This window comes from Camellia sinensis, chromosome 7, assembly GCF_055761805.1.
Source record: "Camellia sinensis isolate YWXY chromosome 7, ASM5576180v1, whole genome shotgun sequence".
NCBI classification, from domain to species: Eukaryota; Viridiplantae; Streptophyta; class Magnoliopsida; order Ericales; family Theaceae; genus Camellia; species Camellia sinensis.
The window spans coordinates 130,606,742-130,678,830 of record NC_138967.1 but is presented as its reverse complement, the minus strand read 5'-3'; the positions used below and the strand labels follow the sequence as shown (position 1 = coordinate 130,678,830).

Here is a 72,089-nt window from a genome sequence, read left to right as displayed (position 1 = left end):
GCATGTTTTAGCCACTATTTTGGCACGTTGTAGCTCTGTTTTAAGCTAGTTTTGTCATTTGAGCTTGGTATTGCATGCCTCTAGTGTAGTGTTCTTCACTAGTTTAATGTTTTTGGCTTTTGAGCATGTCTTGCATTTGCTGCTTACATGATTTAGTGTCTTTTGCATGCCATTTCAGCACTAAAAAGTCTGCAACCTCCCTCATTTCTTCATTTTTCTATTTGTTTTGAGGGTTGGTTGACCTTATGATTGTGTTTAAGCTTTAGATAGAGCTTGTGCTCAATGGATTTAACCCTTTTTTGAGGGTTCCTCCTAGCCAAAGGCATGATCTCTCTCGTGTCTTAAATCATCCTTTGGTTGACCCCTCTCTCATTAGAGGACAATCACCTTGGACAAATTGACTAAAGAATGATTTGGTAATGCTAAAATGAGTAAACAAAATTGGACAAGTAAAACATGACCAAGATAAGCATGTTGTGTTTGCATTACATGTGTTTAATCGGACGTTATATTGAACACAAGGAAGATTGGTCCATTTCATACTTAAAGTAATGAAATGAGCGAATCTCCTTGGTCTCCATCATCCTTGATCATGTATGATAGGGTGGTGGTTCTTTGAGTCATGTTTTTGTGCATTTATTGAAAATTGTGCAACTTGGATCTTTGGTCAACATGCATTGAAAATGCTTGATTGATGGTTTTGGATCCAAGAGTGCCACTCATTTGATGTTTTGAGATGATAAAGAGGGGCACAGTACAAACATGTCCTTGGAAAACCCTCACTTTTCCTCTGTTTGTGCTCTATTGTAATTTGGTGACTCAGCACACCAGTGGCCAGCAGTGGCTCACTGATGGCCGGCAGTGGCTTCATCCTTGGTTGGCATAGTAGACTTTTGACCGGCAGATGGCGGGTAGCAAGCCCTCATGGCCGGTGGGCCACTGGTGCATTCCTCAGCAGTGAATTGGTAAGGTGGAACAGAAAGTTCCTGGAGAAACCCTGCAAACAGAGCCTCTTAAGAGCAAATCGGCTGGCTTTTCGGGGCGAAAACCGAATGCATGCATTTTCTACTTCCCAGAGCAAAGTAATAGCAGCATAGTTTAACATGTTAATTACTTGGTTAATTTGCATTAATTGTTGTAATAATTAAGTTGCTTTAGATTAGCTATTTCTTTATGTTGTGTTGTAATAATTAGTAAGTAGTTTACTAGTTATTTGTTTGATTTGTAATAATTAGTCTAATTAATTTAATTAGATTAGTTCGATTAGCTTAGCTTAGATTAGCTTAGCTTATTTATTTGGACCCTCCTTTGCGAGGGCGCAATGTTGTAATAAGTGTGCGTGTGTGTGTGCATGTCTTCCAACCCCACGTCTTTCTCCCTTTTATTTTTCCGCTTTCAATGGTTAGATCAGGGACATTTTTTATTAGCATACCTTATGCTCGCATATGTGCATTATTCATTTGTCTTGCATGCACCGAGGCTCGGCGCATCATTTAAACTGCATTGTATTTCAATACCTATTTGAATATGTGTTTCAAAGCATGTTATCAAATTGTATCATACGCCATCTTAGATAGCCGAGCCTATTAGTTGCATTATTGCATGTGTTGCATTAGGCATCTAACATAGTTAGGATCATGCATTGTTTCTAACTAGCCTTTGTTTTGGCTCGGAGTACACTGTAAGTTTTACGCTTTAGCATACTTGCATGAGTGTGAGTGTTGCCATATTTCGCATGCTTGCCATGAGGCTATTTGCTTATTTGCTAAACTGCATGAATGCCTGTGGATGAAGGCTTTGTTGCTTGAATTGGAACAATTCGATAAATGTGAGTTTTAAGCCCACTTTGCGAAGTGGCAAATCATCATGTTTTAAAGCCCACTTGAGGTGGCAAATCCGCGCTTTAGCCCACTTGAGGGTGGCATTTTCAAACTATTTTCAAAAACAAACACGAGTTGTTTTGTTCCAATTCTTGCGATTGAGTCTATATTTGTATGCGTACACATCACATAGTAAAGTTAGCTAATAACTGGAATAAGAATACATGAGGCTTATAAAATAACATATCATGATTAATAGAGGTCGATCCTTTGATCTGGCGAGCGGGGGTGCTCATTTCAGGACCTTCCCCTCTCGTACCCAAGTTCCCGAGCCGAGTCAACTTTGGTGATGTCTGTGGCCTTTGGCACGAGTCAGGGTTTCCTAAATTTTCCCAAAAAATAAAATATTTATGTGGCAACTCTGTAATCTGGCAAAGCAATCCAATTTTGACATTATTTGATCTAAAATCAATTTTTCAAAATGATTTGCCGGATTGGACTCTTTGGTGTTTATCAGTTTCACATTGCACTTTGTGAAATTAAATTTAGAACTGTGATAGGAGTCCGAACTGTAGGACCAATTCGAGCTCTCCGAAAGGAAGCGCAAAGAAAGTCGAGTCTACACTTGTTCCATGAGTAATAGATTCCTAGACTAATAGAATACTCCTAAAACTTAGGACACCACAACTGACTGTCAAAAGAATAGAACAATTGAGACTTTATTCAACAAAAATAACAATAACTAAAATAAACAGCTAACAATATGAAGCACTGTTCAGATTTCTCTATTTCTCTCTATGCCTGTTTATATATATATATATATATATATACATGGGCCGACCTCTCTATTTCTCTCTCTAGACTCTCTTTCATGGAGGACGACGAAGACGATGAGTTCAGATTTGCCGGAGCCAAGTGTGCCTAGTGTGTGTATATCCTATCAAAACGCACTCTAGTTGAAATCTTTTTTCTAGATTTGAATCTTTGATACATACTTATATCTGTGTGTGTGTGTGTGCACGTGCACACGCGCTTTTCTTTGATTAAATACTCTAGTTGAAATCTTCAAAGCAAGTCTTCTTAATGTATGTGTGTAATGTCTTGCATTCTTTGATTGATTTTTGAAAAATATACTTAGAAACGAGTGGGTTTTAATCTTTTTGGTGCATTTTACACATTAAAGTACAACAAAAATTGACTTCTATAACATGCATTTATATATATATATATATATATATTTGCTCTACAAGTTATCCATTTGTAAGATTCCAGTCCATTTTGGCAAGACTTAAGTGCTTTTGATAGGCAATGTTAAGCTTTGAATGCTAATGAACTTAAATCATTTGTTTTTCCTTCCTGTTTTGGACTTCTTGTAAAAAAGTGGAGTTGCAAGTCAAATGAAAGGGAACATGAAACTAATACTCAAAAGTTCATACATGGTGTATGCATCTTCATTAGATTGTTTGTGACAAATTATTATGGTGAACTTTGCTGCACTTGGATATGTAATTGTAGTAGGTTATTTTCCACACCTGCATAATATCCCATTTTGGCGTTGGATCTTATCAACCAATGGATCTAGATCTGGAAACATACACAAAACATATTCTCTTTCTCACCAACTTTTTTACAGTCAGCAGCTTTGACCAAAATCAGTTCAAAAACATGTTTATGGGTAGAGTGCTTGGTAGACCAATTGAACAAATAAAATATTTTGGGATAAAAAATTGAACAGATAAATTTTTTGAACAGAGAAAAAATTGAATTGATAAAAAAAATAAACTAATAAACAAAGGTTTAACAAATTAAAAATTTGAATAGATAGATCAAATCTTTTTATTTTTTAAACAGATAAAGAGTGAAACTCATAGATTTTAAACAGATAGAGGGAGAAACTTACAAATTTTGAACAAATAGGGAAAAAAATTAAACAGATAGGGAAAAAATTCAACAGATAAATATAAATTTGAATAGATAGAAAATAATTTGAACAAATAGATATTTGAATTTAAACAGATAAATATAAATTTGAACAAATAGTCAAAAAAAAGTTAATTGATAAATAAAAAAATCTAGATAAATTAAGGAATAAAATTGAAAACAAAATGTCCTTTAAAACCAACAAAAACACTTTTCATCAAACAATTTTACAAAGGGTATAAAAAATATCCACTAAACTTAATGTATACAATCTCTAAATAAAATTTATCACCAATTTTCTCAATTTATAAAACATTATTTACAAAAAAAATATAATTTAATTCGTACATATAACCATTAACAATAATATAATAATGATAAGTTAAGTGGTGTATTATAAAAAGGGTAAACTACACTTTGTCTTTTTTTATATTTGATATTTTTTCACTTTGACTCTTAAAATTTATTTTTTGTTCTTTAGGTTTATTCTTAAAATTAATTTTTATTAAAAATTAGATAGAAAATAACACATTGACAATTGCGTGGTATAAAATATTTTATTATATGTAACTCACATTTTTTACATAAATTTAAACTTGAATATGATAATATACTATTTATCTTATGTGACAGTTATTAGGATGTTTGTTTAATTTTGAACAAAAATTAATTTTAAAAATAAATTGAGAAAAATTCAATATATAAAGAGTCAAAAGTGAAAAATAAATAAATTAAAGATCAAAACAGTTACATAACGATTATAAAAATGCGAAAGGATAAGCAACCAAGTCCTAGTTGTTCCTCATTGTCCATCTCTCACTGCCTCGCACCCGCCCCCGGCTCTCTCTCTCTCTCTCTCTCTCTGGGTATCATTCCCTTCTATGCTCATTGTAATTAGTCTGAATATATGTGGCTGCAATTAAATAATTTTCTTTGTATTCCTCTAATGCCCGAACTGAGTTATTTGCAAAACTCTAAGCTTGAATATACATGTCCATCGTCCTCAAGAAGATGCCATTTATTCAAACCAAAGTTGTTAATCACGTACTTGACAAAATATCGTTTTTTCAATTGGCACGATATTTACTAGTATTAATCAGTGTGTTTAGTTTTAATTTTTTGAATCCAATTTTCTGAAAATTGAGTTTTTTTTTATTTGTCGTGTTTTTTTGTTTTTAGTGAATATTTTTAAAATTTTAAGCAATTTTTTACTTTTTAAAATGTACCTTATTTAGATGTATCTAAATAGTAAAATATTTGTGATAAAATATTTAAAAAATTAATAAATACACAAAAATATGAAAAATGTAATTAATTTTTATTTTTTTTTTTTTGTATTTTTGGTATTTAGTAATTTTTTTAAAGATTTTTTCACAAATATTATACTTTTTTATGTGTATTTATGTTAGGTGTGTCTAAATATATATATATATATATATATATATTTTAAAAAGTTGCTTTAAATATTAAAAAAAATTAGTGAAAACAAAAAGATATGGAAAACAAAAAAATAGAATTTTTTGAAAAGTAAATTCTGAAAATGAAAACCAAACAAAGTGAATATTTTTCTAAGTACCATTTCAGATTTATTGTGAAAATATTATACATGTATTGAAATATTATCTCGTAGCAAATAATTTAAGTATATAATATTATAAAACACAAATTTATTTGTAGAAGAAGCTTAAAACATACCATGTCTGCTGTATAACACAAATTTAGGTACTTCAAACAGAGTATAGAACACAAGTTTTTTTCTATTTTAATATTACAAACTAGGAATAAATATATTTGATACAATATTATATAATCAAAATTTCAAAAATTGCATATAGTTCAATTCCGCAGATTTATATTTTCTAGCCAGTATTGTCTAGTATTGACCGGTATTGATGAAACTTACCAAGAAATTAGATGGAACAAAATTAGCTTATGTGTATCCCAATTTCTCTCTAATATAGTACGTACTAGTTGGTACGATACAACATTGACAACATTGATTCAAACAATATAGATATAATTATAATTTTACCCTTTGATATCAATTTGATTTCTTTTTAGACTTTTGTCAATCCAACACACGTATTCTACATAACAAAACAATGAATAAAAACTAATTTTTTTGTTTTTTTGTAAAGTCGTACTATACTCAAATAATGGTAATTTGTGATTTGTTCAATATTTTTTATTTTTATTTTTTCGGATCGCATAAGCATATAGTCCTTGTTTTGGAAGCCTACACAACCAAAATCATATTCCGGAAAGGCACAACAATTACTTGTGGCTTAGGCTTTGATGTATTTTTCGAATCATGTAACCCTTGTTTTTTGATAGATACATCACGGTTTTGATTGAAAAACTTTTCTTCTTGTGTTTTTTATTTTTATTTTTGTTTGTTGTGGGTATATAAGAGAAATTGTACTTTGTCTTAAGTTGATAGCTGTATTGTAAAACTTTGTATTTCAATTTCTCACTCCGAAAGTTCTTTAGAATTGACGAGTAGTACTATTGTACAAATAGAGAAAAAAAAATCATGATCGATCAGTTGTAGAATAGAGAAGACATGAGTATGTTGGGGACAAGGTATTGCACACTTTTAATGTCAGGTTTAGTTACATGCTCTTTCTTTCATTACTATATGAATTTGTTTTGTACTTTTATTTTAAATGTAAGTTTTTTGGGGGGTATGGTAGGTATTCTTCTTGAATTTGTGATGGAACAATCATTAAAGAAGACCATCAACACATTTGATCGGTTAACTAATCTTCCAAACAACATAATTCATGACATCCTATCGTTGCTTCGTATCAGAGACGTTGCATATGTCTGCACATTGTCAAGGAGGTTGAGACAGCTTTGTTTTTCTGTGCCATCCTTGAATATATCCATAGACCGATTCTTGAAAACACCTATTGAGGAACAAAAATATAACAATTTTACTGCATATATGGAGAGGTTCTGGCAGCTACGCAGCAACAACCGGGAATACTTACCTCGCCTTTGCATTGCCAACCTTCACCGTGACCTAAACCACAACATGGATTTTCGTATAGTGACATGGATATAGAATACGACCATGTGTCATGTTCAAGAGCTTGACCTTGACATTGTCGCCCACAATACATGTTGTTTGCCTTTTTTCACCTTGAACTGCACATCATTGCGGGTTTTAAAATTGGACTAGCACGGTTTTCCTCTCAAGTTGCCAAACGCAGAGTTCAACTCGCTGCAGGACTTGTCGTTGAAGTCATTTAGAATCGTGGATCCATTGCTCGGAGAATGGATTTCGTCCAACTGTAAGGCCATCACAAGTTTAAGCCTCCGGTCATTCTGTGGAGCGAGCAATCTCTCAACATTACAAGCTCTTGTCTTCAAGATTTGAAAATTGAAACAATGACTTGTAATTTAAGAATTTCTGGTGTCGGACTACAAAGTTTGCATCTATTATCGGGGGTTGGATGTAATTTCACCAACACATCATTAACAATTTGTGCCCCAAATCTCCTAGAGTTGAATTATGTAGGAGGCATTGGATATTGCTATTGTCAAGGGGGAATTCGAGTCTCACAGACGTTCCTACTGTGAAGGCCAAGATTGACAGCTTTATTAAGTTCTTCTGTCTAAACAAAGCAAGACAACTGACATTAGGTGGCAGACTTTCAAGGTACTTAACCTCATGCTACTTTATCATTTTGTTTTTTGTTTTTTTCTTGTACCTACCTACCTTTATTCGATCAAAAACGTACCTTTATTCTTTCCTTTTATTTATTTGAACAAATTACACCGATAATTCTTACATTTTATCTGTTGTATAATTTTGTTCCTTTCATTTTTAATTTACTTAATTTTAATCCATTATTTTAAATTTTTTGTCAATTTGATCTAATGGACAACACAATTAGGGTTTTTTTAACGAAAAATGATCCCGTCAATTATACTTCTAAAATCATGGCGTAAGTTGCTCGTATATGCATTTTTCACTAAAAAAAAAAAAAAAAAAAAAAAACTTAATGTTTAATCAATTGTATCAAATTGAAACAAAGTAAAAAATTTAAAGTCGAAATTGAGTAAATTGAAATTACAATAACTAAAATGACACAAGGACGAAAGTATTAGGACTACCAGTATAATTTTTTCTATATATTTTTATGTACTTTATATTTTGTATAAGATTGAGATTCTCTATAGTTAGACCATATAATCGGGTAACAAATTTATGGTCAAGATGATTAGATCGATCTAATTTTCGTTTATTTATGATTTATGGGCCATACACACCACTTGGAATGGGCATACTAGGAATGCCCGACCTATATTTGGATCCTTCGATATATTTCTTATATCTTGTGGTTATTCTTATAATTATCATAATCCCAAACTGGATCATAAATTTTAATAACCCACAACTAGTTATGGCCTAAATGACTCAGATCGCATTAGAATCTTAAAATATTTGTAATAATAGTGATAGAATCGTGTAGTTACATACTACTATCTCAATCGTGTAATTAAAATTTTCATTTTTTAAATTCTTTAAAAATCCCAAAACTTCCCCAAATTGGAAAAGCTAAAACAAATCAAAAACTCTATTTTTAAATGATTCTCTTATTTGAGAGGTAAAATAATCTTAAAAGACTTTAAAATATTAATTTTCGTCTAACTAACATGTAAATTTTATGAAAAAAATTCAGAAATGATTTCCAAAAACTAAACCAAACAAAGTCTTTTGATTTTTTTTTTTTTTAAATGTACAGTCAAAAAATAGAAGCACTATAAAATCAGTAAGCATTTCAAAAGAATTCAAAAGTGGGAAGAAAAAGAGGCTGAGGGAGTATTTTACAAAATTTCAATTTTTTTTAATATATTTTTTTTTCTAGCTAGTTTGTTCATTTTTTGAAAAAAAAAAATCAGAAACAATTTCCAAAAACTAATCCAGACAAGGTCTTTTAGGTTTTTTTTTTAAAAAAAAAATAGAGAAAGAAAATAAAATCATCATATTTCAGCAAAAAAATAGAGAAAGAAAATAAAATCATCATATTTCAGCAAGCATTTCAAAAGTACAAAAAAGTTGGAGGAGAGAAGAAACTTACAAGAACCATGACCATGGTCGGGGGTCAAAGTGGGATATTAAGGGGAGGAATGTTAGGGATTATGAAAAAAATATCATGAAAATGATTGTGAAAAAAATTTCAACTTTGAATCATACATACAATAAAATACTACACATTAATCAAATAATAAAAAAAATTTATGATACATATTATGATATTTTTTTTTATAATACCTAATATTATTCTATTGAGGGAGACAGTGCTCAAGCGAATGGGGGTAGAGAGAGAGAGAGAGAGCGCGCGCTAGAGAGAACTGGGGGCCAAGTGAGAGACAGATCTACAGCTTCGAAACAAAAATGAATTGTTTAGTGACCATAAATGAAGTATAAAACAAAATTTAAAAATCGATTTTTTAAGTCAGCCTCGCAACAATTGCCACGCATGAAAACATTTGGCACACGTATTTAGTTAGCCCAACACGTAAACAAGACACATATGTGCAACTATAAACATCGCCCAAAAAAAGTTGGGCACTATAAACAAGGCCCAAAACAAAGTATCCTACTAGTTTGAAACAGACCAAAAAATAGTTGGCCCAAAGAGTTCAAGCTAGGCTCAAAAAATTTGATTTTTTTTGGGCTAGACAGTTCAAGGGCCTACACAATTATTTTTAATAATTCTTACATGAAAAAGGACTTCAAAATCGATTTGACTACATTTTTGGTCAGGCCCAACAAGAACAATTATCAACATGGCCCAAAAACAGTTAGGCTAGTTGGGCCGAATTTTGAAAATAATTTTTTACCAGCTGAACAAAAATTGCCTACTACACATTTTTAGTGAAGCCTAACAAAATATATATATATATATATATATATATATGTGAACAAGCCCAGTTGTGCAAAACATAATTCATATTAGATTGTAATTTGAGTCTGGCATAAAAAAAAAATTAAAAACTAGTTAAGTTAAAAATAATAAAGAAATTTATATAATTTTCTCCTCTTTGGGACAAAAATAATTTTAAAAAAATGAAAATTAAACTAATTTTGAGTAGAAAAAATTTACAATGATTTTATATATAACCGAATAATCTGAAAATCGATTTCATTTCACAAGAAAATTTGATTGATTCCATAGTTGCTACAATCACATCCCAACTCACATTCTTACCATTTCCAAAAAATATGAGTTGTACAACGGAGAGTGAAAGAGAGAGACAGATAGACTGGGATAATTTGATATGGAGTGTTTCATTCTCTGCCTAATCGATTAAGATCTGTTGATTGAAATAGAAAGACAAAGACAAAGATGGCGACAACATGACCTAAGAATCGTCAAACATGGCCCAAAATATGCAAAAAATAATCGTCAAACACCGTACCGTACTAGGCATCCTAGCCATCCTAGCCAAATAAAGAAATTAATCGTCGTCGTTCCAGCCGCCATCACTTTAGAATTGTCAAACATAGTAACACCAGCAGGATATGCAAGATAGAGAATTGTAGGATAAATCAAAATATATAAAAAAAATTATCCAAAAAAAAAGAAGAAAAGAAAAAGCATTTAAAAAAGTACCATGCCAAATAAAACAATCGATCGTCGCCATTGCCATCGTCATCACAGGAGAACAACAAGAGTTGACAAGTGACTATATATATATATATATAAAGAGAGAGAGAGAGAATGAGTTGGAGAGTCAAATAGGTAGAGCAAATGAATATGGGATAAAGAATAGAGTAAAGAGAACAATTGGGGCCCCAAACACCAATGTCGCCGTGATAGTCGTCGCCGGATAAGAACACGAGTCGACAAATGAAAATATACATAGAGAGAGAGAGAGAGAGAGAGAGAGAGAGAGAGAGAGAGAGAGAGAGAGAGAGAGTTGGAGAGTAACCTTAGGCCCATCATATCCTCAGAGTTGATAAGAGTTTCGCACTAAAACCAGTAGAAGCAGCTGGTACAATTATGCTGTGAACACTGCACTAAAACCAATAGAAGAGGCCGTTGATGATTTTGAGGCTCCAATCAAAGCATCTGTAAAGAACAAGACAGTTAATTCTAATAACAATAGGTTTCCGAAATTAGATATGATTCTAATAGGTATGTATACAAACGGACACATGGCATCTTTGTTCTTAGGGAATACATTTCTCTAATGTTGTGTTTGGTTGAGAGATTTGAAGAGGGATTTGGAAAGGAAAATGAAATAGGTAGGTGAAATGTGAAAAAAATATACCTACATTTTGCATAGTTTCACACACCTTTTCCCTTTCCCTTTCCAAATCTCCCAACCAAACACAGCATAAGAGAAACAGAGGTGGACCATTGCTATGAGGACACATCGGTGATGATTATTCTAACTCATTATCGTGAACATCATACTATTAAAATATCATATAATTATTTCAACTCCACACTACAAGGAATGTCACATTTATCAACTAAAAATTTAGTCTCTAAAAACATTAGTTGCCATGTTTGCCGCTAACACTCCAAAAGTATTTTTAATTTTGCCAACTAAAATATTTTTAGTAGCTAAAGTACAACCTTCCGCGACTAAATATTTAGTTTCCATATATTTTAAATTTAGTCATCATATATTTTTCAAAAAGTTAAATAATTTTTATTTAAACTTTTAGCAACTAAATATTTAATAGGCAAAAATTAAAATTTAAACCTTTCGCGATTAAAAATTTAGTAGACAAGTCAAAATTTAGACCTTTAACGACTAAAAATTTAGTAGGCAATAGTAAAAATTTAAACTTTGGGCGACTAAAAATTTCGTAAGCAAAGTCAAAATTTAAACCTTTGGTGACTAAAAGTCCTTTTTTTTTTTGGAGAATCCAAAAAGTCCTATTTATATTTAATTTATTATTTAATAATTTGAACCCGCACAACTTTTTTTATTACCCAAAAACAATAAACATACATTAACACAATCATATTCAAACACGGCACAAGTTATATGAAAATTCATACAAATAAACTAATTGAGTCATGAACTAATTAAATTATGAATTACAAGATGTTGGCTTCTAGGTGAGGAAAAAACACACAAATTATCGAGATAAATTGATGAAAAAAATACAAAGATATGTGTAGAGACCCCATTTTTTACCGTCCTCAAGACTTGGACGTCACCGTTTGAACACTCGGTGATCATCCATGTTCGTGTTCGTCTTGAGTTCTCAGAGGTTTCGGCCGCGCGCCTTGCCTCAAAACCTCTCGACTTGTTTGTTTTGTGTTCGGTCGTGGGCCAAACACCTGTGTTTTTGCTTCTGAGGGCAGGGAATGGCTTGTTGGCCATCCCTACACCTAACCGGCCATGGCTTGAGGCCACTGGTCTTGTTTCCTTGCCATCGGCCAACAGTGTTGGCCGGTTGGCATTGTATTTGGTCGATCGGCCATATATGTTGGTCAATCGGCCATATTTTCCAGCCGACCCATTTCTATCTGCTTTTTGCAGATCTTTTATGCCAACTGTCACAGCTGGCATCCACATTACACCCTCTCCATACACGTATATGGAGGGATTTCATCCTTACACTTAGCTTCCTTTGGAAGCTTGGTTTGGCCTTGCCTATAAGAGGAATAGCTCCTCTCCCTTTCCAGAGGTTGAACAACCTATGATATAGCTTATATATCCATATATCTCTATATCTCCCTCTCTCTCTACATTTGTGTGTATAATAGTGTTCAAAAGGGGTTTTTGTTCTTAGTTTTGCACTAAGACACCTAGTATTACACTATACTTCGGTTACTGAGGTGTTGAGGGACTGGTTTCAGATTTTTTAAGTTGGTTTTGATCAGAAGGAGGGGCTGGACTTGGTGTTCCTGAAGTGTTCTTCAAGGGTGAGCACTATTGCTTTATATTCCCCATTTTTGTACAAGCTTTTTACCTATATTGCATGCTATTTTGAGCTTTATGTATAACTGATAAAATTTCTGATTTTTCATGTTTAAGATGTTTCATTGAGGTCAATTTTGGGTTTGGGGTTGTCCACCCCCTCTTAGGCCTTGTTTGGCCTCTCTTTGTGCCTTTTCTTTTGAGTTTTGGTACCTTCGTGTATGGACCTTCTCACCACTGAAATCCAGAGGATTTTCAATGGTGGAGAGGTGGTTTTGAGATCTTGTATAAAGGAGGGATACCCCTCTCCTTTTATGACTCATTTGCTTACATATAGGGCTCATAAGAGTAGCATGTTTGCTTAGCTTTATTTGGCTCTATTTCAGACGGTATTTGGTGTTATTTGGTCATGTTATACCTCTGTTTTAGGTCAGTTTGTTGGCCTATTGCATGCATCATACACTTGCTTTTGCAATCTTTCCATTTGCCTAAATGTGTACCATGCATTTAGACCATCATGCTTACATGCTTTGACTTAACTTTGAGAAGTTTTTAGTCATATTTTACCATGTCTAAGCTTTGTTTGGTGTTGATTTGATCATAAATTCCATGCTTTGCATAGCTACCATGCATTCTAGCTTGTTAGCATTGAGTGTGTGAGTCATAAGCATGCTTTATTTGGGTTATTTCAGTGATTTGGAATCACTTATCATGCTATTTCAGTCCATGTTCCATGCTTGTATGCTTGCATTTATCATCCTTTCAATGCTTTGAAGAGTTGTCCTTTTGTGCCTTAAAATAGGTCATTGTGCATGCCCTTTTGTTTAAGTCCTTGGGCTACCATATCAGTGGGTTTTGGGGCTCCTTTTGGCATATTATAACTTTGTTTTTGGTTGCATAATTCGTGCCATGTCCGGTTGTGATAGGAGTAGTGTAATGCTCCCTTTATAGCCTTGCATGCCCCATTGTTTTGTGCTCATCTTTTTAGCGTGTTTTGGCTTCATTTCATGCATGTTCTAGCCTTGTTTTGGTCTACTTTGGGACTGTTTTGGTTCATCTTGGCCCTTTGTGGCTCGGTTGATTTGGCCTTGGTTTGAACCCCTTGGCTAGTCACAAGTTTTTTTGGGCCCCTTTGCATGCTATACTTCACTTGTACATTTGGTTTGGCATTCCTCTTAGCATATTTCCAGAGCTCAGCATGTTTGTAAAATGCCCATGTTTGTCTCTTTTAAGTATGCTCAAGAGCTCCTCTCTTATGTCTTAGGTGATAGGCCATTGTGCATGCATGCTTGTATGTGTGTTTTATGCCCTTATTGCATCATTTTTGGCCACTGTTTTGGACACGGCTGAGGCCTATCCATCCTTAGTGTAAGTCCATGAATCATGCATTTATTGTACTATTACATGCTCATCGCATTACGTGTTGTTGCATCCTTATGATTGGTGTCATTGTTGCATGCCTATCGCTTTGTGCATTCGCATATCTAGGTTGCATTGTAGTATTGTATACTTGGTGGATTGCCATGATGTTTGCATGTTAGGTTGCATCACATTGTATTTGACATACTCATGTTACATTGCCTTACATTCCCATGTTGCATTGCATTGGTTACATGCTTTGCATTATATATGGCATACATACATTGCATTATGTTTGGTTTGGGGTGTCAAACCAAACATGAGGAATGAGGGACGTTCGCACTTGAAGTAGCGAAACGTGCCTCAATCCTCGGTCGCCGACGCTCTTGATCAAAGCACGATAGAGTTTTAGGCTTTCATGCATTTTGTTGCATTAATTCCACATTGATTTGCACACTTGGCACCTTTGGCCATCATGCATCGAAATGCGTGATTGGTGGCCTGAGGGTCGAGAGCCGTACTCGCTTGAGTTCATAGCATGATAGGAAGGGTGGTCGTGCACACATTGTCTTGTAAATTCCTTGCCATGCACTGTCTGTCCTCTGCTGTAGCAAAACCAGTATTCTGCAGGAAGAAATGGACGGTCGGCCACTTTCAGTGCCGGCCGACTACCAAAATCCAGCCGATGGTCCCACTTTTGGTCGATGACCTTGTTTCCATGGGCGATGATCTTTTCTCATGGCCAGTGACATCCCACAATGCTCAGGAAGTAGTTCAGAAGCAACCTTAGGATTGTCACAAATTCTCAGAGGTGCAGAATAGTGCAAACAGAGGCAACAGTGGCATGGCAATGGGTTTCTGAGCGAAGCGATCGAGCATGCATCATCCAAGCATTCTGAGGCGGAGCTGCGGCGGCCTCTGTTAATTTCATAGTTAGTTTATTTTGTAATTAATTTGTTAATTAATTAAGGGTCTGTAATAATTAATTAGCTAGGATAGTTGATTATTTATTCGGTCTGTATTATTCTTTCGGACCCTCCGTCGAGAGGGCGAATTTTGTAATAAGTGTGTGTGAGTGTGTGAATGTCTTCCAACCCCACTTCTTTCTCCCTTTTACTTAACCGCTTATGATGGTTAGTTCTAGGTCATTTTCAATTTAGCATCCTTATGCTATGTATGTTTGCATCCATTCATCTGTCTCATATGCACCGAGCTCGACGCATCATACTAACTGCATTGTATTTCAATTCCAAGTTGAATACATGTATCGATTGTTGCATCTCATATGCCATCTTAGAATAATCGAGCCTATCTTAGTTGCATTCCTGCATGTGTTACATTAGGCATCTCAGCATAGTTAGGATTCATGCATGTTTTCTAATCAGCTTCTTTCTTCGGCTCAGAGTACCCGGTAAGTACTTATGCTTTAGCATCCTTGCATGTGTGTGAGTGACTGCCATGATAGCATGCTTACCATGAAGCTATTTGCTTATGTGATATAAACTGCCTGAATGCCTATGGGTGAAGGTTGGATTATCTGAATTGGAATAATTCATTGAATGCGAGTTTTAAGCCCACTCGAGAGTGGCAAAATCATGTTTTCTAAGCCCAATTGAGGGTGGCAATAATCCACGTCTTAGCCTACTTGCGGGTAGCACCATCAAACCATTTGCAAACAAACGAACATGAAATGTTTTGTTCCAATTTAGGCGATCCAGTCTATACTTGTGCGTTGTGCGCATCACATAGTAATTCTAAGCTAATAACCGGAATAAGAGCACATATGTTTTCAAAAAAAAATATCATGCTTAGTAGTGGCCGATCTTTGATTGGGCGAGCGGGGGTGCTCATAGCTGACCTTCTCTAATCGTACCTAAGTTCCCGAGCCGAGACAATTTTGGTGATGACGGACACGTGACCTTAAGCACGAGTCAGGGTTTCCTAAATTCCCCCAAAATAAATATTTAGGCGGCGACTCTGTATCTGGCGAAGCAGTCCATATTTGGCACTTCTTTTTAAAAATCAGTTTTTCAAAACGATTTTCCGGATTTGAACTCTTTGGTCATTTATCGGTCTTGCATTGCACTTTGCGAGATCAGATTCAGAACCGTGACATTCGAGTCCGAACTGTAGTAAGCCCAAAATGAACAGAACGTGATTTCTCCCGAGACATTCGGAGACGTCTACAATATGTTTCAGCACAACCAAAAGGAGAAATACACAATGGATCAAAGAGTTATAAATCTATGTGATACCAAAAAATGAACCCTCCATGAGAAATTCAAAAGCAATACACAAAAATGAAGAGACCAATTTCTAGGATTCATAAACTTCCAATTTGTAGGCAAGATCCCCATGCCTCATATAATGCACTTGCATAAGAATACAAATAAGCAAAAGTGAACAGTTCTACTAACTCTTCATCTATTTGAACTTATTTCTCAAAAGGCTATTTTAGCAAATAAATTCCAATTGCAGTACTTTGCTAACAAAGGTCCATTGAGATTAATAAGTCCTAAGAGGACAACCCTCAATTGAATTGGATCAACAAGTCTCCACATAGTAACAATAACAAATCAAAAAGCTTTTCCAGGGAGTAGCTACATAGGAAACATTATTATTTATTGCAGACAAGCTAACATTAAATTGCAGCTGACAGATTGCACAAATCAAATGTTCAAATTATGTTGTCTCAATCCCCAAAACAAAAAGCAAAGGAATGGAGGGGGTTAGGGGCAGAAATCAAAACCTGGTAGCATGCTTCCCAAGTTATCTTTGACATAGAGCATGTAAATGTCATCCAATACAGAACTCTATCTCTTAAATTTAAGCCATTTTTCTTGTAGTGTCCCTCATCTCTCAAATTTGCTTTGCACAAGTCATTTACAAATTAAAGACAAAGGGATTAAAGAAAAAACACTAAAACAAACACATACACTAGCAACAACGATTAAAACTGCTTAAAAGTTTTCAAGGCAATTCAGTTGGTTAATCCATTAAAAATGGTTAAGATGATGATAGAAGGGCTATAACTTGATGCTCTGTTCTACACCAGTCCTATAAACTAAAAAAGTTTCATATATAGCACACTGATATTATTTATATGTCACAAAATCAATTTGATAACACTTAAAAGATGAATTGCTTTCTCGATCTCATGTGCTTACTAGTTTAATATTTGAAAAGGGAAATCTAATCCTAATCCTGTTTTCTTTTCTACTTTATGCAAGTCATTTCTTCACACCCTAACAAAAGATAATAAATCTTTAGATAAAGATTCCTTATGTGTAGGAAATTGAAAGGACCAGTGATATAGAATTGTTGACTCCAGCCCACGTGGAGTAGTTGGAGGTTGGAGGTTGGAGGTTGAGTCTCCAAGTCAAGAAGTAGGAGGGAGATAGCAGGTGAAGCCAACCCAATTACTCTATTCACTTGACTTTGTTCCCTCTCTTTTATGTATAAATAGAGGCTGAGAGGAAGAGAAGAAAACACAGAAAAGAAGGCAACACAGAGTATATGTATCTGTGAGGTGAGAGTGCTATAGAGAGAGAGTGTGAGGTGTGTGAGTTGTAACTCCCTTCGGAAAAGATTCTATAGTGGATATCTCTCCCGTGGATATAGGCAATTGCCAAACCACGTAAATCTCTTGTGTTATTGTGTGTGATTGATTTCTGGTGTGCCTTGATCCTAACAAGTGGTATCAGAGCCGCGTTGGTCGATTTTCGAAAAAACAGGGTGTGTTTTTCAAAACTGTCCATAAATCAAGTTGCTCGAAATTCAATTTTGAGCATACAGGGAGGAAGCTCTCGACAAGAGGCGTCCAGAAGTGCAAAGCCGAGCCCACAACGAGCATCCATGCGCCCTTATGCGCCATTTGAAGGAAGCGCGTGAGGCCCACTCTCAAACACGCGCCGCACGCGTCGTTTACTGCACCGGTGCGTCATCCTAGTCGCAGACACGCGCAGCATGCACGGTGGAAGGAATAAAGTGACTGATTCTGCGTGTGATAGTGACGTCATTTCCACATCATCGATGCGTCATCACCACATCTGGCAGTCATGCAGTGCCATGTCATCGACACGTGGCAACCACGTCAGCAACACGTTAGTGTCACGTGTCTGACACGTTATTGACACGTCATCTCAATGTCAGCACACGTGTCTGCCACGTGCCGTCCGTTAGCCGTGTTAGCCAGTCAGCCAGTCGGGTTGACCCGACCCGACCCATAGGTAGAGGAGTTATCCGGTGCTACGCGGCTACAGTACATCCACAGATCTGAACCTTTCAACTTCTTTTGGCTAGATCTGAGCCATTTGAAGTCTGATTTTGGCGATCCAATAGTGGTTTTCAACAATTTGGAGTATTCTAGAGAGATCCGCACGATCAAATTTTTTGTTCAGAATTTTTGTAAAAGTAAGAAGACGATGGAAGAATCTACTTCAACTTCGGGATCCATGATCAAGTTGAATCCTTTCAATTATGCAATCTGGACACCGCGGATAGAAGACATCCTGTATTATAAAGACTTGTTTGACCCTATTGCTCTAAAAGGGGTTAAACCGGAAGAAATAAAGGATGAAGACTGGATAAAGATGAACCGGAAGACTGTCGGTTGTATCAGACAATAGATAGACCACAGTGTGTTCCACTATGTTGCCCAGGAGACAGATGCATTTGTCCTCTGGACAATGTTAAAAGGAATATACCAGCCAAAGACCACTCGAAACAAAGCCTTGGTGATGAGAAGGCTTGTAAATCTAAAGTTGAAGAATGGTGTGTCTGTCACCGAGCACACCAGTGAATTCAAGAATCTAGTGAATCAACTTGCAACTGTCAAGATGCCCCTGGACGATGAAATGCAAGTCGTTCTACTACTCAGTTCTTTACTGGACAGGTGGGAGACATTGGTGGTTTCTCTTAGCAACTCTGCACCAGAGAGGAAGCTGACCATGAGTATGGTTACATATGCCATATACAATGAAGAGAAAAGAAGAAAAGACGTGGGAGGTAATTAGTCCCATGCTCTTGTCACAAAAGATAGAGGCAAAGACGAAGGTAGAGGAAGAAGCAGAAGCAGAGGCAGATGAAGAAGTAAGAGTAGAGGTAGAGGAAAAAGCAAGAGTAGAGGCAGATGGAACAACATGAGTAAATCCAATGACAGTAAAAGTCAAGGTAACTCTAGCTTCACTTGCTTTCACTGTGGCCAGGAGGGTCACATAAAGAGGAACTACCCAAGTCAAAAAGATAAAGGCCAAAGCAGTAAGTGAAAAGGAGACGAGAACACGACAGCCACAATGACTAATGAAATACTTCTTGCAGTTAGTGAAGAAGAGGATTGCCTTCACGTGGCTGACCACAGCTGTACAGAGTGGGTGATAGACATAGTTGCATCCTATCACGCCACTTCCCACAGAGACCTCTTTAGCTCGTACAACACTGGAGATTTTGGCACTGTTTGAATGAGGAATTCTAGCTATTCGAAGATTGTGGGTATTGAAGACATTAGTATTCAGACTAATGTCGGACACAAGCTAGTTCTCAAAGATATGAGACATGTTCCAGATTTGCGCCTCAATTTTATCTTAGGAAGCACCATGGACCGAACGGGCTATATAAGTACATTTAGAAATGGCCATTGGAAGCTGACAGGAGGAGCTTTGACAATCGTTAAATGAGAGATGTCTTCAATACTGCACAAGACTCAAACAAACATCTATCTAGAAAGTCTTAATGTAGCAGAAGACAAGGAGTCACCAGACTTATGCACAGAAGATTGGCTCACATGAGTGAAAAGGGATTGTATCTGTTGGCCAAGCAATCCAAGATACCCTTATCCAAAGGGAGTGCCCTGAAGCCATGTGATCATTGCCTTTATGGCAAGCAACATCGAGTATCATTCAGTTCAACGAGCAAGAGAAAAAAAAAAGTGCTCAGTATGGTATACTCGGATGTTTGTGGCCCAATCGAAGTGGAGTCACTTGGTGGCCGTAAGTACTTTCTGACTTTCATTGATGATGCATCAAGGAAGTTGTGGGTGTATTTCCTGGAGGCGAAGGATGAGGTGTTCCAGCACTTTCAGGAGTTCCATACAATGGTGGAACGAGAGATCGGGACGAAGTTGAAGTGTCTTCGTACAGACAATGGTGGCGAGTACACTTCCAATGCTTTTGAAGCATATTATGCTAGTAGAGGTATTCGGCACGAGACAACAGTTCCTAGTACCCCATAACACAATGGTGTGGAAAAAAGAATGAACCGCATTATTGTTGAAAGAGTCAGATGTATGCTCAGAATGACAAAGTTGCCAAAGTCATTCTGGGTTGAAGTCGCCTATACAGCCTGTTATCTCATCAACAGGTCACCTTTAATCCTGTTGAATTTTGCGATACCTGAGGAAGTCTGGTCCAGAAGAAAGGTATCATATTCTCACTTGAGAGTCTTCGGGTGTAAGGCGTTCGCACACATCTCCAAGGAAAATAGACAGAAGCTTGATGACAAGTCCACTCCATGCATATTTGTGGGCTATTCAGATGCAGCATTTGGATACAAGTTGTAGGACCCAGTGAACAAGAAGATGTTCAGGAGTAGAGATGTTGTGTTCTAGGAAGATCAGACTGTAGCAGATTTTGAGAAGTCTGTAAAGTCTAGAGACGTCATCACTCCAGACTTGTTCCCATCTCCCGAGCCATTACAAAACACTAGATATGATGATGTGCAACAAGAAGTGCCAAAGTTACAGGATCCTATGTCAGAAATTGAGGATCAGGAGGAAAGAAATGAAGACCCGGATGAAAAGGGAATTGAGCAGGGGGAACAACCCCCTCAACCAGAGGCAACTGGCCCTCAGTTGCGGAGATCTGGAAGAGCTGTCGTGCTATTAACCAAATATCTTGCTTCTTAGTATATTCTGATTACTGATGAGGGGGAGCCTGAGAGTTTTTCGGAATCAAAGAGTCATACAGAGAAAGATTGCTGGATGCAAGCCATAAAGGAGGAGATGAGTTCTTTGCAGAAGAACCACACTTATGAGCTTGTTTCACTTCCAAAGAGCAGGAAGGCATTGAAAAACAAATAGGTGTTCAAATTGAAGAAAGATGGCAATGGTAAAATACTGCAGCATAAAGCTCGCTTGGTGGTCAAAAGTTTTGGGCAGAAGAAAGGAATTGCTTTTGATGAAATCTTCTCCCTAGTTGCGAAAATGACTTCCATTCGAGTAGCTTTGGGATTAGCAGCTCGCTTGAATCTAGAGGTAGCACAGATGGATGTCAAGACTTCCTTTCTCCATGGTGATTTGGAGGAAGAGATCTATATAGAGTAACCAGAAGGATTTGAAGTCAAAGAGAAACATAATCTAGTCTGCAAACTGAAGAAGAGTCTCTATGACCTGAAGCAGGCGCCGAGACAATGGTACAAGAAGTTTGATTCATTCATAGTGGATCACGAGTACACAAGAACAGTAGCAGACTAGTGTGTATATTTTCGAAGATTTTCAGATGAAAACTTCATCATCCTACTGTTGTATGTCGATGATATGCTGATCATCAGACAGGATATTGCTATGATCAATAAGTTGAAAAAGGACTTGTTGTAGTATTTTTACATGAAGAATTTAGGCCCAGCACAGCAGATTGAAAATTATTTGTGACAGGAAAGCCAAGAAGACATGGCTGTCACAGGAGAAATATGTTGAACGGGTGATTAAAAGGTTCGACATGAAAGATGCCAAGCCAGTCAGCACACTACTGGCCAATCATTTCAAGGTGACAAAGCGTTCGTGTCCCACGACCAACTCTAAAAGGAAAGAAATAGAGGCAATCCCTTATTCTTCCACAGTGGGGAGTTTGATGTATGCAATGGCGTGTACCCCGCCAGATATAGCTCACACAATTGGCGTTGTGAGCAAATTTCTCGCCAATCTAGGAAAGGAGCATTGAGAGGTAGTCAAATGGATTCTTCGGTACTTGAAGGGAACTTCAAAGATGTGTCTATGTTTTGGGGGAGCTGAACCAATTTTGGAGGGTTTTACAGATGCCGATATGGCGGGTGATCTTGATGGTAGAAGGTCTACATCAGGATTTCTGTTCACTTTTGCAGGGAGAGCTGTTTCATGGCAGTCCAAACTACAAAAGTGTGTTGTTTTATCCACAGCAAAAGTAGAGTACATTGTTGTCGCAGATGCTGGAAAGGAAATGTTGTGGTTAAAGCGATTTCTTCAAGAATTGGGTCTACAGTAGGAAGAGTACAAGGTACATTGTGATAGTCAGAGTGCAACTGATTTGAGCAAGAATTTCATGTACCATTCCCACACATAGCACATTGATGTCCGGTATCATTGGATACGAGTAGTGATGGAAATCAGCTGATAAAGCTAGTGAAGATTCACACGGACAATAATCCTTCGGACATGATGACCAAGGTTGTCACCAGAGACAAACTGGAAGTTTGCAAGAATTTGACCGAGATGGACTTCAAGTAAGAAGTCAGCTATCCATATGGGCGTGGAGGGAGAGAATTGTTGACTCCAGCCCACATGGAGTAGTTGGAGGTTGGAGGTTGAGTCTCCAAGTTAAGAAGGAGGAGGGAGATAACAGGTGAAGCCAACCCAATAACTCCCTGCACTTGACTTTGTTCCCTCTCTTTTATGTATAAATAGAGGCTGAGAGGAAGAGAAGAAAACACAGAAAAGAAGGCAACACAAAGTATATGTATTTGTGAGGTGAGAGTGTTATAGAGAGAGAGAGTGAGGTATGTGAGTTATAACTTCCTTTGGAAAAAATTATATAGTGGATATCTCTCCCGTGGATGTAGGCAATTGCTGAACCACGTAAATCTCTTATGTTATTGTGTGTGATTGATTTCTGGTGTGCCTTGATCCTAATAAGAATGAAAAAAATCCATAAAAAGAAAAGGAATTCACTCTTAAACTAGAAAAATTACATAAGTGATATTTACTAATAACCCACCTAAAAAAAAAAGAAGAGACATTTAACAATATATTATCAATAAAGGACATGGACTGTGAAGTTATCAAGGCAAGCTAGATGATTTAGCTACACAAACATCACAAAACTGCAATTATTAAAATAAACACAATTCAATTATACAAACACTGTAAGAACAAATCCGAAATTAGGATACATAAAATCAAATAAATCAACACAAGTAGCCCATACCAGAAACTTCAGAAGTTGCAGCCCCATTGATCTTGGTCAAAGTCACTGCAACCATTTCCCTAAGCGTCACATGACCTGAAGTTGATTAGTTTCGACAATAAAAAAAACTGCAAACTTTAATTTCACAGTAAGGAGAGAGAGAGAGAGAGAGAGAGAGAGAGAGAGAGAGAGAGAGAGAGAGAAGATATATGCTGGTATGATATAATAAAACTAGAATGACTTTCGACTATGTATCACTGAATGTTATATAACCAACAAACATTCGCCTTGTAGAACACAGATTACATCAAGAAAAAAAATTATTCAAAACTCTTAATAGATTTTACTTATGATTCTCAATTTTATATGCTAGTCTTCCAAATTGTAAATAAATAAACATAAAACTAGAGGTAAATCTAATCAAAGGGGTAAAAGTAGGATGTGAGGATGTGGTGTTAACTCATTTACAGTTTGCGAATGACTCACTTTTATTCAGTGAAGCGGAGGTGGAGGAGGTGAGGAAATTGAAAAGGGTGCTAAGGTGCTTCAAAATCATGTCTGGGTTGAAAATAAACTTTCATAAGAGTGTGGTATGTGGTGTGGGTGTTTCTACGAAAGTGATTAATGAAATGGCCGGAGTCCTAAATTATAAAGTAAAATCTTTGCCACTTACTTATATAGGGTTACCACTAGGAGCTAATCCAAGGAGGAAAGCCACTTGGAAACCAGTAGTGGATAAAGTGAGAAGTAAGCTCGCGGGTTGGAAGAGGAAGATGCTATCTTTTGCGGGGAGGTTAACTCTTGTTAAATCAGTAGCTTCAGCTTTGCCAGTATACTATTTGTCATTGTTTAGGATGCCTGAAGGGGTCGCTAAAGAGCTGGAGAATATTCAAGCTAATTTCTTATGAGGTGGTTCTGAATTGAAAAGAAAAATTCATATGATCAAGTGGGAGGACATGTTGAAAAGCATGGATCAAGGTGGTTTGGGAATTAGAAATTTGAGGGATGCAAACAAGTGCCTACTAATAAAGTCGTGGTGGAGGTTTGGTAGTGAAAAAGATGCTTTGTGGAGAAAGGTTATTTGCAGTAGAAATAAGTTGGAGATGGCTAGTTGGATTCCACCTCTAATTCCTTCCAATAGTTACTCATCAGTTTGGAATGGAATTATCTCGGTTGCTGAGCAGTGCAATACCTTAAAGGAGTATTATTTGTATAACTTTAAATTGAAAGTAGGGGATGGGAAGAGGATCAGGTTTTGGTCAGATATTTGGTGTCAATCTGTGTGTTTGAAAGATGAATTTCCAACTTTGTATAGGTTATCTTTGGAAAAGAAGGAGCCCTTGAGAGTCTTGGTTGATAAGAAGAACTCTGCAGGTGATTGGTCCTTTGCTTTTAGAAGAGAACTTTATGAATGAGAGGTGATGGAATTGGGTAGGTTGAACAATATTCTGGTGGCAGCACCTGCTGTATGTGCAGAGGTTACAGATCAACCTGTTTGGTTAGCTTCAACTCATGGGGTTTTAAAAGTTACAGATTTGCAAAAGTTTGCTGTAGGAAATGATGGTGTCACCCTTATTACAACTAAGTTAATTTGGCTCAAATATGTCCCTCCAAAGGTGCAGGTGCTTGGGTGGTTTGCTTGGAAAGGAAGAATCAAGACAAGGGAGTTCCTACAAAATTTGGGTGTGTTCAACCCTAATGGCCCTACAACCTGTGTGTTTTGTAACAGTGGTAGCGAATCAGTGAACCATGTACTCATTTGGTGTCCCTTCGTGTGGAAGATCTGGGCTAAAATGTTAAAGTGGTGCGATATACAAACTGCATTGCCATGGACTGTGGAGAGTCTTCTCCTGTGGTGGGCAGGGGGAAAGCTAAAGAAGAAAGAAATGATGATTTGGGGGGCAATTCCTTTGGCAGTGATGTGGTCAGTTTGGAGATGCAGGAATGACTGTGTTTTCAGAGCAAAAGTACCAAATGAAGAGGATCTCTGTGAGTTAATTAAGTATAGGATTGCTTATTGGGTAAAACCACACCTCAGGGACTTTCATTTTTCTGAGCAGGATTTTATTACTAATCTGAGGCAAATTAGGAGGTGCTTGGGTGGGTTTGTTGCTGATTGATGCTCTTGGGTCTGATGTGGATATGTAGTGGTAGCCTGGGTGAATTAGCTGCAGCCAGTGTTATGAGGTGTGTATTGTGATGGCTTGTATGAGAAGTACTTTTAGTGTTCTGAAGTGTGTATGGTTCTGCTGGTGTAGCTTTGTCAGTTGGTGCTGTGGTAGCAGAGGTGTAATGTTGGTGTAATTGCTGAAACTGTTCTGAATCTGTGTGGTGAACTTATGTGGTGAAGTCCTGCAGTGTGCTCCATTTTAGATGAGCATCTGTGTGGTGAAGCTGTGGTTCTGCTCCCTATGGTGCATTTGATGTACAGCTCTAGTACTAGTGTGGATTGGTGCTTCAAGCACAGTGATGTTTCAAGCCCAACTGCTGGTTTCTGCACAGATTTTGGTGCTGTTTTGGTCCATACAGATTTTGGTGGAGTTTGCCCTGATTTTGGTGGTTATTCTCAGTGCAAATTGTTGAACTACAGTCTGCTCTGTTTTGGCGGTTTTTTGTAGTGAAATATTATATCAGAATTGGAGGTTGAAGGCTTTAGCTCAAGTCTGGTGTTGTTTGGTCTCATAAATTAGCTGGGCTACTGATTGGAGTTCAAAACAGCAGTTCACTGATTTTTATTGAGTTTGTAGAATGACTAAAGGACTGCAGTATTGTTCATGGGAATTTAAGGAGTGTAGTTTAAAGGCAATACAAGTTCACGGCTGATCTGTGCTGGTTTCTTCTCCGGTTGAAGGCATTACAGGTTCAAGGCTGATGGTTTGTGCTGGGTTTCTCTGGTGTTGAATGGATGTTGTGATGCTTGGGTGCTGCTGTCAAATGGATGCTCTGTGATGGAAGGGTGTGATTTAGTGTTGTGGAGCTCACAAATAAACTGATGCTGCATGTCTATTAGGTGGTTGCTGTGCTGCTGTTTCTTTGCTTTGTTTTTTTTTGTTTGTTGGTCTCTCACCAACTAGGAGGTTGGAGCTTAATCTAGCTCTAAGCTCCTCTTTATTGATGTTGTCTATCATATGTAATCTATATGTGGTTCATCAATAAAGTTTTCTTTTACCGATCAAAAAAAAAAAACTAGAGTTTGGAGAGAGGAGATGTTGGGTTACGGTGTAGAGAGAGAGAGAGAGAAGTGAGGAAATAGAGTGTATGGGGGTCTATTTCTAGCCCAAGGACAAAAGTGGATTGTTAGACCTAAAGTCAAATAAAATATATATAAAAAATCCCAAAAACAGGGGCCTAAAACACAGCAAGAATTTTCTAAATTTTTTGTCAAGTGTCGACACCTTAATGAGGAGGTGTCGACACCTCACAGCAGTGGTGCTCCAACAAGTTCAACATACATGGGCTATCAACCCCAAAAAGCCTAAGTATCGACACTTTCACGTAGTGTCACACCTAGATCATTTAAGACCAAGCAGTGTCAACACCAAAAAGAGGCAGTGTCAACATTAGGAAGCAGAACTCCAAGAGGAAAAGAAAGAAATGCAAGTGTGTTGGCCCTAGGAGCCTAAGTGTTGACACCTGAATAAAAAATTCAAGGTTCTAAAGCATTTTCTAACAAATCTGAATGCAATTCAATATCCCTATCATATTCTAGATCAAATTTCCACTCCACCATTATAATATTACCCCACCGAAAGGACCTCAATTAAAAAAATAATGAAACCACACACATCTTATTGCCTTAAGGAGCATAAGTATTACAGTTCTCTTGATCATATCAAGAGTGTTTTGATCTATTTTTGTCAATGTAAACGTTGACAGACTTGATCCTTAGATCAGATTTCATTGTATTCTGGAGGCGAATTTGTTATAACCCCATGCACACTTTTTGGTAGGTGCAAATATCCATTTTTAGTAAAGCGACTTAGTAATGCGACTTGAAGCATCCGTTTTCTGTTTTACACAAACATTTTGATCGCCAATTTTCAAAGACCTGAAGACCACCAAGAGAAGAATTCAAGAAGAATTTCTTAAACACAATGTTCCAAATAATATAAAGTGTAAACATTTACATATGTTCTCTTATGTTGAAGTTGGTATGAATGTTCACATTGTAGTTTATGTTAAGGTCGATTTCCAAACATATTATGTCCTATGTTTATTGTGGTTGATTACAGATGTGAAAATTCACATTTTACATAAATTAGGTATATGATCCATCCACAAACATACTATAATTAATGTGAATTTCCACATCTATTTATTACATTGTGAATATTCACATCATGTTTAGGTCCAAATAAACATTGTGGCCAATGGTTATATGAATGAGTACAACGGTGTGATTTGAACTTTAACATCACCATTGCGTAATGGTAATGAACATAATGAAAACATATACACCATTTAATATTATATGGGTGTGTGAATATTCACACTAATTGACAACATAAATGACAAATTTCCATTACAAATTAATGTCAAAATTAACACTGATTAATGATGTGATGATATTAACAAAAACCAGAAACAATGGAAGCAATAGAACTATAAATCCAAAAAATCTCTATCTCTCTCTAAAAATAAAAAATCATTATCAACATTTTCATTTTCATCATTATTACTATTATTAACAACCTATTTAATTCCACCATTACACTAATCCAAATCAAACAAAACCCACATTTGAAAAACAAGTTTGTAACAAAATCAAGCTTCGAATCATTCTCTTTCCCTTTGATTCAAATCCTTATTTCTTTCTTTGATCTCCTACTGAAATCGAAACTATGGTAGAAAACAGAGTTTCTAAACTCTAGTCCAACAATTCTCAACTTACAATGTCCCTACAATCTCTGACTATAATGAAACAAAGCTTCAACCTATAACAACGGAGGACCACATAGCTTCAAACAAGCAATAATGGACGAACACAGAGATTCAAACACAAAGCAACAATGAAAGAATATAAAACTTCACCGCAATAATGAAGGAACACAATATTCTTTGGCCACCATGTGTAAACTAGAGATTCGAAACCCTATCATACAGAGATTTGAAATGCATCAACCTAATTCCTACAAAACCGATGAGCACCAAAATTACTTCTAACAAACTATGAAAACTTAAATAGTACAACTGTGTGAATTACGTACTACCAAAATAAAAAAGAGTATAATAGTCCCCAAAAAATTATAAATTATGGGGGAAAAAAAAAGAATCTCCTGATATAGAACTCTAAATATATGGGACTTAGTGAATATAAGAATACTTTATGGACTTATTGGGTCTAAGTCCACTAGGTAAAATTTATACATAAATCTTCATACTTTCTAGGGCGAATTATACTAACAGTCCCTATAATTTAGGGTTTGTGTCACTTTGATCCCTAACTTTTCAATTATGACACATTTAACTCTGAATTTTGAATCTTGTTCTAAATAAGGACAATTGAAGATATTATTGCTCAATTTCAAGGGCAAAGTCGTCAATTTGATAAAATATAAACTAATTTAACAAAAATAAATGTCAAAAACATATTTTTGAATTTTTAAAAATTATTTCTACTCATCAAAGATAAAATTATGTAAAATTGATAAATCTTTTACACATTCATTTATTTTTTTACCAAATTAATTTTTATTTTGTGTTTAGATGATGATCATGTAATGGGTGGTTGCTAGTCTTTTAATATATAATCAATATATTTAATATATGAAATGTTTTTAGTTTTGAATTTTTTGATTTAATGGATGAGTTTAACAATGATATTAAAGTTGTCGCTATATTTAACTTTTAAAAAAATAGAAACTAAATTAATGAAAATAAAAATAATCACACATTACATGATCATCATCAAACATATAATACAAATTAATTTGATAGAAAAATAAATAAATAAATGTATAAAAGATTTATCAATTTTACATAATTTTATCATTGGCGAGTAGAAATAATTTTTAAAAATTTAAAAATATTTTTTGACATTTATTTTTGTCAAATTAGTTTATATTTTATCAAATTGATGATTTTACCCTTGAAATTGAGTAATGGTATATTCAATTGTCCTTATTTGAAACAAAAATCAAAATTCAGGGTCAGATGTGTCACAATTGAAAAGTCAGGGACTAAAGTAACACAAGTTCTAAACTATAGAGATCTTTAGTGTAGTTCACCCTACTTTTTAACATTTTTACATATTTTAAAGACACTTCGATTATACTTTCCAACTATAAACAATATTTAAGGAATACTTATTAAGATTTGCTTATATAGAATAGGAAAATGCATAAGACCCCAGTGGGGGTGCTGGGAGTCTGTTTTGATTGGTCAAAAATTTTTTTTTTCTTTCTTTTTCTTCTCCATTGGTAGCCCCCCACGTGGAGGTGGGGGTGCTGGGAGTCGTTCCGTACAAGAGTCTGGAGCAGCGCCCATATAGAATAGGAATTGGGGTCACTGCTGTGGCCAACGCACAACAGTGACTGTTGTGCTTCATTTTGTGATACATTATGGGCTTATTTTTATGATCTGAATCATTCATTTTGTAAGATTTGTTGAGTACTTCAAGCCTACCAAAAATTATATTAATCGGATATCAACAACTATATGATCCAATTGCATATTTTTATACTATTTTTCAAAAGAAAAACTTCTTGTTTGTTTTTTTGGTTATCAATCATATAGTTATTGGTATCCGATTAATATGATTTTTGGTAGGCTTGAAGTACTCAACAAACCCTACAAAATGAACGGTTCAGATCATAAAAATAATCCCATAATACATCATAAAATGAAGCACAACAGTCACTGCTGTGCGTTGGCCACAGCAGTGACCCCAAGTCCTATAGAATATATGCTTATAGAATAAAGTACAACAAAACAAAGTCATATATTTAAAGTAATAATTAAAAGCACCTCACATTTAGCTTTCAGATAATCATTTTATGTAAGTTATTTTAAACTAATAAATTAAAAACAAAAACTATATATCAAACAGTTTGACACAAACTTTCAAATTAAAATAAACTATAACTACCTCTTTTAGATTGTAACAAACACCCCTCTATCCTTGTAGCTGAAATTAAATTTTTTCCTTTCTAAAAATCTCAAACATTTGCCTTTTCAAGACCACCAAGGATCCTCTAGAGTTTTTTTTTCCCTAAAGTTTTTGAAAGTGGTGTGTTGTATGGGTGAGATTTAATGCTAAAAAATTGATGTGACTTGTCATTAAATCTCAACCATACAACACACTAGGAAACTTTAGGAAAAAAAAACTCTAGAAGATCCTTACTCTTTCAAGACTACAAAAGACAGGACTAGAGGTGATAAACCAAATAACTCAAGTTTGACACGTGTTCAATTGGTTAAAAGCTCATTCAAACTCGATTTCTTAAGTAAACGAGTCAAATTTTAAATATATTTGAAAGTTTGTTCAAAAATCAAATTTGAACCGTCAATTATACTAATGACATGTTGGCCTCCTATTGGTCTGTTTTAGTGCTGTGATTTGGCCTTTTTCCTGCGAAACGAAGTCCAACGTGCCAACAGCGCTTTACCATTCCCACTTCTCACTCCTCACCAGTCCTCAGCTCTGAACCACCCACCAGTTACTCTCTACTAGACCCGCCACCCAGGCCCAGCTCTCTCTCTCTCTCTCTACCATCATCATCCCTCAATCAATTCACAGACCCATCCATTTCATCATCTTTGTTTGCTTTCAATCTCTCTCTCTCTCTCTCTCTCTGCAACTGCAATCCTTAGCTTGAAGCGTTTGAATGCGTGATCATCGTCATGTATATAACAACCTACTCGTCAGCTGCGCATCGCAGGGCATGGAGGACTAAGTTTCTGTCGTCTTCTCCTTTTCTCTCTACAGCTGCTGCTCTTGTTCTTCTTCGCGTGCTCATTCGTCACCGTCTATAACCAATCACTGCCGATCTTTCAGCATCTCCTCCGCGTTTCGTTCTGTTCCGCGGTGGAGTGACGGCGTCGATTGGAAGTCTCCGGCGAGTCTGATTTCGAGCGAAGGATCGCCACCATGGGTACTGTTTGTGCTTTTCATTGCCTTTCTTGGATTGTTTCTTTTGAATTGTGATTGTGTTTACTAAAAGAATCTTATGTTCCTATGAAGTTGTATTTCTTTAAAAAAAAAAAAAAATGGTACTTAGTTCATTGTTTATGGATTAGAAGATTTTGAATTTTTTACTTCATTTAAAAAATGTACTAGAACTATTTTTGTAATAAATGTAATGTGCTAATTCAAACGATTTACAACAGTATTTTGATATCATGTTTACAGTATAAATCTTAATGTTGATTTTATAGTTTTGGTTTGAATTAGACTGTTTTAGAAGTTGCAATTAATAGTAAAATTTTGCAATCCTTTTTTAGTTGGCTAGTTAATTTTTTGCAATCTTCTTGTTTATCTGTATGTGTTCAGCATCCGAGCATGCTTTCAAAGGAATATTGACTGGTCTTCCCAAGCCAGGAGGTGGCGAGTATGGAAAATTCTATAGCTTGCCCGCTCTGAATGATCCAAGGATTGGTAATTATCTTGAGCTTGTTCTGGAATTGTAACTTGTATCTTTTTTTTTATTATTTATTTTTTTCCCTGCAAATTACTGCATGAATGCCATATAAACAGTCTATATAACCCAAAAAAGAAAAAAAAAAAGATTGTAATACTTGTTATTAAAGGAATGCCTTTTATTCTTGAGTCAGTTGTCATGTTGGATAATATTTTCTTTGTCTACTCTGTCCCTTCTGATTTTTGAAAAATTTCTACTTTCCCATGTCATTGTTGTAGTAACATGTATAATCTTGAGCCACTTTTTTCGGTTATGATTTTTCATTCTCAAGTAATATTGTTTTATATTTATCAATTTTATATACAACAAATGAACCTTTGAAATGCTTTTAGTAGAATAATCCTTCTCACCATTAGTGGTTTACAAGGTTTTGTGTTTATGTTGTATCCATGACTTATCACAGCCTTTTTTTTTTTGGTTTCCCCTGTTTGCATGAACAGATATGCTGGCATACTCTATTACGATCCTTCTTGAATCAGCAATTCGTAATTGCGACAACTTCCAAGTCACTAAGGAAGACGTTGAGAAGAAAATTGATTGGGAAAACACTTCTCCGAAGCAAGTTGAAATCCCCGTCAAGCCTGCTTGTGTTCTTCTGCAGGTTTTTGTCATTATTCTTCTTCATAGTGTCAATAGACATGTATCCAACTTCTAAAACTCTTCTTTTGTGCCAGGATTTTACTGGTGTACCAGCTTTGGTTGACCTTGCTTGTATGCGTGACGCCATGAACAAGCTTGGAAGTGATTCTAACAAGATCAATCCTTTGGTGAGTGTCATTCTCATTTACTGCATTTATTTTATTCTTCAAGAATTAGATTCCTGAGGTAGTTGCTTTTGGATATTAAGTCTGTGCAACTCCGCCCCCCCAATCCCAATAGAGGTCCAGCCCTGTCAATTTGAGTCGGAACTTTAAAAATTGGGAATAGTAACTTGTAGATTCAACTTGGCCGCAAATCCTTTCATCCATCTTTTTTTTATCACATTATTTTCTGTGTTAATGTTTGTAGTTAAACCTTTTCCTTCCTAGTCTTGGAAAACTCCATAAATGAACCTTTTCCTTCCTTCATGTGGTGCATACATTTCATTTCAAGCCATGCCTCAACTGTCATGTTACCATATCATTAGCATTTCTTTAGGCATACTTTCTTGGCTACAGTTTTCCTTTCAATGATCTGTTTATGCAATATCCTACATGCGGGTTCCTGTAGATCTTGTAATTGATCAAGATCAGAAAATGCTGTACAGGCAAATATGGAGCTTGAATTCCAAAGGAACAAGGAGAGATTTGCTTTTCTCAAATGGGGGTCAAATGCATTCCAAAACATGATTGTTGTTCCTCCAGGTTCTGGTATTGTGCACCAGGTATGGGAGCTTGACTGAGCAGCTTCATCATATTATAGAGCTTTAATATATTGAATTGCATATCTATCTCAATATTTTTGATGTGCAATTATGTATAATCACTGTATAAGATTTTCATTTCAAGCTTTGTGTTAATTTATTTTATTTTATTTTATTTTTTATTTTTATTTATATTTTATATATATATATATATATTACGAAGAGATGCTTGGCAAATGTAGTTGTCTTTTCATTTTCAATTGTCTTACCATTTTCTTCGTCATGTATATAATTTGAATTTATTAATTGGATTGTCATTATGGCATTTCAGATTAATCTTGAATATCTTCGATGTTTTTGTCTTTAACACTGATGGTATGCTCTATCCAGATAGTGTGGTTGGAACTGATTCCCATAATACTATGATTGATGGATTAGGGGGTTGCTGGCTGGGGAGTTGGAGGTGTTGAAGCAGAGGCAGCAATGCTTGGCCAGGTAAATAATGTTATTGAAGTGATGGAAAATTGTGAAGTTTTCTCCATACTTAGGATCGAAAATTGATGAATTTGTTTTCTTTGACCATAACAACTATGTTTATGATGGTTGTGGTAGTAGCATAAGCACGTGCATTTCCTTTTACATAATGCTATCAAAGCACTCAACGAGGTATAACTCAATGCTAAGAAGCACGGACACGGAGACACGGCAATTTCAAAAAAATAGGGACATAGACACAGCGGGGACACGACAATAAATTATGTTTTCATATATTTTTATTTGCTATATAGATTAATACTACATCCGCAAACAATCAATGTTAACAAAAATAACTCTAATTCTATATATATATATATATATATATATTTAAAAAGCATTGTTAAATTAACACTTACTATTTATATCTTTTTTTATGGATGATTTGTTTAGTATTTAAATGCAAGAAAAAAATAATAAATATTCAACATTCAATATTGTAAGAATTCAATGTATAAAAAAAAGTAGAGAATTGTATTATTGATTAATGTATTATTAATCTTATTGAATGTATACAATGACTCTCTTATATATAGAAGAGAAAAACATACTCACCTACCACACTCAACTCTCACCTAACACACTTACATCTACCTACCACACTCAACTCTCACCTAACACACTCAACTCTACCTACCACACTTACAGCCCCCCTCAAACTCAAGGAGGATAGATACTAACCAACTTGAGTTTGGAGAGAGTAACAAAGGAGGAAAGTAAACTGATAAATAAAATAAAACAGGATAGGAGACACGATATGGTCGTGTCAAACCGTTGGTGAAGACACTATATGGTCGTGTCGGACCGTTGTAGCAGGACAGTTTACGAGGTCATGCCGGACCGTTGTAGCAGACACTGTGTGGTCGTGTCAGACTGATGTAGAAGACAGTTTATGGGGTCATGTCGGACCGGTGTAGAAGACAGTTTACGGGGTCATGTCGGACCGTTGTAGCAGACACTGTGTGGTCGTGTCAGACCGATGTAGAAGACAGTTTATTGGGTCATGTCGGACCGATGTAGAAGACAGTTTATGGGGTCATGTCGGACCGATGTAGAAGACAGTTTATGGGGTCATGTCGGACCGGTGTAGAAGACAGTTTACGGGGTCATGTCGGACCGATGTAGATGACACTGTATGAGTGTGTATATAGGCTGCCCAAAAAATATACATGTAGATATATATATCGAGCCCTCAAAAGTCGCGCCCTCAAAAGGCGCGCCCACTTCATCAAAAGACGTGCCCGACAGAAATCATCGAGCGGCGAGCCATCAAAAGGCGCGCCAGACACGCGGCGAGGCACGTGATCGACAGAGCGCGTGTCGGCCCCTTCGTCAAGGTCTTTATAAACCGAAGCGGAGGCTGAGGCTTGGAAGCATAACAAACCAGTTGAAACCTCTTCGTTCTCTGAGAGCTTGTCTCGAAGAGCTGCAAATCTTGAAACACTCTGTAACCAACCCTGCGCTGAAACACTCAGCAACCCAAAACATGGCCTCTTCTTCCCGTAGTCTGCTCACTCTCTTTCCAGACCTCAACGAGTCCACAAGAGAAATAACTGGTGCGGTGGCACGTGAGCCTCAACCAAACACCTCTGGTTTTGCTCCGTTGAACTTTCCGATGCGGTCTGTGGAGCAAAAAATGGCAGTGCAAACGGATATTGAGGCCAATCAGTATATATTGAAGTCATGTGTGGAAACCATGACTGCGGTCACAAACTTGTCGCACCGGCTGCAGAGTAGGACAAATGAGGTGCAGCAGTTAAACGCCCAACTGGCTCTGCTCCAGCGCATGTATAAGGATGCGCGAGCAGAGATAAGTGTGCTAAAGGCGGAAAATAAGGAGCTGAAGCGGAAGGCCACCGTTATGTTCCGATTTGGAGGGCCGCCATATGCTGCAGTGGAGGAGCAGGGAGTAGTGATCGTGCCCAGTGGAGTGGGAAACACGGAGGCAACACCGTCAAGGGCCGCCCAGGACGGAGGAAAAAAGAAGAGACCGGCGGCAGAGTAGAGAAGAAAAATCCCGCCTGTGGATGTGGTTGTTTTGTTTGTGTTGGTTGTTTGTTTGGTTTTGTTTTTTGTTTTGTTTTTTTTTTTTTTTTTTGTTTTTTTTTTTTGTGTAAAAGTGTGATCAGGGCGAAGTCCCGATATGAATAAAATGAGTTGATTGTGCAAATCCGAATGGCTTGAAGGTACAAGACTGAACAGAAAAATTAGATGGAATGAATAGAAGGTTTTTTTTTTTTTTGAAAAATGAGCATGGGGATGATGAATATATAATGATGAATAAAAATAATAAAGGTGGGAGTGGGGAACAGACTGTTAATGGGTTTGAAACGGTGGGATGAAAGAGAAAAAAATATAAAAATAATAAAAGGAGTGGGTCAAATTGTGAGTGTTCAAACAACTTAGGCCCTGGACTTGAAAGGAATGGCTCTGATCACAATCTGGTGGTACATAGCAGCAAGAGCAGCTCCAATGAAGGGTCCAACCCAGAAGATCCAATGGTCATCCCAAACATGATCCCTGTTGAAGATGATTGCAGCTCCAAGACTTCTGGCTGGATTGATGCCAGTTCCTGTGATGGGGATGGTGGCCAAATGAACCAAGAACACCGCGAACCCAATTGGAAGAGGAGCCAAAAGAGGGACATGGGAGTCTCTGGCATTTCTCTTGGCATCAGTGGCAGAGAAGACAGTGTAGACAAGGACAAAGGTGCCAACAATCTCAGCACTAAGGCCATCACCCTTGGTGTAACCATGTGCCACAAAATTGGCCCCACCATTATTTGCCTGATAGATAGATGGCTGGAAGCCCTTGACAACACCAGCACCACATATGGCACCAAGGCACTGCACCACTATGTAGAAAACAGCCCTTGTTAGGGACAGCTTCCTTGCCAGAAACAATCCAAAGGTCACTGCTGGGTTAATATGTCCACCTGAGATACCAGCAGTGCAGTAGACAAGGGCAAAGATCATACCACCAAAAGCCCAAGCAATTCCTTGAATACCCACAGAGGCACACTTGGTAGGTGCCCTAACAACACCCATGACAGTCAAAAGAGTGATGTATAAGAAGAGGAAAGTGGCCATGAACTCTGCAATCCCAGCCCTATAAAAGGACCATGATTTCAACTCCCCTGGCTCAAACAAGGGAGCTGGTGGTGGCTCCTTGTAGTCCTTGTCTGTCTGAGCTGCTGTGCCTATTGGTTGTCTCTCTGTGAACTTGTTAGCTCCAAGCTTCACATCCTCTTCCTTACCCTCCATTGTTGCTCTGTTTTTTTCTCTCTAGAACTTTGTTTTTCTCTCCCTTTAGAGACTGAACTAAACAGTAGTAGAAAGAAGAGCTTGAGAAGGTGGTGTAGAAAATTCTAGCGGACTAGGTTGAGGTCCGGCGGGCGGCCAAGGCGAGGTTGCCGCCCGCCGGTGAAGCAAAAAAATACTAAGTTCTTAACCTTGCTTTGATACCATGTAAGAATTCAATGTATAAAAAGAAGTAGAGAATTGTATTATTGATTAATGTATTATTAATCTTATTGAATGTATACAATGACTCTCCTATATATAGAAGAGAAAAACATACTCACCTACCACACTCAACTCTCACCTAACACACTTACATCTACCTACCACACTCAACTCTCACCTAACACACTCAACTCTACCTACCACACTTACAAATATTCATCAAAAGTACTAAAGAAAATGAGAGAAAAGACAACTTGACATGTCCTTAGTGTATCCTCGAAGTGTCCCTGGCATGTTCCCTGAAAATAAATTAATTAAATAAGGGGACACGCCATGTGGCGTGTCCCATATGTGTCCCTACTGTGTCCGCGTGTCCCCGAAGTGTCCGACACGGATATGGCACTTGTTTTGAAGTGTCGGTGCTTCATAGACTCAATGACATAAGGTTATGGAATATTGTGGCATATGGCCACACATGCTTAATTTATCGCTTAAGGTGTTGTATGTAGTGAAACTTAAGTTAAATACCATATATTTCCCATCAGTTATGTCATTACTTACTAAGGACAGAAAATTGGCAATAGGGCCGGTGTATTTGTTTCTTGATCTGTTCCACTTCTAATGGGAATGGGATGGACAAATTTTCTAAACCAACCTGGTTTTGGTGTAAAGGACTTACTTTGATACAATTCTATGTATGTGTTCATGCGCTTTTAACATATATGTACTGGAATAATCACGTATGATTGGTTTATAGATGGGTTAGGAATGGGCTTGTTTGGTAGCCTCAAAACTTGAGATGTGTTTGGGCTAATGTCAAGACAGTGCTACCTCTAATTTGTTTTACATTTTGGACTCTTATTTTTCTCCATAGTATCCGTGTTCACCAGATATGATAAGAGTATTGGTGTGAGATGTGTATTTGACAACAGGATCTAATTTAGACACCTGGATCCTCTAATTTTATATGATTTTCGAAGAAGAAACTAACATTTGCTAGTAAATAAATATTTATTGCCTTTCACATGGATGAGGGATATAACATATTTCATATTTTCCCTAAATTCTATTTAATTTCATGTAAGTTTTTAAATAATTTATATAATATTATCTAAGAATATTAACAATATGCAATTTATACAAGTTGCTGGAAATTGTGTTCATGCATATAATATGATAGTGGTGTTGGTGGTAGATAGTGGCATGTATAGAATATGATAGTGGTGTTGGTGGTAGATAGTGGTATGTATAGAATATGATAGTGGTGTTGGTTGTAGATAGTGACATGTATAGAATATGATAGTGGTGTTGGTGGTAGATAGTGGCATGTATATAATATGATAGTGGTAGATAGTGGTAATATATAATATGTAAGTGGCATATAATGGGTTATGATGATGTTTGTAATATCTCCTATATAAGGAGTGTCATTTGGTCTTGTAAGATAAGAAGTTTTGAATATAACTGAAATATATTCCTTCTTCCTCATATTTTCGGAGTTCTTCTTCTTCATATTTTCTAAGTTGGTATCAGAGCAACAAAAAACACAGCAGCCCTAAAACCGTCATAGCCATGTCGGAAGTCACGTCCGGAACCACTTCAACCCCTGCCGCTGCCATTCCGGTGAAAACGTCCAACTCTCACTCTGTCCAAATCACCACCATCCGCCTAAATGGTGATAATTTTCTCCGCTGGTCACAATCTGTCCGGATGTATATCCGTGGGCAAGGAAAGATCGGTTACATCACTGGTGACAAGAAGGCTCCTGCTGTTAATGATCCGTTGTTCGACAATTGGGACGCTGAAAACTCCATGGTTATGACATGGTTGGTCAATTCCATGGAGGAGGATATAAGCTCTAATTACATGTGCTATACTACTGCACAAGAATTGTGGGATAATGTTAGTCAGATGTATTCTGACCTAGGAAATCAATCTCAAGTTTTCGAATTAACTTTGAAGTTGGGAGAGATTCGTCAAGGAGATGATTCCGTCACCAAATATTTCAATTCGTTGAAAAGGTTGTGGCAGGATCTTGACATCTTCAACACATACGAATGGAAATCGGTTGACGACTGCAACCACCACAAGAAAACTGTGGAAGACAGCCGTATTTACAAGTTTCTTGCCGGCCTCAACATTGAGTTCGATGAAGTGCGAGGAAGAATTATTGGCAGACCTCCTCTCCCATCCATTGGCGAAGTATTTGCTGAAGTCAGAAGGGAAGAGAGCCGAAGGAGCGTCATGCTTAAGAAAAAAGGTAATGGTGAATCAATTGAAATTTCTGCTTTAATTAGCGATGCTGCGGCCAACAAGGCTGCAAATTACCAGCGCAGGTTTGATGATAAGCCACGGGTCTGGTGTGATTTTTGCAACAAGCCTCGCCATACACGCGAAACGTGTTGGAAGATTCATGGCAAACCTGTCAACTGGAAAAGCAGCAAACAAGGAGAGAAGAATCGTGGCTTTCCTACCGCTAATGAAGCCGATTCAGGTCCCTTCAACAAAGAGCAGATTGATCAACTCTTAAAGCTGATAAAATCCAACTCCTCAACCGGTACTCCTAGTGTTTTGTTGGCACAAACAGGTAGAAATCCTAAAGCCTTCTCTTGCCTAAACTTCTCTCCGTGGATCATAGATTCCGGTGCCTCCGATCACATGACTAGTTTTTCCCATTTATTTAGTACCTATTTCCCTTGTTCTGGTCATGACAAAATCAGAATAGCCGATGGTAGTTTTTCACCTATTGCAGGAAAAGGATTTATTAAACTAACTGAGAAAATTAATCTCAATGCTGTTCTTCACGTCCCCAACTTAGCCTGTAACCTTTTGTCTGTCAGTAAACTATCTAAGGATTCTAATTGTCGTGTTACATTTTTTGAATCCCATTGTGAATTTCGATGCCAGAACTCGGGTGGACATTCGGGTCATTAGGATGGACATTCGGGTCATTATTCCTCAGATGAAATCGCTTCCTAGTATAAACCTGAAGCTCAGGATTTAGATCATTTTGTAGTACTTCTCCCCCTAAACAAGAATCTTCTTGACTAGGCACCATAGAACTTGGTTCTCCTAAGTGATCATTATCAGACAGATGTGATTTTTGTGTAGGATAAATGACATTGGGGAGTGGGATAGAAATATCCCAAAAACGGTCTTCTACTCCACTTGTCTCCCCCTGAAGAGAAGTGTTGGGGAAATAGGATTTTGTTTCCACAAATGACACATCCATACTCACATGAAATTTCTTGTTTTGAGGATCGAAGCACTTATACCCCTTTTTGTTTGAGGAATAACCCAAAAAAACACATTTTATAGCACGGGGGTCAAGTTTTGAACGAAATTGACTGGGAACATGAACATAGGCAGTACATCCAAAAACTTTGGCGGGTAAATCAGAAAACAAGCCTCGCCATACACGCGAAACGTGTTGGAAGATTCATGGCAAACCTGTCAACTGGAAAGGTGTCCGAAATTGCATTAAACATCCTATTGCATTAAACATCCTATTGCAAATTACCTCTCCTATCAAAGACTGTCTAAAAACCATAGAGCTTTCACATCTAGGATTTCACACTTGTTTGTTCCAAGGAATATACAGGAAGCATTGGATGATCCGAATTGGAAATTAGTAGTCATGGAGGAGATGAATGCTTTAAGGAGAAGTGGTACTTGGGAGATAGTTGATCTACCCAAAGACAAGAAAACAGTTGGGTGTAAATGGGTGTTTACGATAAAATGTAACGCAGATGGAAGCGTTGAGAGATACAAGGCGAGACTGGTAGCTAAAGGCTTCACTCAAACTTATGGGATCGACTATCAGGAGACGTTTGCTCCTGTTGCTAAAATAAATTCCATCAGAGTACTGTTATCTCTTGCAGTAAATTCAGATTGGCCTCTACATCAACTTGACATTAAAAATGCATTTCTCAATGGTGATCTTGAAGAGGAGGTGTTCATGAGCCTACCGCCGGGATTTGAGCAGAGACTTGGAAGTGACAGAGTATGCAGATTGAACAAGTCATTATACGGACTCAAACAATCACCAAGAGCGTGGTTTGAACGCTTTGGGAAGGCAGTTATCAGTTGTGGCTTCTCGCAGAGTCAAGCAGATCACACAATATTTTATAAACATTCAAAAAACAGTAAAATTGCAATTTTGATTGTTTATGTTGATGACATCATTTTAACTGGTAATGATGAAGCAGAGTTAGCAGCCCTCAAAGAGAAACTCGCAAAAGAATTTCACATTAAGGATCTGGGAGCCCTCAAGTATTTCCTCGGAATGGAATTTGCAAGATCCAAGGAAGGTATATTCGTTAATCAGAGAAAATATGTTCTTGATCTCCTTGGAGAAACAGGTATGCTTGGTTGTAAGATGGCGGAGACTCCGATCGAGCCTAACTTGAAGTTACAAGCTGCTAAGGCTGAAGAAGTCAAAGAGAGAGAACAATATCAGCGACTTGTAGGGAAATTGATTTACTTGTCTCATACGCGGCCTGATATTGCCTTTGCAGTCAGCATGGTAAGTCAGTTCATGCACTCACCAGGAGCAGAGCACTTTGAGGCCGTTTATAAGATCTTAAGATATTTGAAAGGAACTCCAGGGAGAGGCTTACTATTCAAGAAACATGGACATCTTCAAGTTGAAATATACACAGATGCAGACTGGGCAGGAAGTGTTACAGACAGGAGATCAACATCCGGATACTGCTCCTTTGTAGGTGGGAACCTAGTTACTTGGCGGAGTAAAAAACAGAATGTGGTAGCTAGAAGTAGTGCAGAAGCAGAGTTCAGAGCTGTTGCCCATGGAATCTGTGAAGTAATGTGGATTAAAAGAATTCTTGAAGAATTAAAGCTTTCTCACCCGACACCTATGAAGGTCTATTGTGACAACAAAGCAGCTATATCTATAGCTCATAATCCAGTTCTACATGATCGCACCAAACATATAGAAGTGGATAAACATTTCATCAAGGAGAAAATCAATGCTGGCATAATCTGTATGACCTACCTTCCAACAGGTGAACAATTAGCTGATGTGCTAACGAAGGGACTACACAAGAAGCAATTTGATAAGCTGACTAGCAAGCTGGCTATGGAAGATATCTTCAAACCAGCTTGCGGGGGAGTGCTGGAAATTGTGTTCATGCATATAATATGATAGTGGTGTTGGTGGTAGATAGTGGCATGTATAGAATATGATAGTGGTGTTGGTGGTAGATAGTGGTATGTATAGAATATGATAGTGGTGTTGGTTGTAGATAGTGACATGTATAGAATATGATAGTGGTGTTGGTGGTAGATAGTGGCATGTATATAATATGATAGTGGTAGATAGTGGTAATATATAATATGTAAGTGGCATATAATGGGTTATGATGATGTTTGTAATATCTCCTATATAAGGAGTGTCATTTGGTCTTGTAAGATAAGAAGTTTTGAATATAACTGAAATATATTCCTTCTTCCTCATATTTTCGGAGTTCTTCTTCTTCATATTTTCTAAGTCAAGTATTTAAGACATGTCCGATACCCATACCCAACTTTGAGATACATATCTTAATATTCTAAGATTTTTGTTTAGGAAGGTTTGATGCTACTTGCACCCGATACTTGTATCCGAGTCCATATAGCATAGGTATTAGCTCACATGCCTACACATATGAGTTATTTCTTTAGCATCTGACACTCTCAAGGCTGTTTATGCTTTTGAGTTTTGTTATCCAGGGCCTTCCTTTTTTTCCCCTTATGCTTGTATGTTATAATTGGGCATTGTTTTTTTTTATACTCGTATGTTATAATCAAACCATATAATGTAAGGACTCCAAAAACTATTTAAATTAAGTCTTAATTGCATGCAATTCTCCCATGGAATTTGTTTCACTACTCTTGGACATGCTTTTGGAAATTAATGCATTGGGTAGATATGAGTTGTTTGGAAAATTACGCAATGGTGTCACTGCTACTGACCTGGTTTTGACTGTGACCCAAATGCTAAGGAAGCATGGTGTTGTTGGCAAATTTGTTGAGTTCTACGGTAATCAAACTGAAGCCTTGGTACTTTTCAACTTCCATGGTTCTGTCAATGGTAGATTTAATGTTTTCGTATGCCCTTATTTGTAGGCGAGGGTGTGGGTAAAATTTCGTTAGCTGACAGGGCTACCATTGCTAATATGTCTCCTGAGTATGGTGCAACAATGGGGTTCTTTCCTGTAGATCATGTTACTTTGCAATATCTAAACTTGACTGGAAGAAGTGAGGAAACTGTGAGTACTTTTCAACATTCATGTGTGTTCGTTTGAATGTGGATGAAACCAAGGACAATGATATTGATAATAGTGATGTCTATCTTGTCTTGGTGCTTGTGATATATATTTTCACAAGGTAACACTCTTTTGTGTTGAAATTCAGGTGGCAATGATTGAAGCATATTTACGTGCAAATAACATGTTTGTTGACTATAATGAGGCAAGACTCTGTTTTACAATATGATAATTTGCTTTTTAAAGTTTCAGTTGGATATAATTATCTTCTTCCCCTAATTTCAGCCTCAGCAAGAAAGAGTATACTCATCCTATCTACATCTAGACCTTGCGGATGTTGAACCTTGTATTTATGGCCCAAAGACGTGTGTGCTCTGTGCTTCTTCAAACTTATGCACACAATGCAAATGTTGTTATTTGTTAGCATAGATCTAACCATACTTACTCTTATTGACAGACCACATGACCGGGTTCCTTTGAAAGAAATGAAAGCGGACTGGCATTAATGCGCTGACAACAAAGTTGGATTCAATGTAACTGTTAGGCCATTTGAGCATTGAACTTCTTATGATGTCATAGCCTGATTAATCTGCTTCATTATAATTCTAGCAGTTTTATTTTGAATCAGTTTACTGAATTTGCTTTTCTTTTTTGGTTGCTTTTTTTATTGCAAATGTTTTCTTGTTGTAATGAACATCAAACATGCTGTTAGTGTACGTTGGTGATGTAGTAGGTATGACTACATCAAAGGAATAATTTCTAATTACCAAGGGAATATAGGATAAACTTGAATGGACTTTGAAAGTTATGTTGTGTTCTGGTGGTGTTGCCATCGTGTATAGCCTTTGATTGCTAGTATTTGTAATGTTTAATTATGATGTAGGGCTTTGCTATACCATAAGAGGTATAGAACAAAGTGGTAAAGTTTTCGTTCCACGGACAGCCTGCAGAGCTTATTCATGGGAGTGTTGTCATTGCTGCTATCACGAGCTGCACAAATACATCAAACCCTAGTGTCATGCTGGGGGCTGGCCTAGTTGCAAAAAAGGTTTGTGAACTGGGTCTGCAGGTTAGCTGTGCTCTAATGACCTTTATATCTTCGTTCTAGTGTTTGTTTGTTTGTTATTTATTCCCCAAATATTTCATGGTCAACTCTGGTTGATATTTACCTTGCCGGGAGATGCTGTCAAGGGCTCCAATATTTGATTCTTACATTTGCTTAAATGATAATTTCCCAGGTCAAGTCATGGATAAAAACTAGTCTTGCCCCAGGTTCTGGGGTTGTTACAAAATATTTACTTCAAAGGTATTGCTTGTAATTTTCTTGCAGAATAAGTTTAATAGCTATCTAATGTAACACTGATATTTTTCCCCAAGTAGATAAGATATTTTTTCCCCGTTGTGCAGTGGGCTGCAGAAGTATTTAAATGAGCATGGCTTCCATATTGTTGGATGTGGCTGCACAACTTGTATTGGAAATTCAGGGGATTTGGATGAATCAGTTGCTTCTGCAATATGAGAAAATGGTATTGTTGTAGATTTGTTCTGAGTGTCTGTGACTTGTGAAAATAAAATTGAGTATAGTCAGTGTTTGCTTCTCACTTGTAGGATTATCAAGTTAACTGTCAAATCCATCTAATTTAATTGTGGTCTGCTTCTGCAGACATTGTTGCGGCTGCTGTTCTTTCTGGGAACCGGAATTTTGAGGGTCGTGTTCATCCCTTGACAAGAGCTAACTACCTTGCCTCTCCTCCTTTAGTGGTTGCTTATGCCCTTGCTGGGACCGTAAGTAACAAAAACAAATAGTGCTAGTTTTTTTATTTTCATTGTTTTGTGTTTCGAGGAATTTATTCATCATTTCCTGATGAGATGTAATGTGGGAACAAATGAAAAAGTGAAAGCTGAATCCCTTTAGTAGTGGGTACTTGCCTTCATTTGGTTTTTGAATTAGATACTTGCCCCTTCAGTTGTCCTTGGAGGCATTTTTATGTGGACCCTGATACTTGTCATCTAATTGTAGTGCTCAAGATTCACCACATGATTAATTGTATGGCCTTTCCTTAGTGGTTAGTATGTAGGTTTAATTAGGGCATACATGTCTCTTGCTAGTTAGATTAGAAGCAGCACCAAGTGTTTCTCTCAACTTAAGAAGGGACATTCGATAGGATTTACCTTGCGTATGTTTTCAATGGTATGTGATTCTACAGGCCTTGCAGTGAACAGTTGACTTGGCTTCGAGGGTGGCCAATCATGTGGTCTTGGGTCTTCAAATATGCCAAATGCCCTAGTTAAGTCAACCCCAAGGGGTTGGTTTGGTGGCAAGGCCTTGGGTCTTGGGGGTGTGCTCCCTCCAAGGTTCAGGGATTAAAACTTTTTAGGTGCTAACAATTCTTTGGGGCCATCGGACTGGGAAAAAACTCTTGAATTAACCATGGTGTACTTGCGGGAAACTCCTTGCCAACGGCTTGTGTATTCCTGGGGAATAGTCGGGCTTTGATCCGGACATCCCGGTGCCAATCAAAAAAAAAAAAAAACACCCTAGTTAAGTACTGATTTGTGAGAAAAAAAATCTATGTGCCTCATGCCATATCATTCCCTTATTTTTCCTCCCAAGGAGACTCTATTTCCTCAAGCTAAGGTGTCTCCACCATTTGGTCCATTTTATCTATGCATGCCTCCTCCCACAAGGATCCTAATGATCTACAATTAGTTATAAATAGAATTATGAACCCATTCTTGAATTTTTTCAAAACGTTTTGGGACATTAAGTTGACCAGTTATTGACATTCCTTGGGGTCATGGGTTAAACTTATAGGCATGTGCAAGATGCCATTCGTAGCTTGTGTTGGGTGCTACTAGGCAAGCTTGCCAACAATGTCATTCTCACAAGAAACGTGCACTTCACAAGGCAACATGACTAAGCAACGATGCACAACCGATATACAATATAACCTTTTCTTTTGGTGTTAAGGGCTGCAAATGAACCGAGTTGTTCATAAACAGACTCTCCTCGGCTCGTTTAATAAGTGAGCCGAGTTCAAGCTCAGATATTAGGCTTGTTTAGTTAACCAGCCGAGCTTGAGCTCGAATAAACTCTGCTCATCAAGCTCGGGTCGTTTATCTTTATTTAAATAATAGTATAAATACATTATTTATATATTAAATAACATGTAAATATTTATAAATAATAGTATAAATACATTATTTATATATTAAATAATATAAATAATATTTTTTATTTAAATATTTTTACTTAAATAATATAAATAATATTAAAAAAACTTATCGAGTTGAGTCGAGTTCGAGCTCAATAAATGAGCTCAATAAACAAATGAGCCAAGCTCGAGCTTAGCAAAGTTCAGCTTGGCTCGTTTGTAGCCCTATGTCTAGAGGAGGGTTATTGTTAAGCATAATTTGAAAGTACAAGAAAAATGATAAAAAGGACACTAAATGACAAGAATGCAATTGGAGAAGGCATTGTGCATTCCAGGTGGCATGGAAATCCAGTTGTGACACTTCACCGCTAAGAAGCACGGAGACGGAGACGGACACAGACACGGATATGGATGCAGACAAGGACACGAACACGGATATGGATACGGATATAGATGCGGACACGGGACACGGCAATTTCAAAAAATTGAAGACACGGACACTTCGGGAGATACGACAATAAAATATGTTTTCATATAATTTTATTTGTTATCTAGATTGATATTATATCCACAAACAATCAATATTATCAAAAATAAATTTAATTCTTTTTTTTTAAAAAACACTTTTAAATTAACACTTACAATTTATATCTTTTATTATTTATTTATTTATTTTTTATTTTATGGATGATCTATTAAGTATTTAAATCTAAGAAAAAAATAATAAATATTCAACATTCATCAAAAGCACTAAATAAAATGAGGCAAAAGACAATTTAGCATGTCCCTAGTGTGTCCCTGAAGTGTCCACGTTCCTGAAGTGTCCGTGTGTCCGACACAGATACGCCATTTGTTTTGAAGTTATGTTACTAGAAAATGCTAATATCTTAGCAAATTATGTATTGGTACGCACGTTCCAAAACATGGTACACTTTCATTCAAAAATGATAAATTTAGTGAACTGAAGCGATCTCAAAAGTTTTTTTCAATATATTTCATTAAAAGTTACCTTAGGATGGAAACAATATATATATAATGAACTAAAATCAAAAGTGAGTTAAGTTTTGACATGATAAAAACATTAAAAATGAGTTATAATACTCATAAAAATGTTTTGCTCTATGAAAAATAAATAATTAAAAAAATTATATTTTATTGGATGTCTAATAGTTAAGAGAAAATTACTCTAGAAGTAATATATTAAGTCTTACTCTTATCATACCATATTTTAGAGCATATGACATACCACGTTCACGTTGTTGTTCCTGTTCGACGTACCGGAACGATCCACGTTCCAGATAACATATTGTAAAATTTAATGTATAAAGAGAAATAGAGAGAGAATAAATTGTATGTATTATTGATTGATTTATATATTGATATCTATTACAATGATTCATGATTCCTATATATAGAAGAGGGTGAGTGTGTAGTAGGTAAGGAGTAGGTGAAGTGGAGGTGGTAGTGGTGTAGTGGGTTAGGTTTAGTGGAGTAGGTGAGGTGGTAGTGGTGTAGTGGGTTAGGTTTAGTGGAGTAGGTGAGGTGGTAGTGGTGTAGTGGGTTAGGTTTAGTGGAGTAGGTGAGGTGGTAGTGGTGTAGTGGGTTAGGTTTAGTGGAGTAGGTTTAAGTGGGTAAAGTAGGTGGAGAGTAGGTGGATTTTAACAGCCCCCCGCAAACTCAAGGGGGATAGGAACTAACCAACTTGAGTTTGGAGAGAGTAACAAAATAAGAAAATACATAAAAATAAAAGAGGATAAGAGACACTGTATGGTCGTGTCAGACCATTGGTGAAGACACTGGATGGTGGTGTCATAACATTGTAGAGGACACTGTATGGTGGTGTCATAACGGTGTAGAGGACACTGGATGGCGGTGTCAGACCGATGTAGAAGACAGTTTATGGGGTCATGTCGGACCATTGTAGAAGACAATGTTGTGACAGTTGTTGTGACAGTTTACGGAGTCTTGCTGGACCCTTGTAGAAACTAACCGGAATCACTGTCGGGACAGTTTACAAAGTCTTGTCGGACCCATGAAGGAGCTAACCGGAATCAATGTCGGGACAGTTTACAAAGTCTTGTCGGACCCATGAAGGAGCTAACCGGAATCAATGTCGGGACAGTTTACAGAGTCTTGTCGGACCCTTGTAGAAACTAACCGGAATCAATGTCGGGACAGTTTACAGAGTCTTGTCGGACCCATAAAGGAGCTAACCGGAATCAATGTCGGGACAGTTTACAGAGTCTTGTCGGACCCTTGTAGAAACTAACCGGAATCTATGTCGGGACAGTTTACAGAGTCTTGTCGGACCCATGTAGAAACTAACCGGAATCTATGTCGGGACAGTTTACAGAGTCTTGTCGGACCCATAAAAGAGCTAACCGAAATTAATGTCGGGACAGTTTATAGGGTCATGTCGGACCGTTGTAGAAGTTGCACCCTCAAAAGGTGTGCCCAATTTTGTCAAAAGGCGTGCCATCAAAAGGCGTGCCCAATTCATCAAAAGGTGTGCCGGACATGATGGCGAGGCACGTGGGCGCCTTGGCTTGCGCGCCCGTTTTGTCGTCTGGTGGCAAGAGGCACGCGATACGCGTGGCTGCCTCGCTATTTAACCAAGGTTGATGCTGAGGCTGAGGCTGAGGCAGACAAAAAAACTTCTGAAAATCCTCTGAAAACAACTCTTCCTTTGCTGAGAAAGAAACTCTGTAATACTCTGTAACCAACCCGTCTCTGAAACACTCAGCAACATGGCCTCTTCTTCCCGTCCAGCTACCCAGAACATGGCCTCCTCTTCCCGTGGTCTGCTCACGCTCTTTCCAGAACTGAACGAGTCCACAAGAGAAATAACTGGTGCGGTGGCCAGTGAACCTCAACCAAACACCTCTGGTTTTGCTCCGTTGAACTTTCCGATGCGGTCGGTGGAGCAAAAAATGGCGGTGCAGTCGGATGTGGAGGCCAATCAGTATACCTTGAAGTCATGTGTGGAAACCATGACTGCGGTTACAAATTTGTCGAACCGGCTGCAGAGTAGGACAAATGAGGTGCAGCAGTTAAACGACCAACTGGCTCTGCTCCAACGCATGTATAAGGATGCGCGAGCAGAGATAAGTGTGCTAAAGGCGGAAAACAAGGAGCTGAAGCGGAAGGCCAGTTTTATGTTCCGATTTGGAGGGCCGCCATATGCTGCAGTGGAGGAGCAGGGAGTAGTGATCATGCCCAGTGGAGTGGGAAACACGGAGGCAACACCGGCAAGGGCCGCCCAAGACGGTGGCAAGAAGAAAAGACCGGCAGAATAGGCGAGAAGAAAAATCCCACTGTTCCGATTTGTGTTGGTTGTGTTTTGTTTTGTTTTGTGTTTTTTTTTATTTTTATTTATTTTTATTTTTTTATTTTTTTTTTTATGGTGTAAAATGCTGATCGGGGTTGATCCCCGGCATGAAGAAATGACAAGTTTGTAAAATGTTGTGTTTTTTTTTTTTTTTTTTTTTTTTTTTTTTTTTTTTTTTGGGAGTGTTTTGTTGAAAAAATAAAAATAAAATGAAAGAAAACAAGGGAGAAAGAAAATAGATAAAAAATATTTATAGATGGATTATATGAAAAACATCAGTGCGATTGTTTCAAAATAAAGTGGGGTATTTAAAAAAGAGGAAAAGTGACTTGGAAAAAATAAATGAAAATAAGTGATTTTTGAAATCAAATGGAGGAGAGAGAGGGACAAACCCATGTGATAAAGTGGAGAGAGAGTCGGTGAGTGGGGTGCAAAAGGTGAAGGAGAAATGATGGATTGAAAATGGTTTGGGTCAAAAGTGGACACTGTTAGTGGGGAACATGAGTGCATTGATTATTTGATATAATAATAATAATAATAAAAATAAAAAGTTAGAACAGTTGGAGAGAATGAGTGGAGTATGGTAAGGGTTTCATCCAAAGCCAAAATTCCTGCAGCGAATCACTTCGCAAATCCTAGCATGAGCTTTTTCTCTTTCCAGGCTTATTCATGAATTTCCTGGTGATTTCAAGAGCCTCTGGTGGCATTGTGGCAGAGAACACCCCAACCTGGATTTTGGGTGGCAGCAACTGAGAACACCCCAACCTGGATTTTGGGTGGCAGCAACTGGAAAATATCATAGATCTGATTTTTAAAAACCTCGTGACAGCATTTCATCAGTTTCATCCAAGACAAACATTTTGATGTAAACAGGGCGAAGTGATTGTCTCCGCAACATGTCAAACACACGACCAGGAGTACCAACAACAACATGAACCCCACTGGAGAGAATGCGCTGATCTTCGCGCACACTAGTCCCTCCAACACAAGCATGAACCTTCACACTTTGCTGGGCAAGTTCAAGAGTGGGTGGAAGAACCAAAGCTTGGCACTCAACCAAGCTATAATCTAGCTGCTGCAGAATTTCAGAGCAGAATGTTGCAGTGTTTCCAGTTCCAGACTGTCTCGTCATATGAGGTGAAGAATTCTTCTCCATCAGCCTCACACATGACTACAGTTGCACAAATCTTTGTTGATTTTATCAGCGGAATAGGTTGAGGTCCGGCGGGCGGCTAAGGTGAGGTTGCCGCCCGCCGGGGAAGCGAAAATACTAGGTTTTAAACCAGCTCTGATACCATGTAAAATTTAATGTATAAAGAGAAATAGAGAGAGAATAAATTGTATGTATTATTGATTGATTTATATATTGATATCTATTACAATGATTCATGATTCCTATATATAGAAGAGGGTGAGTGTGTAGTAGGTAAGGAGTAGGTGAAGTGGAGGTGGTAGTGGTGTAGTGGGTTAGGTTTAGTGGAGTAGGTGAGGTGGTAGTGGTGTAGTGGGTTAGGTTTAGTGGAGTAGGTGAGGTGGTAGTGGTGTAGTGGGTTAGGTTTAGTGGAGTAGGTGAGGTGGTAGTGGTGTAGTGGGTTAGGTTTAGTGGAGTAGGTTTAAGTGGGTAAAGTAGGTGGAGAGTAGGTGGATTTTAACACATATGTGCTTCATAGCTTCACCATCAAGGTTGGCAGCTAGCATTAGCTTCACATAAATTACTTATAATCCAGGTAGGGTTGGTCACTTGGTACACAGTCTTTTAACTTTGTATTGGCGTATTAATTTGTCACTTAAGAATAGTCTATTTGTGTTAGCTGCCACATTTAGACATGTGCTTTAGCATCACATTAGCGACCAATAACCCAAGTTGGCTGGTGCATGGTCTTAACTTTTGCATTGGTATACGATGGATACTTACTTTGTGTATTGAGGATACTACTTAAGAAGAGTCTTGAGACGTGTTTTACACCAAATCTTTTGGATTCTCTTGGTAACTTTTGACATGTGGTGTTACTTCTCATACCCTCCCTATCATGTCTAATGTTCCTTTGGCTTGCAAAATGTTACTTGTATAACCTATAGAATGAGGGCTTAAAAAAGAATACATAATTAGTGATTATGTCAAAATTGTTTAAAACTTGGGTCATTCCTGTAATTTGAATGAGATGGCTCTGGGTTTTTAGCATGGGAGAAATGAGACAAGGAGGCAGCAAATTATCATGTGTGCATTCATGCATTGTTGTAAATGCAGTAAAACCATTTCTCATATTTGAAGAATTTTCCGTAATGATATGTTTGCACTGTGTCAATTTCATGTTGTATTTGGAAGTCCATGAATGATAGTGGATCAATCAATCCGTGTATACATTGTGGTTCAAATCCTACTTACTAAATGTGGAGCAACTAGAAGTGGTGTCCACATACAATTCATAGTGAAATACTTCATATATGTATTCTAGGTTGGTTGTCTCATATTGTGACTTCTCTACAACCACTGGAAGGGCTGTTAACTTGTCTACTTGTGTTGTGTATATTGGACTACTTATATATGGGTCTCGACTATTCAGCTTTAGTCAGTAAATTGTTCTTGTTGTCTGAATTGTCATTTTATATATTGTCTTAAATGATACAAGTTTGAGCAAGGTTGCTCAACTGAGGACCCAAGTTTTGTTTGTTGCATTAACTTGACGTAATTAGATCGTGCAATTTTTTTTTCATGTCATAACACATCGTATTCTTTTTGATCCCATTGACTCAACTTATGATGAGATAAAATTTTATTCATAGGTTGACATTGACTTTGAGAAGGAGCCGATTGGAGTTGGGAAGGATGGCAAGAATGTCTATTTCAAGGATATCTGGCCATCTACTGAAGAAGTTGCAGAGGTACACAATCTTGAGTTTGTAGATCCTTTGACGAAGTTTTTATTTTGTAAAATAAATGAAATTGGGCTGGAATGCTGTTTAGGTTGTACAATCCAGTGTATTGCCAAACATGTTCAAGAGTACTTACGAGTCTATAACTGTTAAAATTTATCACCTACTTCACCCACTTAAACCTACTCCACTAAACCTAACCCACTACACCCACTTAAACCTACTCCACTAAACCTAACCCACTACACCCACTTAAACCTACTCCACTAAACCTAACCCACTACACCACTACCACCTCACCTACTCCACTAAACCTAACCCACTACACCACTACCACCTCCACTTCACCTACTTCTTACCTACTACACACTCACCCTCTTCTATATATAGGAATCATGAATCATTGTAATAAAAACAACAAATAAACATCAATCAATAATACATAAATTTTTACATGGTATCAGAGCAAGGTTAAGACCTTAGTATTTCTCGCTTCACCGGCGGGCGGCAACCTCGCCTTGGCCGCCCGCCGGACCTCAACCTATTCCGCTTATTTTCTACACATACCTTGACTTCTTCAACATTTTCTTACACCCCTCCTCCGCTATGTCGGCAGCGGCACCCGCATCATCGTCTAGCCTTTATCGCCGTTCACCTCGCCTCTCACATATCCGTGGTTATACTCTTACTCGTCGTCGTCGTTGGCGTTTCTGGCGCTGCTTTTCTGCTCGTCACTGCTGTTTTTTTTTTTCCCGATTTGCTCTCTCTCTCTTAGCCATGGATTTGGGTGTGGGGTGTAGAGTTGTGGCTCTGTTGTTGGTAGCCATGTTTGCTGGCTTGAAGGTTTCAATGGCAGCAGTGTACAAGGTTGGGGACTCCGCTGGTTGAACCATCATTGGGAATATTGATTACAAGGCCTGGGCTGCTTCCAAGACGTTTCATGTTGGAGATGTCATCATTTTCGAATACAATTTTCAATGTCACGTGTTGCAAGTGCCCCACAAAGAATACCAAGCCTGCAGAAGTGTAAGACAGTAACATGCATCTTCACATACAGCTTGGGTAATGTGTAACTATCAAAAGCACAAGCTTCTTGGACATCCCTCTCTCTCTCTCTCCATGGACCCAACATCATCATCATGCACCCACTCTATATCCCTCTCTCTCATCTTTTCCCACTTTCAAACCCACTTTAATCATATCTCTCCTTTCTCTTAATTTATTTCATCCACGTTCTTTCACCCTTTTCTTTTATTTTAATATATATATATATATATATATTTTATTATAATATATTTTCCCTATCCCTTGTTAGTAAGCATCACCCGTTTTCCATTTTCAAAATCACCCTGCTGTTTTTCTTATCACCCATCCACAAATATTTTTCTCTATTTTCTTTATCCATTATTTTCTTTTATTTTATTTTTCTTATTAAACAAAACAACACCACAAAATAACACCAACAACATTCCACAACCTTGTCATTTTATTCATATCAGGGGATCAACCCCGATCACACTTTTACATCAAAAAAAAAAAAAAAAAAAAAAAAAAAAAAACCCACACAAACAAAAACAAAACTACCACACCCACAGTGGGATTTTTCTTCTCTACTCAGCCGCCGGTCTTTTCTTCTTGCCTCCGTCCTGGGTGGTCCTTGCCGGTGTTGCCTCCGTGCTTCCTAGACCACCAAGCAAGTTGCCTCCTCCCTGCTCCTCCACTACAGCATACGGTGGACCTCCAAATCGGAACATAACGGTGGCCTTCCGCTTCAGCTCTTTATTTTCCGCCTTTAGCACACTAATCTCTGCTCGCGCATCCTTATACATGCGTTGGAGCAGAGCCAGCTGGGAGTTTAACTGTTGCACCTCATTTGTCCTGCTCTGCAGCCGGTGCGACAAATTTGTGACCGCAGTCATGGTTTCCACGCATGACTTCAGAGTATACTGATTGGCCTCAATATCAGTTTGCACCGCCATTTTTTGCTCCACCGACCGCATTGGAAAGTTCAACGGAGCAAAACCAGAGGTGTTTGGTTGAGATTCACTGGCCATCACACCAGTTATTTCTCTTGTGGACTCATTCAGTTCTGGAAAGAGCGTAAGCAGCCCACGGGATGAAGAGGCCATATTCTGGGTAGCTGAACGGGAAGAAGAGGCCATGTTATGCGTTGTTGAGTTTTTCAGAGAAGGATTGGTTACAGAGTGTTTCCAGATTTGCAGCTCTTAGAAACAATCTCTCAGAAAACGAATATCTCTCTCAGAAAATGAAGAGTTTTTTCAGAAGTTTTTTGTCTGCCTCAGCCTCAGCCTCCGTCTTGGTTAAATAGCCGAGGCAGCCACGCGCATCGCGCGCCTCTTGCCACCAGACGACAAAACGGGCGCGCAAGCCAAGGCGCCCACGTGCCTCGCCATCACGTCCGGCACACCTTTTGATGAATTGGGCACGCCTTTTGATGGCACGCCTTTTGACAAAATTGGGCACACCTTTTGAGGGTGCAACTTCTACAACGGTCCAACATGACCCTATAAACTGTCCCGACATTAATTCCGGTTAGCTCCTTTATGGGTCCGACAAGACTCTGTAAACTGTCCCGACATAGATTCCGGTTAGTTTCTACAAGGGTCCGACAAGACTCTGTAAACTGTCCCGACATAGATTCCGGTTAGTTTCTACAAGGGTCCGACAAGACTCTGTAAACTGTCCCGACATTGATTCCGGTTAGTTTCTACAAGGGTCCAGCAAGACTCCGTAAACTGTCACAACAACTGTCACCACATTGTCTGCTACAACGGTCCGACATGACCCCATAAACTGTCTTCTACAACGGTCCGACATGACCCCATAAACTGTCTTCTACAGCGGTCTGACACCGCCATCCAGTGTCCTCTACACCATTATGACACCACCATACAGTGTCCTCTACAACGTTATGACACCACCATCCAGTGTCTTCACCAATGGTCTGACACGACCATACAGTGTCACCTATCCTCTTTTATTTTTATGTATTTTCTTGTTTTGTAACTCTCTCCAAACTCAAGTTGGCTAGTTCCTATCCCCCTTGAGTTTGCGAGGGGCTGTTAAAATTTATCACCTACTTCACCCACTTAAACCTACTCCACTAAACCTAACCCACTACACCCACTTAAACCTACTCCACTAAACCTAACCCACTACACCCACTTAAACCTACTCCACTAAACCTAACCCACTACACCACTACCACCTCACCTACTCCACTAAACCTAACCCACTACACCACTACCACCTCCACTTCACCTACTTCTTACCTACTACACACTCACCCTCTTCTATATATAGGAATCATGAATCATTGTAATAAAAACAACAAATAAACATCAATCAATAATACATAAATTTTTACAATAACAAAGGGCAATCCCATGTGGAATGACCTATCAGTTCCAGCTTCTAAACTTTACTCATGGGACCCCAATTCTACCTATATTCATGAGCCACCATATTTCAAGAACAAGACCATGGATCCTCCTGGGCCCAGTGGAGTGAAGGATGCTCACTGCTTGCTGAACTTTGGTGATAGTATTACAATGGATCACATTTCCCCAGCAGGAAGCATTAACAAGGATAGTCCTGCTGCAAAGTATCTCCTTGAGCATGGGGTGGAATGCAAGGACTTCAATTCTTGTGGTAGCCATTGTGGTAATGATGAAGTGACGGCAAGAGGAACTTTTGCAAATATCCGTATTGTCAACACGCTATTAAATGGGGAAGTTGGCCCAAAGACACTTCATGCTCCTACAGGCGAGAAAATTTATGTGTTTGATGCAGCAGCGGTCAGTTCTTTAAATGTTAATTTTCTGCATATGCTTTTGTAAAAAATAATGTATAGAGAGAATAAATTGTATGTATTATTATTGATTGATATATTGATATCTATTACAATGATTCATGATTCCTATATATAGAAGAGGGTGAGTGTGTAGTAGGTAAGGAGTAGGTGAAGTGGAGGTGGTAGTGGTGTAGTGGGTTAGGTTTAGTGGAGTAGGTGAGGTGGTAGTGGTGTAGTGGGTTAGGTTTAGTGGAGTAGGTGAGGTGGTAGTGGTGTAGTGGGTTAGGTTTAGTGGAGTAGGTTTAAGTGGGTGAAGTAGGTGGAGAGTAGGTGGATTTTAACAGCCCCCCGCAAACTCAAGGGGGATAGGAACTAACCAACTTGAGTTTGGAGAGAGTAACAAAACAAGAAAATACATAAAAATAAAAAAGGATAGGAGACACTGTATGGTCGTGTCAGACCGTTGGTGAAGACACTGTATGGGGTGTCATAACGTTGTAGAGGACACTGTATGGGGGTGTCAGACCGATGTAGAAGACAGTTTATGGGGTCATGTCGGACCGTTGTAGAAGACAGTTTATGGGGTCATGTCGGACCGTTGTAGAAGACAGTTTATGGGGTCATGTCGGACCGTTGTAGCAGACAATTGTGTGACAGTTGTTGTGACAGTTTACGGAGTCTTGCTGGACCCTTGTAGAAACTAACCGGAATCAATGTCGGGACAGTTTACAGAGTCTTGTCGGACCCTTGTAGAAACTAACCGGAATCAATGTCGGGACAGTTTACAGAGTCTTGTCGGACCCTTGAAAAAGCTAACCGGTATCAAATGTCGGGACAGTTTATAGAGTCTTGTCGGACCCATAAAGGAGCTAACCGGAATCAATGTCGGGACAGTTTACTGAGTCTTGTCGGACCCATAAAGGAGCTAACCGGAATCAATGTCGGGACAGTTTACTGAGTCTTGTCGGACTCTTGAAGAGTCGCACCCTCAAAAGGTGTGCCCAATTTTGTCAAAAGGCGTGCCATCAAAAGGCGTGCCCAATTCATCAAAAGGCGTGCCATCAAAAGGCGTGCCCACTTTATCAAAAGGCGTGCCATCAAAAGGCGTGCCCACTTTATCAAAAGATGTGCCATGAAAAGGCGTGCCAGTTTGTCGGGCGTCAAAAGGCGCGCGATGCGCGTGGCTGCCTTGGCTATATAACCAAGACGAAGGCAGAGGCTGAGGCAGAGAAAAACTGAGAGAAACCTCTGAAAAATCCTTCGTGTTGCTGAGAAAGAGAGTTCCTTGTGCTGAGAGAGATTTCTGAGAGAGATTCTGTATAACACTCTGTTGCCTAGAAAATGGCTTCATCGTCTTCCCACGGGCTGCTCACCCTCTTTCCCGACCTCAACGAGTCAACGAGAGAGAGAACTGGTGCGGTGGCACTGGAACCTCAACCAAGCGCCCCGGAGTTTGCTCCGTTGAACTTTCCGATGCGGTCGGTGGAGCAAAAAATGGCGGTGCAGTCGGATGTGGAGGCCAATCAGTATACCTTGAAGTCATGTGTGGAAACCATGACTGCGGTTACAAATTTGTCGAACCGGCTGCAGAGTAGGACAAATGAGGTGCAGCAGTTAAACGCCCAACTGGCTCTGCTCCAACGCATGTATAAGGATGCGCGAGCAGAGATAAGTGTGCTAAAGGCGGAAAACAAGGAGCTGAAGCGGAAGGCCAGTTTTATGTTCCGATTTGGAGGGCCGCCATATGCTGCAGTGGAGGAGCAGGGAGTAGTGATCATGCCCAGTGGAGTGGGAAACACGGAGGCAACACCGGCAAGGGCCGCCCAAGACGGTGGCAAGAAGAAAAGACCGGCGGAATAGGCGAGAAGAAAAATCCCACTGTTCCGATTTGTGTTGGTTGTGTTTTGTTTTGTTTTGTGTTTTTTTTATTTTTATTTTTTTTATTTATTTTTTATTTTTTTTTATGGTGTAAAATGCTGATCGGGGTTGATCCCCGGCATGAAGAAATGACAAGTTTGTAAAATGTTGTTTTTTTTTTTTTTTTTTTTTTTGTTTTTTTTTTTTGTTTTGGGAGTGTTTTGTTGAAAAAATAAAAATAAAATGAAAGAAAACAAGGGAGAAAGAAAATAGATAAAAAATATTTATAGATGGATTATATGAAAAACATCAGTGTGATTGTTTCAAAATAAAGTGGGGTATTTAAAAAAGAGGAAAAGTGACTTGGAAAAAATAAATAAAAATAAGTGATTTTTGAAATCAAATGGAGGAGAGAGAGGGACAAACCCATGTGATAAAGTGGAGAGAGAGTCGGTGAGTGGGGTGCAAAAGGTGAAGGAGAAATGATGGATTGAAAATGGTTTGGGTCAAAAGTGGACACTGTTAGTGGGGAACATGAGTGCATTGATTATTTGATATAATAATAATAAAAATAAAAAGTTAGAACAGTTGGAGAGAATGAGTGGAGTATGGTAAGGGTTTCATCCAAAGCCAAAATTCCTGCAGCGAATCACTTCGCAAATCCTAGCATGAGCTTTTTCTCTTTCCAGGCTTATTCATGAATTTCCTGGTGATTTCAAGAGCCTCTGGTGGCATTGTGGCAGAGAACACCCCAACCTGGATTTTGGGTGGCAGCAACTGAGAACACCCCAACCTGGATTTTGGGTGGCAGCAACTGGAAAATATCATAGATCTGATTTTTAAAAACCTCGTGACAGCATTTCATCAGTTTCATCCAAGACAAACATTTTGATGTAAACAGGGCGAAGTGATTGTCTCCGCAACATGTCAAACACACGACCAGGAGTACCAACAACAACATGAACCCCACTGGAGAGAATGCGCTGATCTTCGCGCACACTAGTCCCTCCAACACAAGTATGAACCTTCACACTTTGCTGGGCAAGTTCAAGAGTGGGTGGAAGAACCAAAGCTTGGCACTCAACCAAGCTATAATCTAGCTGCTGCAGAATTCCAGAGCAGAATGTTGCAGTGTTTCCAGTTCCAGACTGTCTCGTCATATGAGGTGAAGAATTCTTCTCCATCAGCCTCACACATGACTACAGTTGCACAAATCTTTGTTGATTTTATCAGCGGAATAGGTTGAGGTCCGGCGGGCGGCTAAGGTGAGGTTGCCGCCCGCCGGGGAAGCGAAAATACTAGGTTTTAAACCAGCTCTGATACCATGTAAAAAATAATGTATAGAGAGAATAAATTGTATGTATTATTATTGATTGATATATTGATATCTATTACAATGATTCATGATTCCTATATATAGAAGAGGGTGAGTGTGTAGTAGGTAAGGAGTAGGTGAAGTGGAGGTGGTAGTGGTGTAGTGGGTTAGGTTTAGTGGAGTAGGTGAGGTGGTAGTGGTGTAGTGGGTTAGGTTTAGTGGAGTAGGTGAGGTGGTAGTGGTGTAGTGGGTTAGGTTTAGTGGAGTAGGTTTAAGTGGGTGAAGTAGGTGGAGAGTAGGTGGATTTTAACAGCTTTCATCCTGCCTATTCATGTCTTTGTCAGTTTTGTGCCAAACAATAAAACTGCCAACATCTATGATACTAATGCTTTTAATTTCCACAATGATGAAGGATGTAATCAGATTTATTGTGAAATTGTTTGTTGCTTATAAATACAATTAGGGTTGTCATCATTAAGAGATCTCTCATGTTTTTTTTAATGACTTGGGTCTGGAATTCAGCTTCATTAAACAAAATTCTGTTACTTTGAACACCATTGCTGAGAAATGAACTTTCATATGCCACAAATAAACAAAAAGTAAAATCTTATTTGAAGTCATTTCCTGTAAATTATCTATTCCTGAAAGATAGTAATAATACCCCCTATTATAATTTACTCTTCATTACTAAATTTTTGTGGTCAATCCACCTTTTCAGAGGTACAAGGCTGCTGGACAGGATACTATTGTATTGGCTGGAGCAGAGTATGGAAGTGGAAGCTCTCGTGATTGGGCTGCTAAAGGCCCAATGTTGTTGGTGAGTATTGTTCTATGGGCACTTGAACTAGTTCGCACTTCTTGGCTTGTATTGTGTCGTCTTCTGCTCCTTTTAGTAACTATTGGAATGTAACAGGGAGTTAAAGCAGTGATTGCAAAGAGTTTTGAGAGGATACATCGCAGTAATTTGGTTGGGATGGGTATTGTTCCGCTTTGTTTCAAGCCTGGTGAAGATGCAGACTCACTTGGCTTGACAGGTCATGAGCGTTATACCATTGACCTTCCCAGTAAAATTAACGAGATAAGGCCTGGTCAAGATGTTACTGTTAGGACTGACACTGGAAAATCTTTCACCTGCACAGTTCGCTTTGACACCGAGGTACTTCTTACTTTCTTTCTTAAGGTTGTGTTTTTGTTGTTGTGGAAAAATAGTGGCATATAATTCTTATTGGAAAGAAAATAAAGGGACCATGTGGCTTATGATCTATTAAACCCACAGTTTCTTGTGCTTGGTAAGAAAGAGTATTCTTTCTTGCTTAAAACCAATTTCTAGTTTTCTGAGATGAACCATTATACATATGCTTACTGTAAATTTGTGGGAATTAATTATCAATGTAATCAGGGAAAAACAAAATCCATCTACCATCATTGTTTTAAAACCATCACAATTCAGGCAAATATTGTTTTAAAATCTACAAAATTCACGCAAAGTTCTAGAAATCACCTTATGTTCTCTTTCTGTTTGCTTCCTATATATTTCTTCCAAAAAGAAAGGAAAAAACACTTTTAATGAAGTGGCCCCATCTAATAAGTTCTGGTAATAATAGCACCCATTGATTTTTTGTTTATTATGCCCCAAGTCCCCAACTTGCCTGGTAACTTTCCTATTGCATTACTTGGTTTTAGTTGTTTCTTTTCTAAATTTTAGTCCAACCTATCTCGAGAAATTTGACTTCTTGTCGAAATTTATATCAAAATCTAACCCTCCAACAACTCTAGAAGACTAAAATTTTATTTACTAGATGAAAAAGAATAACAAAATGAGAGATATACTGCCCATTGGAATTTCTTTTCGTTATGAATAGTTGACTTAAAATTTGGGTATCTACACTTTCTTGCATCTTCTTTTTCTTGACAAATAGAACATTTTGGTATAATTAGTGTTCAAAAGATAAATTATTTCTTAGATCGATATATAGAAAATACCACAAAAGGGTTTGAAATTTAAACTATAATTCTATGTGAATTGCATTTTAGTGAAGAGATGTCGAACATATAACTTTTTGCAACTAAGTGGGCATGCCTAAATTGGCCCATGAAGATAAAATTTGTGGAGCCAACGCTATGTACATATGATATGTTTTCCTGATTATTTAACTACCAAAAGGAGAAGATTTATGCGTGTGCATGTTCATGTGTCATCTACCCCTTTTTTATTCGGAAGATGTTTGCGAGCTTAAGCTCTGAGCTGATGCTAACTATTCCTTTAATTGTAATTATAGGTGGAATTGGCATATTTGGACCATGGAGGCATCCTTCCTTATGTTATTCGGCAACTGATTACTCAGTAATTGATATCAGTCTACAGCAGCTTGATCCTCCATTGAGCTCTTCTAGTTCTAATACGTGAGAAGAGAATAAAGTTTGTAAGAATATAAGCTAACCCCTTGCAGGGATCGGGGATTTTCAAATTACTTCCACCTGGCAGGCGAGTTCAAGTGCCAATGAAAGGTAGAACATATTTTTGTAATAGAGTTCTCTTTTGTTTTTTCGCTTTAGATTATTGCCCGGTTTGGTGCTTGAATGTCATCCTTTGGGGTCCTATGAGTGGCAAGATTAAATTTGGCTGTTGCTTGCTAGATTAAGTGAGTTATAGCAACATTCTGCTGGTGCAATGCTACAAATTTTGTTTGAGGAACAATATGGCTTGGACATTTTAAGTTAGTAAACACGGATTGAGATCATTCAAACAAAAGATTCTCCTTTCTTTATTGTTCTTGTTATAATTGTTTGTTCTAGGAGTTCAGAGACATTTGTATTTATAACTTAAAATTGTTGTGGAAACACCTAGCTTGGATATCATTTGTTTCACCATAAGTGAATTTTTTTTCCCATTTGTACAGTGAAAAAATTCCAACTATGTCATTTTGTATGATTTTTTTTTCATGCCACAAATTATTTGTATAATTACAATTTTAGCTTATTCAGTATTCACCGTACAAATGGAAAAAAAATTCGCTTATTTTATGGTGAAACAAATGATATTAAAGCTGTGTTTTCACAACAAATTTTAGTGGCACGAATGTATCCAAACTCCTATTACACAATAATTGTAACAAGAGAAGGCAATGGAGTTTCTGTGATGCTGTTGGTACCACCCTATTGGATCGGTTGCACTAAGGATGTATGTTCATATGGTTGGTCTGGTTTTGATACCAATTGTAACGTTAGTTGATGCATAAATTTGCAAGTAAAAATGCATCTTGATGGGCTGCTTGTGGCTCTATCGAACATGAAATAGAGGTTTACAAATAGAGTGATAGATACTGCAATGATTATATTTTTATCTCACCATATGATGTGCCAGCCCAATTATTAACACTGTATTGGAAATATACATGAGTGGTCAGACCCATCATGATATAAAAATGTGACTAGTGTAACGTAAGTATTACAAATAAGAATTGGCTATCTGAGTATGTTTTTAGTTTCTATTGCATGAGCAGTGATCTATATAAACCATATCATCGATTTGGAACAATATCTAAATGGATTTTCATCACTAACGATGGTTCATTGCCATTATCATTGCTTGAGTTATGTTTTCCTTCAAATTAATTTTTCTTAAGTTTACAATTATTGCATCGTGTTATTTGTTATTAGTAAATTGGCTTAATGGTTGTCTGAACTTGTGATCATGGACTAACGCCCTAAAATGTTTTGAAGCAAGATCAATTCTAGCAGTTGAAAATGGTTCACAATTTTTGTGCTTCAAAATTAATTATTAGTGTTGATGTTACATTATACATGTAGCAGTGTAATGCTATACAAATAATTTTTTTTAACAAAAAATTCGTACATAGTGATGTGGACTTCTATGATTATTTCATTTGAAGACAGTTCATAATTATAAAAATGTCATTACTACATCATTTAAATATTGTTTTTTAATATCATATGTTCTTGTTCAATTTTTTAAATCATTTGTCCTTGTAGGATTGCAAATAAAGGATGGATGATTGATATAAAATGCATAAAAAGCATAACAAAAAATCTAGAGCAGTTGAAATGATTATAGAGCAGGATTTAACTAACTTCCAAATTAGTACCAACCTAAAAATAAGTACTGTTGTATAATAATGTTTCTAGCAAGTTGTCCCCAGCCACTACAATCAAGATTTGTTTACATATATGAGAGAGAGAGAGAGAGAGAGAGAGAGAGAGAGAGAGAGAGATGAATAATGTTTGGAAACAACACATTTTTTAGGAAACATGAATATGTTATTTTAAAATTTTTGAGAACTGTTTTCGCGCAAAAATGAAAAAGATGGCTGCTTTCGAACTTTTCATAGTTTTGTTTCCAAAAACATGAAAAACAAAAACACAACCAAACAGGTTAGTCTTCTGGGATGCTTTGCGGAGCTGGCCTCCATGCTTCATTTGTGCTTCCATCACTTGTTCTAACTTGAGAAATCTTTCTGCTTTTCAGCTTCATTGCACTCAACAATTGCCCCACAGAAGAGTACTTGGACTCATTACTCAAAATCTGAATCAATTCTCTGTGTCACAACAACTCTAATCCTCACACCTCCACCTTTTGAATAGCCATTATTACTTTCTTCTCCATTTCCATCTTCTTCATGTAGTTTGAACCTTTCATTATTCTTCTTCTTCTCACCATTGACATGCCTCTCTGGTTCTGATTTTGGTGAACTAATTGACTTCCTTTCTAGTACTTCTTCTTCTCTTGGTTCCTCATCTTCCTCATTATGCACTGAAATTCCTTTACTAGTCATACAATTCCCCATTGTAGAGATGAAAGAAACTAAAAGGTATATTTGAGAAGAAAGAGGGAGAGAGAGAAAGAGAGGGAGGGGAGAGAAAGAGAGCTAGAATATAAAGAGAAAAGGTTGGAGAGAGCACATGAGTGTCTGGTTATTATGCCGTGTGTTTTGTTGAAAGAACAAATAATTTTATGGAGACAAAAAATTCACGTAATTGATCACTGAAAATAATCAATAATCATATATGTCAAATGAGGGGATCTGTCACTAAAGTGATGTAGAACAAGTAATTGAAATTCTTAGAATAATTGAATTGTCACTAAAGTGATGTAGAACAAGTAATTGAAATTCTTAGAATAATTGAATTGACAAAAAACGAAAAAATCAAATTTGGTAGTTGGATCAGAAATCATGTTTTAAATCAATGTCATGGTTGTTCTCAGCAATGGCGCACGGTGAATGTTAGTCAAATTCCTTTATTGAGGCCTTCAAATCAATGATTTTTCCATTTTAAGAAAGTTTTGTTTGAACAATAACTCCATATGTTTTGACATGTATTTAATATTTTCTAATATTCATATTTGGACTGAACTCAAATTTGTCATTTATTATTATTTTTTTTTATTTTTTTTTTGTGTCTAGCAAGTAATTATCCTAATTAGTTTGCTGTCTTGTTTAATTAGAGTTTCGTTTATTGTAAAATGATGTATACCTTAGGCTAATATAACTTTTATCAATAATATTCAATTTCTTTTTAAAAATTCTTATTTTCTTTTATCCTAATTAGTTTGCTGCCTTGTTTAATTAGAGTTTCATTTCTCAGGTTGCTTGCAGCAATGAGCCAATTTAGGTTACAAAGGAACTGTTTTTGGGAGATTTGTTTCATGGAAATGTCTCCTTTTTCCACAAAAAAGGCATGAATTTCATGGAAAGTAAATATACTTGCAACTCTTGAGGTTTGTGCTAGTACATGATTGAGTACGCTTCTTAGTGTCAATTTAGTTGGAATCAAGTTGTTCTACTATAATGCTCTTTTGCACTCTCTTCCTTCATTGATGCTGGACTCATATGTAGGTATGCTTTTTTCCATTAATAAAGTTCTTTCTTTTGCTAATAAAAAAAAAAAGAAACTTGCAATGTTTTGATGTTTTGAACACTTCAAATTAGTTGCATAAATTTACTTGGTAAACCATTTTTGACAAATTATTTCCAACAAAATAAAAAAAAAAAATTAAATGGCTGTTTTTGAATTTTGTAAAACAATTTTTGACTTGACAATGAAAAAAAATATGCTTTTGATAAAAAATAGAGAGAGAAAAAAAAAAGATATGTAAAGACGGTGTGTATTTTTTTAACTCCTCTGTATTTTGTATTCAAAAAACTAAAAAAAGAAAACTAATTAAAAAAAAAAAACACAACAAAAGTATTTTGAGAGTTGCTAATTGCACCCACCTTTTTTGCAAGTCCACCCATGTAACGCCCCCAAAAAAAATAACATTAAACCCAACAAATAAGACATGCATTGATATTCAAAAGTTCCACATTCCTTCATTTATCAAAATTTCATTACAAAAAGTATTACATGTTAACAACAAAAGCAAGTGCCCTATGGGCTTACAGCTTTCCAAGTTAACACTTGGTTACAACCAAAGAGTACTAACTCATACACATTAAGCCCGTGGCTTGAATTTACATGTAATACATCAAAAGTAAAACGACAAAAGTATGTCCGCCACTAGCCTTCCAAGCTATGTCCTTGGAGGTGGCATGCTTCCTGTACCTGAAAATGATATTCCCATATAGGGTGAGCCACAGCCCAGTAGAAATATACTAAACCAACCATGAACATTGACTAAAACATTAGCAATTGATAGATGGCCAACACTGATACATCCACATAAATCACACATTTATGTCATACGACTTATGAGTCCGGGTTACCTTTCATTTTTCCCTTTTTCAACGGATAGGCATATAAGCACTAACCACATTATCAACAGATATGTATAACAACAATATCCACATTCTCAGATAAGCAAATAAGCTATATCCACATTCTACAACAGATATGTGTAACTAAAATATCTACAGATAAGCATATAAGCTATATCCACACATCACAAAGATAAGCATATAAGCTCTATCTTCACTTCTCTAGACAAGCATATGAGCTGTGTCTACGGAGTTCATCCCCTATCTTCTCCCAACACTATCCGGTTTAGAGGTACATCCCCTATCTTCCACTAAACCGCGGAGTACATCCCCCATCTCCTCCTCTACACATAACGTATACAAACACAATGGTTCTATATACAATCACTCAATACATATAGTTAATGTATTCTATCAACCGTCAAGTTCCAAGACACACTTCATTGATTAGTTTTAGTTTGCCTAATCATCATGCATTGTCTACAACAATCACGACTATCCTCCACCGATAGCCCAAAGCAGTTATTTCTAAACAGAAAATAAATGCACAATGGATATTCAATCAACATTACATTTCCTCATTTCTCACAATTAATTATCCCAATTAATCAAACAATGTAATTAGGTCAATTCCATAATTAACATTTCAACCCTTAGGTTCCATTTTCACCAATGATTCCACTTTTAATCCATTTCTCTATACCAAACATGCATCTAGGTTTATTATAAATAAAATCCCAACTTTTGTAAAATTGTACAAAAGTCCCAAACTTTCACAAAATTACCAAACCAACCCCAACATCTCAAAATACTAAAATTTAAAGACAAAATCCATGGTGAGGAGTAGGATATCCCTACCTCAAATTCGGAGTCCCAAAGGAGAAGACGAAAAAACCCACGTACTCCAAAACCCGAGATTTTCAGATTAAAAAGTAGCCCTCAACGATCAACAACTTTTTTGTAAAGGCCAAAGGTGAGCAAATCACTCCTACTAGATCAAAACCTAGAGAGAAGGTAGAGTCTAGAGTAAGAGGCTCAACAATGGTGATTTTGGAAAAGTAAGAGAGAGAAGAGAAAGCAAAAAGTGATTTGAAAAGTCACAAATTTCGGGACTTAAACCCAGTCTCCCGCTCGAGCGTAAAACACCCCGCTCGAGCGTCACTCACAGACTCCCGCTCGAGCGTCCAAACTTCCGCTCGAGCGCCGGATGCACCCTCCCAGCATCTATACAGAACCCGGCCTCCGCTCGAGCTTCCAACTATACGCTCGAGCGTACAACGCTGCACAGGGAAAAAATACTGGATGGGTGTAATCTCCGCTCAAGCGCCCAAACCCCCGTTCGAGCGTACAGGCCAAAATCTGGGCAACTAGTTTTGGTTTCTAAACTCAACCAACCTGTAACAAACCCGACCAACACATTCTATAACTCAAATACGAAGTAAAAAGGATGTAAACAAAATAATAAACAACTACCAACATCCACGGACACATGTCCGGATCATGGTATAACAAGGGTAAACCCGGGATCGCTATAACCCACAATATTCTAAGCACACCAACTTCATAAATTTAAAATTTGTAATTTTTCTAAGTACACCCACTTTAATACCAAAATTACCTAATCATCTTCTTCTTTACTCTGTACAATCACCTATTATTAGCCGTATATCACCGCTGTCGCTTTTTTCATTATCGACCAACTAGCACCTCCCATACCCTTGAATCCCTAGCTGCCTATATAAGAAAGAAACGCTAACTGGAATGAGAGGAAAATGAGGAGGAGGAGGAGGGGGGGAAGTAGAGGAGCGAAGGTGTATCGGGAGGGAAAAGTGTAATCTCGGACGTCAAGAAAAGTGAATGAAGGAGGTGGTGGAAGAGTTGTAAATCTTTTGTTTTTCTGGTTTTTTTTTTTTTTTAATGTTTTGTAATTTTGTCCTTGATAAGTAAAATTATAATTTTATATATATATATATATATATTTGTAAATGTAATAAAAAAATTGAATGTGCAATTATAAAGTCCCAATATTTTTGCAAAATGATTTGGTATACCCAACTTTTTGTCATAACCATTTTATTACTTGTATTATCTAATGTTCATCTCATATCCATATATAATTCATAAGATCTGAGAGGGTAATTTTTGGAAAAATTGGGCCGAGCTTCGAGTTGGGTTTTGAGGCCCAAAGCGCAGAGGACTAGGTAAAAAGGCCGTACTGAATACTCCGGCCTAGAGGGCAAGGTTACTCCGGCCTTGGGGAGACAAAGTTACTTCGGCCCAAGGAGGTGAGTTTATTCCGGCTCAAGAAGAGATAGTTGCTTCGGCCCAAGGAAGAGTAATTCTACTCCGGTCCAGAGACAACTCGGAGTAAGGTCTTAGAGTTAGTCCGGTCGCAGTATGCTCTGGGAAGACCGGCTTCGGAGTTAGTCCGGTCATGACATACTCTGGCTAGGTCAGTCAACTTGCTACTTGGAAGTTTGAACTAAGCACATCAAGGTTGAACAGGACAGCCGAAGTAAGGAGTTGGAGGAGAAGACCGAGCTAAGGATAGTTCGGCCCTCTGTGGCTCGGTATAGCCAATTTTACTTCGGTCAAATGGAAGTTCGGCCATAAAGAAAACCATCCCACTTGGTTTAAGCAGTGGGGGAGGGTGTAAAAGGATAAGCATTATCCTTAGAAGAATGAATCCTAGGAGGACTCTGCATGGAGAAGTACAAGTCCTACTAGGATTGTGCCACGGGAAACTTATAAAAGCTCACAAGCATCACCTTGGAGGAGGTAATTAAACACAATCTTTCTGAGAACTTAGAGCTTTGTCTATTTGTCAAGTTTTCTGACTTAGGCATCGGAGAGGTTTCCGGCACACACCCGCCGGCTAGCTCACGTTTGTGTTTTCAGGTGCCAAAGCGACGTCGTATGGAGAAGCGTGGACTTGGTCAACAGGATTATACGAGGAGAATTATTTCCTCCCCGTACAAGATCCAATGACCAGACGTACTCATACCAAATTAGTACATCATATGGGTACTTATTGTCTAATGTTCATCTCATATCAGTTGTTTGAATTTCCTTACTCTTTTCCTGTTTTTGGTTGGAGTTTTATTCTTTCACTGTAAAAATTTTTTGGTGTTAATTATGTATGTATTTGATCTTCACTATTATGATTATAATTTATGAAATTTCATTGTAATATTATATGTAGACCATGCATATTAACTTGTATATTCACCTCTATTTGAGGGCCAAAAGGTAACAAATTTTATTAAAAAAAATTGAAGACATCAAATAAACTCGCGTATGACCCTAAGTAATATATAATATTATGCCTCTTAAAGCAGTGTTATTAATTACGTTTAATTGTGTTAATTTTAATTATGAATTAAAGGAACCTGTAAAATAATCTTGGTTAGAATCAAATGAAATGGTGGTTGATTAAGAAAATTAATTATAAATTGGAACATGATTTAGTCCTAGTTTGGTCAAGATAGAACTTGATTGAAAACTAGTACAAACATATCTCCATGATTTGGGGATTTAGTCAAAATTCTTCATGAAATCAAGCATTCTTGTTCCAAAAAGTACAAAACAAAAGGTTCCTCTAGGGTGGCCAGCCACTTGATGATGATTTGAGGGAATTAATTTATTTTTTTCTTGTGCACAAAAGTTGGAAATTGTAAAATATAGTGTATAAAATAAGTTTTAAGGTACAAGTGTATATATATAATAGTACTTGTTTGGGGTCAATAAGTGATCTAATAAAAGTGTGAGGGCTTTGGGTTTAATTTATGAATTGGAACATTTATTTTAGTATAGAATTAAACTAAATTAGGGCTAGAGAACCTAATTCAATTAGGATTTCTTGTTTCGACTAAAAAGGCGATCAACCAACAAACGTGAAAAAAATGAGAAGAACCTAGGGTCTTCAAGTGGTAATTCCATATTTAGGGAGTCAATTAATCAGTATTAGAATATTAGAAATTATTCCTAAGTTATTGAAATCGATTAGGATTTGCGAGTTTTCAGTTGGCGCATATATTTTGATCCTAGGGTTAAAATTGTAATTAATTAGGAAACTGAGGGACTTCAAAGAAATAATTTAAAAGTATTAAAATTTTCAGGGGCTCACAGACCTGCTTAGCAGATCACCAATGTATAAGTTGTAACAAAATTTTGAATAACTAGCAACATAAATTTGTAGAACCAAAAAAGGGTGTAAGTGCCTTGCATATGTTATGCAAGGCACAGTTAAGAAAGATCCACATAGATATATGTGCGTGTGCGCGCGCACGTGCGCACACACACAGTATATGTAGGCCTCTTTTGGAAAGTGAGTTAAAAGTCCCTTCCTAACTTTTAACCTATTTTGAGTCACATCATCTCTCATATTTTTTTACACGTCTTTTCGGAAAAAAAAAAGTCAAAAAAATTAAAAAGCCAGCTGTAACAACCCTCATTTCAACTTAGTCATACTTGCATACATTTATATATGATCTTGTTTTGATATGTGCATTTGCAAATCTTGTCTTGTTTTGCTCGAATGTTGTTTGCATGCTTTGTTTTTGCCTGGTGTGTTGCCGAGGTTATCTTGAGCCTAGACACTTTGGAACATTTCCATACTTAGAACTATCTTGGAGCCCCTTCGATTGACCTCCATCTTCACCCTGGCATATTGGCCGAGATGTCACCATCTAGGCCGAGGTGCTCGTCGCCTAGGTCGAGATGTGCTTCATCTAGGCTGAGATGTTATTATCTAGGCGTTCTAGATCCTTGATCCTTGCACTAGCGATTTTGTTCCTGGAATGGTATGACCTAGACCGAGGTGTGGCACATCTAGGCCAAGGTGTGGCACAGCTTAGTCAAGTGTTGTCCTTCCAAGCCGATGTTCTTGCCACTTGCTTGCCGGAGTCTTGTTGTTAGCCGATGTCATCGCTTGCCGGAGTGCCTTGCCGGGTAGCTTGTTAGATACACTTTGTCATGGTCTTGTCTTATCAGTCAGCCACCTTTTTGAGTAAAGCCAATCAGCCGATGCCACGTGTCCCAGCAGAGGGTTAAGTCAGTGACTGTCGAGAAACCATATCATTTTGTATCAAATCTTGTCTTTTAGAGAGAGAGGCTCTAGGAAGGAGAAGGAGAAGTTTTGAGTAAGAGAGAGAGTGAACTTCCAAGCTTGATCGTTGGAGCTTGAACCGTTAGATTCGAGTTTTGAGGTTAGAATCTTAACCTACTCTTGTTGTTCTTATTGATCATCTAGCTGCATTGCACGATCAAACTTGTTTTGCACGTCATGCATTGATTTAAAGTTGGCTTTAGAAAGAGAAAATGGTTTTCATGTGTTCTTGAAGAAAAACCTCGTTTGATCCGAAAAGTTTGCATCTAGAACCATGTTTTTATGTTTGTTCTCTCAAGATCTTTGAATATGGGTACCCAGGTCCATGATTTCGGATTCTTAGCATGAAATCTCAGATTTTGTAATAGCAAGTTTTAATCTTTGCATTCATCTTCCTCATGTTCATGTTCTTCATGTTTGTCATATTCTTCAAGAGAGGGAAACCTAGATTTTCCCGACTTCATTTCCTTGACTGTGGCCATTGAGGCCACACCTCGGCAAGGAGGTGTGGGACCTCGGCCTAGACCTG

At 37.6% G+C, this 72,089-nt stretch overlaps 1 long non-coding RNA gene and 2 pseudogenes across 3 annotated transcripts; 2 read left to right on the top strand and 1 right to left on the bottom strand.

Moving 5' to 3' along the window:
* The first annotated feature begins 31,637 nt into the window (after positions 1 to 31,637).
* Positions 31,638 to 62,438, top strand: LOC114301786 (aconitate hydratase, cytoplasmic-like; annotated as a pseudogene). Its single transcript, XR_014336095.1, has 19 exons — positions 31,638 to 31,748; positions 32,466 to 32,560; positions 32,993 to 33,154; positions 33,572 to 33,628; positions 43,138 to 43,171; positions 43,258 to 43,400; positions 43,546 to 43,602; positions 43,683 to 43,762; positions 43,855 to 43,930; positions 44,281 to 44,466; positions 44,636 to 44,703; positions 44,805 to 44,923; positions 45,061 to 45,182; positions 52,665 to 52,763; positions 52,846 to 52,901; positions 56,149 to 56,572; positions 60,459 to 60,557; positions 60,654 to 60,896; positions 62,020 to 62,438. The product of XR_014336095.1 is annotated as an aconitate hydratase, cytoplasmic-like (transcript).
* Positions 36,038 to 37,045, bottom strand: LOC145795313 (aquaporin PIP1-3 pseudogene; annotated as a pseudogene). Its single transcript, XR_014336096.1, has one exon. The product of XR_014336096.1 is annotated as an aquaporin PIP1-3 pseudogene (transcript).
* Positions 47,861 to 48,866, top strand: LOC145795314 (uncharacterized). The gene is made up of 2 exons (XR_014336097.1): positions 47,861 to 48,089; positions 48,174 to 48,866. It is a non-coding gene; the product is annotated as an uncharacterized LOC145795314 (long non-coding RNA).
* Positions 62,439 to 72,089: the final 9,651 nt, after the last annotated feature.